The sequence below is a fragment of the Rhodamnia argentea genome, chromosome 6, assembly GCF_020921035.1.
Source record: "Rhodamnia argentea isolate NSW1041297 chromosome 6, ASM2092103v1, whole genome shotgun sequence".
Taxonomy (NCBI): domain Eukaryota; kingdom Viridiplantae; phylum Streptophyta; class Magnoliopsida; order Myrtales; family Myrtaceae; genus Rhodamnia; species Rhodamnia argentea.
In genome coordinates this window covers 12,053,064-12,125,152 of record NC_063155.1, presented here as the reverse complement: position 1 = coordinate 12,125,152, position 72,089 = coordinate 12,053,064, and the positions used below count along the sequence as shown (strand labels likewise).

General features: G+C 45.6%; 1 protein-coding gene across 1 annotated transcript; it reads left to right on the top strand.

The window, feature by feature from the left end:
* Positions 1–25,687: 25,687 nt before the first annotated feature.
* On the top strand, positions 25,688–26,308 carry LOC125315486. The gene has a single exon (XM_048280645.1). It carries the CDS (start codon positions 25,688–25,690, stop codon positions 26,306–26,308), a length of 621 nt encoding a protein of 206 aa, XP_048136602.1.
* The last annotated feature ends 45,781 nt before the right edge of the window (positions 26,309–72,089 follow it).

The following is a 72,089-nucleotide window of genomic DNA, read 5'->3' as shown; positions in this document are numbered from 1 at the left end:
AATTTCAATTCCCGGAGCGACTCCTTTCTACCTCCTTCGGATGTCGACTCCCGTTTCCTGTAAAGAACAAAAGGAAACAATCAGTCCAAGATATTCAAAATCCGTGATCCAAAGTAACGGATAACTTCCCTTTTGATCAATTGCTCTGCAAAGTTCTTCATGATTCCCAATTCACCTGCAAAAAATATGAATATATGCAAATGCATGTATACAAATGTCATGCGAATGCAAAATTTTCATGTGACTCAGATCTGCTCATCAACCGCTCTGAAGCTCAATTTTATTTCAAGGATAATATCTCTTCACGGCGTCTGCATTTACTGGACTTGTCAAATCTTCTCCGTCCATGTTTACAAGTATAAGAGCTCCCCCGGATAAGACTTTCTGAATCACGTAGAGGCCTTCATAATTTGGCATAAATTTGCCTCCTGGGTGTTGTGCATTTGGAAGCATTTTCTTCACAACTAGCATCTCCGCTTCAAAATTTCTGGGCTTAACCTTCTTGTTAAAAGCTCTGGCCACCTTCTTCTGGTAGCTTTGACCATGACAGATAGCCCTTAATCGCCTTTCATCAATCAAATTCAATTGTTCGTGTCTCTGCCGGTCCCACTCATCCTCTGTGAGTTCTATTTGAGACAGGATCCTTAAAGAGGGGATTTCCACCTCTACCGGTAGGACTGCTTCCATACCGTATACCAAAGAATAGGGAGTTGCCCCGGTTGAAGTACGAATGGAAGTTCGGTAGGCCATGAGAGCATACGGCAATCTTTCATGCCAATCTCTATATTTCTCAGCAGTTTTGGCCAATATCTTCTTGATGTTCTTGTTTGCCGCTTCCACAGCTCCGTTCATTTGTGGGCGGTAAGGTGAAGAATTAAGGTGTCGTACCTTAAATTGTTCCAATAGTTGATCGACAACCTTGTTATTCAGATTAGAGCCATTGTCTGTAATGATGGCTCTTGGCACTCCATATCTTGAGATGATATCTCGCTTGATAAACTTAGCCACACTATTCGCGGTGACATTGGCATATGAGCTAGCTTCAATCCATTTAGTGAAGTAGTCAATAGCCACCAAAATAAAGCGATGTCCGTTTGAGGCCTTTGGGTTGATAGGGCCAATCATATCAATTCCCCACATGCAGAATGGCCATGGCTCTGACATTTGATGTAGCTCGGTTGGCGGCGCATTTATCCTGTCGCCGTATACCCGGCATTGATGACAGGAACTACCATGCTGGTTGCAATCCGACTCGATAGTCAACCAGTAATACCCGAGTCTCATGATCTTCTTGGCGAGGAGGTGGCCATTCATATGCGGTCCACATTCCCCTTCATGAATCTCTTTCATAATGAGATTTGCTTCTTTGGAATTCACGCACCTCAGCAGGACCGAGTCAAAGGATTTCTTGTATAGGATCTGTCCGCTGAGGAAAAATTTAGATGCCATCTTGCTTATGTACTTTTTATCTTCTGGCTGACTGTTCAAGGGAACTTGCCCTTCGATAAGTAATTCTTGATGTCATGATACCACGGTTCTTCGTCGGGTTCTTCTTCAATGACCATGCAGTATGCAGGTTGCTCTAAAATATCAATCCTTAATGGCTCTATCTCAAGACCATTTTGCACTTGTAACATGGCTGATAATGTGGCCAAAGCATCAGCAAAATGGTTCCGAGTTCTCGGCAGATATTCAAAAGTGATCTCCTCAAAATGTTGGATCATCTCCTCGAGGTACTTATGATAAGGAATAAGCTTGGGATCCTTTGTCTTCCACTCCCCTTGAGTTTGTAAAATGATTAGCATGGAATCTCCATATACCAGTAGCTTCTTTACCTTTAGTGAGATGGCCAATTGTAATCCTAGTATGCAGGCTTCATATTCGGAAATGTTGTTGGTGCGGGGGAATACCAACTTGGCTGAAACTGGATAATGTTGATCTTCGGGGGATATCAGAACTGCCCGAGTGCCCGATCCAGTGAGGTTCGCTGCACCATCAAAGTACATTGTCCATTTGTCTTCTGATATATTCAGGATTTGACCTTATTTGTTTCGCTCTAAAACATCCTTAGGAGGATTCTCGGCTAGCATGTCAGCAATTGCTCTTCCCTTGACAGACTTACGGGGAGAGGTTTTGATATCAAACTCTGAAAGCAGTATTTGCCATTTAGCCATCTTTCCCAACAATGTTGGCTTCTCCAAAAGGTACTTGATAGGGTCATTTTCAGTGACCAGTTCTATATGATAATGCAGTGTATACTGCCTCAATCTGTGGAGGACCCAAACCAATGCTACGCAAGTCCTTTCCACTGCTGGGTATTTGACTTCAGATGTTGTGAACTTTTTGCTCAAATAATATATGGCTCGCTCTTTGCGATCCTTGGGGTTAGTTTGGGCAAGTAAAGCCCCCAAGGATTCATCATTAACCGTCAGATATAGAGTTAAAGGAACGTTAGAGATAGGAGGTACCAACACTGGAGGTTGTACCAGGTATTCCTTGATCTTCTCAAATGCTTGTTGGCATTCCGCATCCCATTTCACCTTTGCACCTTTCTTTAGCAACTTGAAGAAGGGTTTCGCCGTTTCTGACAGTTGGGATATGAATCTGGATATATAATTCAACCTTCCCAGTAGACCCCTTACTTCCTTAACAGTGGAAGGAGTTCCTATTTCCCATATGGCTTTAATCTTGGAAGGGTCAATTTCAATACCACGACTGCTCACCACAAATCCTAGCAGCTTTCCAGATCTTGCGCCAAATACGCATTTCGCAGGATTCAACTTGAGCTTATACTTTCTTAATCGATCAAATAACTTCTTCAGCACTTTAACATGGTCTTCTCCAGGTCTGGACTTGGCAATCATATCATCCACATAGACCTCAATCTCCTTATGTATCATGTCATGAAAAAGGGTCACCATAGCCCCTCGATATGTTGCACCTGCATTTTTCAATCCGAAGGGCATTACCTTGTAGCAGAAAGTTCCCCATTGTGTAGTGAATGAGGTCTTGATCTTATCTTCTTCCTTCAACATAATCTGATTATATCCTGAGAATCCATCCATAAAGGAGAACAATTCAAAACCCGCAGATCTGTCGACGAGCACATCAATGTGCGGTAGGGGAAAATCATCCTTGGGACTAGCTTTGTTCAAGTCCCGATAATCCACGCATATTCTAATTCTCCCATCCTTCTTCTTAATCGGTACGATGTTGGCGACCCAATCAGCATATGGGACAGCCTCGATAAATCCAACTTTAAGGAGCTTCATGACCTCTTCCTTGATCTTATCCGCTAGTTCAGGATTCATCCTTCTAGGTGATTGATTTACTGGTGTGCAAGAAGGATTGGTGGGCAGAGCATGCTCCACAATTTCACGATCTAGCCCCGACATGTCAGCATATGACTAGGCGAAAATATCTTGATATTCCTTGAGTAACGCCGTCATCCTTAAAACATCTGCTGCGGACAAGTGTCCTCCTATTTTCACTTCCTTGACGCAGTCAAAATCTCCCAGATTAATAGTGATGGGTTCTTCAGAAATAGGGGGTTTAGATTCTTCAAAATAATCCCATTCTTTCTTGATATCGCTCACATCAACCTCGTCTATATCAACTTCGCATGCATAGTCATCGAGCTGATCCGAGTCACATATTAACCTGTTATGTATGGGTGGGATGACATGCCTGAAATGCACCATGAAAGGTTAGTATTCAAAGACGATAAAATTGAAGGATGCATGATTTCTATCATGAAAACATTTTTCAAATTTCAATTTTCTTAGACAAGGAAAGGAGAACTAGTCCACGATCTTCCGGACATCCTGGTTCTCAAAAGTTATTTAAAACTCAAGATCATATGGCGGATCAGGCCTCAAGTTTCATGGTAGAATCAATTGTCATCATCGGACCAATCCGTTGCTCCACATGTCTGTAATCAAATTTGAAATGTTTTTCATTAATAGATGCAACTAAGAACAATACAAGACTGCACTTCCTGGATCACAGCATGTGACCCAAAGGGTGCTAAAACATCAAAAAGCTTTAAAGCAAATGCAGTAATCAAAATGAATTAAAAGATAAAGTTCAGAAAGAGCCTTTTACTCGGGGGTGGGGAAATCATCGTCCAGCCACTCAATTATCACGTTCACCCGATTATCCAGGAACGGGTTGAATAAGTCCGGCTCTGCATCCTCGGAGATGTCCTCATCTTCCAGCCATTTGCCTCCTTTAGAGAATACCTCGAATAAAGGGTTTAGGAGCATTTTTCCTCTAGCTTTCCATACATCGGTACCTATGAAACGGCCACCTTGGCGTCCACGGCGTCCACGGTCTCCATAACGATTGTTTCGACCTTGGCCTCGACCTATGTTATTTTTCGCTATTCCATTATAACCTAGACCAACCTTGTGATCATTTGAGCCCAAATTCAAAGGGTTACGGATTCCCCGACCATATTTCCCTAATTCGGCACCTGGAATAAATCCATTCGAGAGTAGCACTTTTCCCGCCATAGTTGCAGGTTTCGAAAGCTCTGGTATAGCCACCTTTGCATCCGGTGATACATGCACGACAGATACAACGTCGAAGGTGTGATAACTCAGCTCCTCCTCTTTTGAGAGTTCGACGTATGGAACCATCCCTTTTAAAGCGGCCCGATGTCCTGTCTCGCCATGGACGGTGATCAACTGACCCTTGACCACAAATTTTAACTTTTGATGCAGAGAGGAAGGTACCGCTCCAGACACATGAATCCAAGGTCTTCCCAGGAGCAAGGTGAAGGCGCTTGGAATATCCAATACTTGGAACGGTATAGAAAATGTTACCGGTCCAATGACAATGTCCAATTCGATCTCTCCTACAACATTCTTGGAGACTCCATCAAATGATCGGATGGTGGCCTTGGATGTCTTCACAAAATCTTCATTGATCCCCAAGCTTCTCAAAGTGCTTAGTGGACACAGGTTGAAAGCGGAACCATTATCAATCAAGACGTGAGGCACCTCTTTTCCGTGACACCTCACAGCTATGTAAAGGGCTTTGTTGTGGACCCGCCCTTCTTTCGGGAAGTCTTCGTCCGAGAAGGATATCTGGTCCTTCAGAAGGATAGCACCCACAAAGTCTCCCAATTGCACTTCGTTAATTGTCTCCGGAACATGCACCTCATCCAGCATTTTCAAAAGGGCATCCTTGTGCTTTTCAGAATTTTTGAAGAGATCCAGTAAGGAAATCCGTGCGGGCATCTTCCGCAGTTGGTCAACGACATCATATTCACTGGTCCTCACGACCGATTGCAACTTCTCAACCTCTTCCGCAGTCGGGATTCTCTTTTCAGAATCCGCTTCTCTCGGGGGATAACATCTTCCGGATCTCATTATGGCGTCGATCTCGCCCGTTCCATAATCCCAATGAACTGCCCTTGAGTTGTACTCTTCCACAGGCGGTAATTTAATCCTCACCGGTATGATCTTTTCTGGTAGTGATTCAAGTGTTGATGGTTTTTCCGAACTAGAAGCTTCCAACTCCCAGCTATCTACTTTGTTTAAATCAATCACGAAACGAATTGGGGTATCTACCATCCCGATCATTTCATCCTCATGAACATCCTCGGGGTTATGTTCTGGACCTGGCCTTATCGGCGTGGCATTTTCTTCATCCGGATCCCTCTGCCTTTCTCTTCTGATTCTCGGGATAATCCCTTCAATCCTCATGCCGACTTCCACCAGATGTTGGAACGATGAGTACGTGTATGCATACATGCGATCAAAGTATTCCGCCGGAAGTGACTTCAGTATGAACTCCAGCATTTCCTTCTCCGACAGCGGCGGTTGCACCATCACAGCGTGTTTCTTCCACCTCCTAGCGAAGAGTTCAAAACTCTCGTCTTCCCCTTTCCGGATATTCAACAGATTAGCCTTAGTGAAATAACCTCCGATTCCAGCTTCAAAGTGTCGTATGAAGTGTTCTGATAAATCCTCCCAGCTCGGGACCCGGTCTAGGTCAATTGATTGGAACCATGCCAGCGCAGGGCCCGTTAAACTATGTCCGAAATTCCGGATCAATGTTTCATCATCTTCGTGGTGGCCAATCATTTGGCGTAGATAGTATGAGATATGCGCCAGAGGACACCCAGCGCCATTATACTTCGTACGGAAGGTCGCTCTCGGGTTCGCGCCTTGAGGCGGGACATTTCTCGCTTGGGTGAGTGGCGTAATCAGCTCCTTCAACTCATCCATTTTCCTCAACACGTCATTTCCTTGCTCTTGCAGTAGAGCGATCTTTCGATTCTGTGTCTCCATGGTCCGCCGTATCTCCAGAATCTGCATATTCTCTTCTATTCTCATGGCGTTGTTCCTGGCCATCAATTGTGATAATTCTGCTACCATAGTCGTCAAATGACGCATGTGCGTCTCCAGATTAGAAAGTCGCATATCGACCTCTCGATTCTCCTGTTCATTCCGAGGAGCCGCTTGGTCCTTAACTTCATCGCTCGTTCCCACAAATTCATCGCTTACCGGGTCATCCATTCCACCCCACCCATCGGGGACTATATCTCCAGAATCGACAAAAAAGCTTGGGGGTGCTGAATACAACACCTTAAAGTTGTAACCCCCACTATCTTCCCCCAGGTTATCAACTATTCCGCCCCTCTCTAGGGCTTTCTGCAAAAATCTTCTATCGCCTCGGCGTGCTTTGTCCAGGCGAATCTCATATTCGTCTATCTCTTCAATTTCTTGACCATCTTTGATGCTCATCAAATATCCTGAGGGTATTTTTAAAACAGCTCCCCTCGTAGGTTTCATCGTGAACTCCTCGGACAGCATGTTCACCGCCACGTAGGTCCCTTTGAAAGCGACATTTTCCATTCTTCCTATGACGCCCAAGCTAATTAATTTTTCCAAGCAAGCCTCTTTTTGCTCCCGGGAAATACTCTCTCCTTCCGGATATTGCGAGGCCAATGTCAAGATATCCCGCATTTTACTCATGTCCACTATGAATTCCAGAACCTCATCCTCTTCACCTCCAAAAATCGCGTTCACCTCGCGATGCTCGGGTAGCGGGTTCTGCTGCACATTCGGTTCGGCTTTATCAAACTCCAGAAATTTTCCGTCGATCAATGCTTGCACCTTGAACTTCGGAGCGAGACAGTTGTCCGCGTTATGCCCCCTTTCTCCCATATGATATACGCACGTCCGGGTCTCATCATACCCAGGAAATTTTGGCGGGTGAGCTCTAGGTGGCTCTTTAGCAACTAAGCGATTCTCCAACAGCATGGGTAACAATTTGGATAAGGGTCGGGGTAGTGGGGTGAAAACAACTGGGTTCTTCTTTCTGAATTCCGGTGGTTTGGAAGCGGTCCAGGAGGACGTTCCTTGGGTAGGAATTGAAAGCGAGAAATTTCTGGGCTTTGGCGGGTTAGGGACAAAGGCTACTTCTCCCGTTTGCTCCCTATTATCCCTTCTCAAAGGGTATTGGCGTTTGAAAGGCGCCTCGGGTATCTTCTTTTCTCTTAATGCCCACTCGTGGCGCTCCGCCACCTTGATCGGGTGTGCAAATGTCTGACACCCGGAGGTGTTCAGCTTGTCAAAAATTCAAATGGAAGGGCCTTGAGAAAAAGGTCTATTAGTTCTTCTTCCGGGACGGGTGGCTTTACCTGCACAGCCAACGCTCTCCATCTTTGGGCGTAGGCGCGAACGGCCTCGCTCTTTCCTTTTACGGTCCTTAAAAGGTCCTCTCTAGTTAGGGCGGTCAAAGTGTTAAACTTGTATTGCCGAAGGAACTCGTCTACCGGTTTATCCCAATCGGCGAGCCTCTCTGGCTCCAATTCAATGAACCACGCCGGGGCCGCCCCAGATAGGGTTTCCTGGAAGGTGTTAACCAAGAGTGGAATGTTGTCCGAGAATTGCGACATTCGGCGCGAGATAATACTTCAAGTGCGCCTTGGGACACCCAGTCCCATTATATCTTCTTACAAAGTTTGGTTCCTTGTAATCAGCAGGAACCTCTATCTTTTCGAACGGTGCAACCTTGTCGAACCTCGAGAGCTCATAACCCCGACTCGCCAAACACTCTTCGATCTTAGCGAGCCTCTTAATTTCCTCTTCCATTTTGAGGACTTGCTTCTCCTTTTTCTCCAGGTCAATCACAACGGGAGGATCCTTAGGCGGTCTTTCCGGATTCGTAGTTGGATTAGCGGCGGGCGCCGGATTAGCGTTTGCTCCATCGGATGGCCCCGCAGGAGCTTGAGAATTAGGGTCAACGGGGTATCTCCCCGGCTTGCAATCATCATTGCCTTCATCTCTCGCCACCATTGTAGCGATCACATTCATTTGATTCTCCAGGATTACCCACACGAGGTGCGAGCTCTTCTTGTTCCATCCTTAACTTGCGCGTTTTGCTACGAGTCCTCGTATTTATCGCTCAACTGTTTTCGGGATATCAAATCAGTATGGGAAATATTAAAGGATTGGAGACATTGATCCGTGGTAATTGACTTTTCTATATGTATGCATAAAATGCTCATAAAAGAAATAGTATGTATTTATTACAAACCAAATTGTTCAAAAGTATCTAAAAGATAACAAATATGTAAAATCTAAATGGGGGAATGGATCTATCCAAGTCGGGGACGCTTCCACTCTTCTTGTTCTTCTGATCCATCGGAATCCCACAAGTATGGGTCTTCTCCTTCTTCTGACATCCACTGCTCCGGATCCTCAAGAATGTACGGCTCCACTCCCTATGATAATATGAATATGCAAAATGATGATCCTAAAGCCAATTACCACGGTTTTAATATGAATATGCATGCAATGTGATGCAGATGTGCTAACCAAATTCCATGTCATCTTTTGGTAACATGAGAGTCAACTACTCCCACTTGACCCAAATAAGCCAAATAGGGTAATTATGGACCTAACCTCACCCAAAGATGGCATGTAATTTGATTAGGATCGTTTAAGCGTAATCGGGGTAGAAAGTCGTTCACAAATTGACAACTCATGAAATTTACAAGTCTAATACAATAAAGTCGAAAAAGATAGAACATGATAGTATCTAGAGATGTTCGGACAATAAATGTCGATGAAAGTACATAATAGACTCAAAATATAATGAAACCTAGAAAATGCCCCAAAGTCGTACTAATCTAGACAGTGGGAATGGTATCCTCATCCGATGAAATCTCTACTATCTCGGGAAGCTTGATATCTTCTTCATCATCGGAGGATATGGTGATGATTTCCTTCTTCTTAATCGGGGAGTGTTTTGGGGCCGTCTTGGTCGCACGTGGCTTTCTTGCCAACTTCATGTACAACTCCCAGATTCTTTCTTTCTCGCGCTCGAGCTCCAAATATCGTCCACATCGGGTATAATCGCAACTCTCGCTACAGATGCGGTTTCGTCCGTTGAGCTCTCGTCCGTGAACAAATCCGAAAACTCGGAATGAAGCGGGTACTCGGTCTTCGCGTCGAATGGTCCTCCGCTCCCATGTGAATACATCGGGTACATCAACACGACTTTGGGGCGCCATCTATCCGAAAAAGGAAAATTTGACTTTCAACCCCGATCGCTTAAACGATCTTACAAATTGTGATGATATGTAATGAAAATGTATGATATGCAAAATTTAAATTTACAAGTTCAAAATAAAAAAAAGGGTAGAAAGCCTTACCAACCGATGTTACTCTCTTTTTTGGTTTTTGGTTTTAGGTATACCAACCATCCATTTCACATGCGCATGAGACAGGTGAGGTTTAACTCTAAAGAAATCAAAAAAGGCTCGGGTATGAACCTAAAAAGGCTCCCGCTATACAAATCGAGGGGCCGCCCACAAGCGCAATCAAGCAACAAGTGGGTAGGACCATCAATCTTACATAGCGAGCGGGATCAAATATGGTCAACCCAAGTGCAATCAAACACAAGAGCTTCGCATACCGATCCCTATCTATGGCGACCTAAGAGGTGATTTCGCGGCTCGGGTTTAGGCGCTTGTGTATGCAGTGTCGTGATCCTCGAAATATGCAAGACATGCACCACAATTTATATTCAAAACACTGCTTCAAAATTTGCATAAATAAACAAACAATCCAAAACTCCATATCCGCATCAAAAATGGTTAGCACAGACGCCACCCCTTATAACTCCCATCTGCATCAACATTTAACACTTTTTTGTTATTGGACGTACCTCATCTTCAAGAGCATCTGCAGAAAACGAGGTTAGAAAACAATCAACATTTTTATCGGCTTAAATCCTCTTGAAGTATTCCCCGGTGGAGTCGCCGGTCTGTCGCGACCCTCTCCGTCGATCCGGATCGTTTAGGTTCCGGCGGGGGCGAGTAGGGTTAACGAGCCGATCCCCCCTTTTATATATATTATATTGGGATCGCAGGTCTCTCCCAAGACCCATTACTCGAATCGCGATGTCGGGTAAAATTTTTCAAATATCGAAATTGACCTTGTGTGGTCGGGTGGCATGTGCGATGTGTACATGCAATTTTGGAGTCGCCACCGATCGATTTATTGGAAGGTACGATCGGAAAACCTTACCGAGCGGTCGGGAGAAACCGTTCGGTTCCGCGAAAACCAGAGATTTTGGGTTCGGGGACTTGGTTACGCCAAATTTCATATTTGACGCCCTTTCGGTTACCGATGTTGATTGTTTTTCTAACCTAAAAATTCATACGGATGTAATATCGGGTGAGGTAGGCCTTAACAATTCTAAGTTTTCATGCAGATGGGAATTTTCTATCCTAATCAATCACAATCAGAAAAATTAATGCGCAATCAAAATCATTACAATCGATCAAATCAATCAATCAAGGTTCGATATGTCTAAAATGGCCCTATCGGCCCATACAAAAATCAAATTTGGGTGTCAAGGTGATTTGGGTAAAAATTTGGGGCGAATGGCCCGGAAGCGTAGAATGGTCATTTTTTGGGGTTCGGGACCGAAAATCACAAAATTTCGATTTGGCCAATTGAATGTGGCCATTTCTCATTTTTTGTGATTTTCTTGAATTTTTCTAATTTTTTCTATTTTTTTTTGGAATTTTTATTTATTTTTCAAAAATATTGGGAATTTTCCGGATCGAAATTAATCGACCCTCGAAGTCTCAAAAATTTTCGATCCAGACTTTATGAGTCCCGAATCGATCTAGAAATTTTTAGAAAATTTTTTATGAAAATCGGGGAATTTTTATGAATTTTCTAAGTATTTTTACAATTTTTTTGGATTTTTGAAAATTTCTTTTTATTTTTTATTATTATTTATTAAAGAACCGGACCGGGTCAACCGGTCAACGGCCGGTCAACCCGGTCAGACCCGACTCGGACATGCCCGCGACACCAAAACGACACCGTTCCTATTTTCTAATAATTTTTTTTCGATTTTCTAATACTAAATCCTAATATTCGAATATACACAAAAATGATGGACTAGTGAGATCAATTCTAGATTTAATCTCAGCCGTTTGCACATCTAGGAACAAAACGACGTCGCCTTTACATATATCCCTAAAACGACGCCGCATCGCTTAAATGCATCAACGGCCACGATTAAATCCTATGACTCGATCCGAACCGTTCACTCGCTTATTAACAAAACGACGTCGCACCCTTTAAACACATGAACGGTCACGATGTAACCTGAGACTCGATCTAGTCCGTCCATTCTCTCTTAAGACCAAACGACGACGTTCCCATGCTACTAATCTAAACGACGTCACACGGTCGGACCAAATGAACGGTTACGATTGGTTGCTAGATCTAATCTAGACCGTCCATCCTTCTCGACTACAAAACGGCGACGCATTTCCCTCGGACATAAAACGACGCCGCTCGACCACTACCCTAAACGACACGGTTTTGTAATTTCTATATTTTCTATCTAATATACACGAATATTCAAAAATATAAAATAAAGATCCAACGGCCCAGAATCAAACTCAACTAATAATCCGGGGCGTCGGATGAGATATGACTCGGCTCGTCCGCGCCAACGGCCGAGCCGAGTCGGCACGAGCCGGGCCAACCACGGGACGCCACGTAGGACGTTTGACCGTTTGGCCGAGCCACGTCGGCTCATCGTCTACCTTCGGACGACACGGAATGAACGGCTGCAAAACCTCCGGCGAGATCTCGCCGGAAAGACACCAAACCACCGCGGATCGACTCGCCTAACCATCTAGATCATCTTATCCAAAAATCAAGTGATTTCACCGAGCGAATCACGAACTACGAGCTATGAACAGAGCAACATCGCAAAGTTCAAATATACGGACCCGAGCCAAATCGGAGCGATTCATTCATAGGTAAGCATCATAAGAGGCTCGGGAGACTTACCTCGAGCTCCGATCGAGCTCGCAATGGCCGGTGAGGTCTCGGCGGTGTTCGGCCGAGCCGAGTTGCGATGGAGGTTTGACTCGGGCGATTCAAGGAATTTCAATGCAAAAACGAGTTGCGATCATGGTCGGGGATGCATAAGGATGAAAAGGCACAAATCAATTGCAAAAATCGTGCTCGCAGAAGTGATATGCCATGATCGTGCAGTGAGAGGATTAAGAACTCGACTCACCCGGTTTGGAGATCCCAGGCTAATCCAAGTGACTCGGTCGCTTTCTAGAGCCGCTGTGAAGCTTCTGAAGTGGATCGCCAAGCTTGATTAGCTTTGGATTGGCTTGACGAGCAATCCACATCGCGCCGCCGAGATTTCTTCAATGGCGAAGACCGAGAGCTTTCTCTCTCTCTCTAGCTCTCTCTCTCTCTATTCTGTTTGTGAGCGAGCACCAAATGAACCTCCTCTCTGTTCTAGAATCATCCCAGCCTTTTATAGTGGATTTTCAAAAATTAGGCGCGCACGGTGAAGGCTCACCGACTCACTTCGCACGTGCCCATGCGTGCGAAATGAGTCGGACGGCGTCTGGAACGGAATGGGATTCCGTCCAGTCCTGTTTGGTACTCCGACGACGCGCATTATGCTCGAATTTGGCTAATTGTTCAAAATGTTGACTTTTTGGCCTCCGAACCTTTGACCGGCCGCTCCGCCGTGCTCCGGCGGCCACCGACCTCGCCGCGGTGCAATCGACGCGTAATCCCCGCCGCATAACAAAAACCCTCTATCAATTGAATCAATTGGGGTTGAATTGGCTCTCAATTTGGTGATCAAAATTCATTTCCAAATCTGCAAAATGGCGCGCCCGAGCTGGGGAAGATGACACTGTTTGGACCGGTTCGACCGGCGGTCGAGCCGACCGGTCCGAACCGGCCTCGGACGTGCAATTTTCAAAATTAGTCCAAATTTAATGGGAATTTTTGCAATTAAACCTCAAAATTGGGCTTAGGACCCTGGATATTATCTAAAAATACAATTTTACCCAAAAGTTCTTATCAATTTGCACAAAAACCCCAAATTTTTCTAAAATCCCAAATTGGAGAAATGTTCAATTGAGCGTCAATTTGATAAAATTGGACTACGAGACCTATGCCAATAGATTCAGAATGTGTTAAAACATTAGGGGTAGCCCAATTGTGTATAGAAAGTTCCTCAATTGGAAGTAATTTCAAAAATTGCAAAGTTGAGGGACTTAATTGCAACATTTTTAAGGATTTCTGTGCAATTCGTGCAATTCGCGCAATTAAGGGTGCAATCGATCAAATTGAAGTTCAAAGGGACTGCAATTGAATGTCTAGACCTAAAATGTGCAAAAATTGCAAATAAAAAGACTCAATTGGTATTTTTTATGGAAATTCAACCTTGGGTATTATGAGGAAACACCCAAAATTGAACTCAATTTTCAATTTTTCTTGAGGTCAATATTAAAAGGGGATTAAAAGAAAAATATTGGACATTTTTGTGTATTTTTGTGACCTCGAAAAATATTTTTTATGAATTTTCAAGTATTTTCCTATTTTCCGAAAATATTAAAAAAAGTGAAAAAAATATGAAAAATTATTTTTTGTTCCAAATTGGTTCCTTAAGCTTGGCCAAGGCTTCCAATGTTGATTTTTTAATTTTTTAATTTTTTAATTTTTTTGTGAATTTTTAGTGAATTTTGGAAAATAAAACTAAAGAAAACTGACTAAAAATTCGGGTGTCAACAATGTGAACTTGTGATTGGATACATTTCCTTCACAAATATTTTTGAAAATTTGTCCGGAATTCTTAAATTTCTCCCAAGAACTTAAAATTGTCATTCTAATGATATTTGATTGAACTTTCTGCAGGTTCCCTGGTGACCCTAAATTCTCAGAAAAGTTGCATTTTAAAATTCGATTAACTTGGATTCTCTGCGGGTCTTTTGGCATCCCCGTGTCCTCGGATTCTCAACTTTGAAAATTTGAAATAGGGTTTGAACTCAGTAGGTACACTAGGCAACCTAGGTCCTCGGATGGCACCCTCTCGGACGGTGAGTAACTGGAGAGACAAAAACCGATCTGCTTATTTGAAAATTTGAAATAGGGTTTGAGCTCTGTAGGTACACTAGTCAACCTAGGTCCTCAGATGGCACCCTCTCGGACGGTGAGTAGCTGGAGAGACGAAAACCGATCTGCTTATTTGAAAATTTGATCCGCAGATTGATCCCAGCCGTCCATTCCATTTTGATATATTCGGATATTAGGAAAATGTTTTAGAAAAATCAAAAATAAATAGAATAGTATACATACGGCACCGTATAGGGTCCGAGCGGGTCTACGGGGGGTCGGACCGGGTTGACCGACCGTTGACCGGTTTGACCCGGTCCGGTTCATTAATAAAAAAATAATAAAAAATAAAAAAGAAATTTCCAAAAAAATCCAAAAAATTGCAAAAATACCTAAAAAATTCATAAAAATTCCCAAATTTTCACAAAAAAATTTCTAAAAATTCCTAGATCGATTCGGGACTCATAAAGTCTGGATCGAAAATTTTGAGACTTCGAGGGTCGATTAATTTCGATCCGGAAAATTTCCAATATTTTTGAAAAATAAATAAAAATTCCAAAAAAATAGAAAAAAATTAGAAAAATTCCATAAAATCACAAAAAATGGGAAATGGCCACATTCAACTGGCCCGACCCCAATTTTGTGATTTTCGGGTCCCGACTCCCAAAAATGACCATTCTACCCTTTTGGGCCTTCCGCCCCCAAATTTTCACCAAATCACCCCGAAATCCAAAATTGATTTTTGTGTGGGCCGATAGGGCCATTTTAGACATATCAAACCGTGATTGATTGATTTGATTGCTTGTAATGATTTTGATTGCGCATTAATTTTTCCGATTGTGATTGATTAGGATAGAAAATTCCCATCTGCATGAAAACTTAGAATTGTTAGGGCCTACCTCACCCGATATTACATCTGTATGAATTCTTAGGTTAGAAAAACAATCAACATCGGTAACCGAAAGGGCGTCAAATATAAAATTTGGCGTGACCAAGTCCCCGGACCCAAAATCTCCGGTTTTCGCGGAACCGAACGGTTTCTCCCGACCGCTCGGTAAGGTTTTCCGATCGTACCTTCCAATAAATCGATCGGTGGCGACTCCAAATTGCATGTACAACTCGCACATGCCACTTGACCACACAAGGTCAATTTCGATATTTGATAAATTTTACCCGACATCGCGATTCGAGTAATGGGTCTTGGGAGAGACCCGCGATCCTTAAAAAATATCCCGCCGACAACCGGGGGTCCTATAAAATTTATAAAAGAGGAGGATCGGCTCGTTAACCTCTTCGCCGGACGGACGGAGGGTCGCGACAGCGAGTGTATTGGCGTTGGTTTGGTGTCATTCCGGCGAGATCTCGCCGTTAGATCTCGCCGGAACGTTTCTGGCCGTCCATTCCCGTGTCGTCGCGAGGAAGAAGATGACCGACGTGGCTCGGTCAAAAAGTCAAGGTCCGACGTGGCACACCGTGATTGGTCCACGATGTCGCCGACTCGGCTTGGACGAGCGCGCGAATAGGCCGAGTCGGCCTTGATCCGACGGCTAGGAAAAATAAATGAATTTGATTTAAGGCCATCGGATCTGATTTTTGTATTTCTTAGATATTAGCATATTTGATAGAAAATATAGAAAACCAAAAACGGTGCAGTTTTGTTTAGGTTAGACGTCGTCGTTTTAGCATTAGTATAGATGGACGGTCCGGATTAGGCTTAAGATCTATCGCAGCCGTTCGTTCATCATAAGTGATTCGGTGTCGTTTTTGGCAAAGACGGGTAGACGGCTCGGATTAGATCTAGAATGAATCGCAGCCGTCGGTTTGTTTAATAGATGCGGCGTCGTTTTGTCTTTAGATAGGTTTGACGGCCCGCATTAAGTTTAGGATTGATCGTGGCCGTCCGTGCATTTAATTCATGCAGCGCCGTTTTGGTCTAGATGAGTCGACGGTTCAGATTAGATTTCGGTTCTAATCGTGACTGTCCTTTTTTAATACAGGAAGTGACGTCGTTTTAGGGATTAGGCCTGTGCGGCGTCGTTTTTGCTTAGAGGCGTGTTGATGGGCGAGATCAAATCCGAGATTGATCTCGGCCGTTCATTCATTTTTTTGTATATTCAGAATATTAGAAATTAGATTTAGAAAATTCAAAAAAATATAGAAATATATATAAAATAGATGCGGTGCCGTTTTGTGTTGGGTGAAATCGCGGGTCGGTCTGGACCGGGTTGACCGGCCGTTGACCGGTTTGACCCGGTCCGATTTATTAATAAAAAATAAAAAAAATAAAAAGAAATTTCCAAAAAATCCAAAAATTTTAAAAAATACTTAGAAAATTCATAAAAATTCTCGGATTTTCACAAAAAATGTCGAAAAATTTGTAGATCGATTCGGGACTCATAAAGTCTGGATCGAAAATTTTGGGACTTCGAGGGTCGATGAATGTCGATCCGGAAAATTCCTAATATTTTTTAGAAAATAAATAAAAATTCCAAAAAAAAATAGAAAAAATTAGAAAAATTCCATAAAATCACAAAAAATGGGAAATGGCCACATTCAACTGGCCCGACCCCGATTTTGTGATTTTCGGGTCCCGAACTCCCAAAAATGATCATTCTACCCTTTTGGGCCTTCCGCCCCAAATTTTACCGAACCACCCCGAAACCCAAATTCGATATTTTTGTGAATCGATAGAATCCTCTTAGGCTCGTTTGCTTGATTTGTTTGATTGATTTGACATTGATTGTTTTGAATGCGCATTTTAATTTTTGATTTTGATTGTTAGAAATAGAAAATTCCTATCTGCATGTATACCTAGAACTGTTAGAACCTACCTCACCCGATATCGCATCTGCATGAACTCGTAGGTTAGAAAATCACTCAACATCGGTAACCGAAAGGGCGTCGATTAAAATTTTGGCGTAACCAAGTCCCCGAACCAAATAATCTCTGGTTTTCGCGGAACCGAACAGTTTCTCCCGACCGCTCGGTAAGGTTTTCTGATCGTACCTTCCAATAAATCGATCGGTGGCGACTCCAAATTGCATGTACACCTCGCACATGCCACCCGACCACATAAGGTCAATTTCGATATTTTATAAATTTTACCCGACATCGCGATTCGAGTAATGGGTCTTGGGAGAGACCCGCGATCCTAAAAAGACACCCCGCCGACAACCGGGGTCTCATATTAAAAATTGAAGAGGGATCGGCTCGTTAACCTTCGCTCGTTAAGAAATTTCCGGAGGGTCGCGACGGACTAGCGACTCCACCGGGGATGGATTTAAGGAGTATCGCCGATCAACGGTCGAGCCATATGTATCCGAGTGCGTATCTCCTCGGATTGAAGAGGTGGAGTCATATGAGCCAGAGTACATAGTACCGTATGTACCGGGGGTAGAGCCGTACATTCCCGAGGATCCGGAGCAGTGGATGTCAGAAGAAGGAGAAGACCCATACTTGTGGGATTTCGATGGATCAGAAGAGCAAGAAGAGTGGAAGCGTCCCCGACTTGGATAGATCCATTCCCCCATTTAGATTTTACATATTTGTTATCTTTTAGATGCTTTTGAACAATCTGGTTTGTAATAAATACATATTATTTCTTTTATGAACATTTCATGCATACATATAGAAAAGTCAATTACCACGGATCAATGTCTCCAATCCTTTAATATTTTCCATACTAATTTGATGTTCCGAAAACATGTGAGTGACAAATACGAGGACTCGTAGCAAGACGCGCAAATTAAGGATGGAACAAGAGGAGCTCGCACCTCGTGCGGGTAATCTGGAAAACCAAATGAATGTGATCGCCACAATGGTGGCGGAGATGAAGGCAATGATGATTGCAAGCCAGGGGAGATACCTCGTTGATCCTAATTCTCAAGCCCCCGTGCGGTCATCCGATGGAACAAACGCTAGTCCGGCGCCTGCCGCTAATCCCACTTTGAATCCGGAGAGACCGCCTAAGGATCCTCCTGTTGTGATAGATTTGGAAAAGAAGGAGAAACAGGTCCTCAAAATGGAAGAGGAGATAAGAAGGCTTGCTAAGATCGAAGAGTGTCCGGCAAGTCGGGACTATGAACTCTCAAGGTTCGATAAAGTAGCACCATTTGAGAAGATAGAGGTTCCCGCTGATTATAAGGAACCAGATTTTGTGAGGAGATATAATGGGACCGGGTGTCCCAAGGCGCACTTGAAGTATTATTTGCGCCGAATGTCACAATTCTCCGATAACATCCCACCGCTGGTCAACACCTTCCAGGAAAGCCTATCTAGGGCAGCCCTGGCCTGGTTCATTGAATTGGAGCCGAGAGGGCTCGCCGATTGGGACAAACCGGCAAGCGAGTTCCTTCGGCAATACAAGTTTAACACCCCGACGGCCCTCACTAGAGAGGACCTTCTGAGGACCGTGAAAGGAAAGAACGATGCCGTTCGCGCCTACGCCCAAAGATGGAGAGCACTGGTTGTGCAGGTAAAGCCGCCCGTCCCGGAAGAAGAACTAATAGACCTGTTTCTCAAGGCCCTTCCCTTTGAGTTTTTCGACAAGCTGAACACCTCTGGGTGTCGGATATTTGCGCACCTGATTAAGGTGGCGGAGCGCCACGAGAGGGCACTAAGAGAAAAGAAGATGCCCGAGGTGCCTTTCAAACGCCAATACCCTTTGAGGAGGTATAATAGGGAGCAAAATGGAGAAGTAGCCTTTGTCCCTAACCCGCCAAAGCCCAGAAATTTCTCGCCTTCAATCCCTACCCAAGGAACGTCCTCTTGGACCGCTTCCAAACCACCGGAATTCAGAAAAAAGAACCAAATTGTTTTTACCCCACTACCCCGACCCTTATCCAAACTACTACTAATGCTTCTGGAGAACCGCTTAGTTGCAAAAGAGCCACCTAGAGCTCACCCGCCAAAATTTCCTGGGTATGATGAGACCCGGACGTGCATATACCATATGGGAGAAAGAGGGCATAATGTGGACAACTGTCTCGCTCTCAAGTTCAAGGTGCAAGCATTAATTGATGGAAAAGTTCTAGAGTTTGATAAGGCTGAACCTAATGTGCAGCAGAACCCGTTACCCGAACATCGCGAGGTGAACGCGATTTTTGGAGGCGAAGAGGAAGAAGTTCTGGAGTTCATAGTGGACATAAGTAAAATGCGGGATGTCTTGACATTGGCCTCACAATACCCGGAAGGAGAGAGTATTTCCCGGGAGCAAAAGGAAGCTTGCTTAGAAAAGCTGATTAGCTTGGGCGTCATAGGAAAAATGGAAAATGTCGCTTTCAAGGGGACCTACGTGGCGGTGGACATGCTGTCTGAGGAATTTGCGATGAAACCTACAAGGGGAGCTGTTTTGAAAATACCCTCAGGATATTTGATGAGCATCAAAGATGGCCAAGAAATTGAAGAGATAGACGAATATGAAGTTCTTCTGGATAAAGCGCGCAAAGGTGATAGAAGATTTATGCAGAAGGCCCTAGAGAGGGGCGAGATAGTGGATAACTTCGGAGAAGATAGTGGTGGTTACAACTTTAAAGTGTTGTATTCGGCACCCCCAAGCTTTTTCGTCGATTATGGAGATGTAGTCCCCGATGGGTGGGGTGGAATGGATGACCCCGAAAGTGAAGAATTTGTGGGAACGGTCGATGAAGTTAAAGACCAAGCGGCTCCTCAGAATGAACAGGTGGATCAGGAGTCCAACGTGCGACTTTCTAATATGGAGACCCATATGCGACATTTAACAACCATGGTAGCGGAATTATCGCAACTGATGGCTAATAATGACGCCACGAGAATAGAAGAGAACATGCAGATTCTGGAAATGCGGCGGGCCATTGAGACACAAAACCGAAAGATCGCCCTATTGCAAGAGCAAGGAGACAATGTGTCAAGGAAAATAGATGAGCTAAAAGATATGATTACGCCGCTTACTCAAGCAAGAAATGTTCCGCCTCAGGGCGCGAACCCGAGAGTGGTCTTCCGCATGAAGTTTAATGGCGCTGGGTGTCCTCCGGCGCATATCTCATTTTATCTTCGCCAAATGGTTGGCCATCATGAAGATGATGAAACACCGATCCGGAATTTCGGACGTAGTCCGGCGGGCCCCGCACTGGTGTGGTTCCAATCAATCGATCCGGACTGGGTCCCGAGCTGGGAGGATTTATCGGAGCACTTTATACGACACTTTGAAGCTGGAATCAGAGGTTATTTCACTAAGGCTAATCTGTTGAACATCCGGAAAGGTGAAGATGAGAGTTTTGAACTCTTCGCCAGGAGATGGAAGAAACATGCTATGATGGTGCAACCGCCACCGTCGGAAAGGGAAATGCTGGAGTTCGTACTGAAGTCACTTCCGGCTGAATATTTTGATCGCATGTATGCGTACGCATATTCCTCGTTCCAACATCTAGTGGAGATTGGTATGAGGATTGCAGGAATTATCCCGAGAGTCAGAAAGGAAAGGCGGAGGGATCCGGGCGAAGAAAATGCCACGTTGGTGAGGCCAGGTCCAGAACGTAACCCCGAGGATGTTCATGAGGATGAAATGATCGGGATGGTAGATACCCCAATTCGTTTTGTGATTGATTTGAACAAAATTGATAGCTAGGAGTTGGAAGCTTCTAGTTCGGAAAAACTGTGACATTCTGAATTCCGACCCCATTTCGAAGTTTATGAATAAAATGAGCATTGATACGTTTCAGTAATCTCACTCGGAATTGATCACTCTAGAGACGATTGACCGAAGGGGAATGGCTAAATAGGATAGTACGCGGACTAAAGAACTCGGCCGCGGACTAGTATCCTGACCATAAGGATCGCGAGGGTACGTTCTAGACCATGTAGGTCGATCTAGGATTAGTATCGGAACAATCTGCTAGCGTCGTGCAAATGGACCGCGGGTGGTTCCGCTATGCCATAGCATGATTTGCGGATAACCCCGAACTTATTCCTGACGATCGCGTCCTGCTAGGACTGATAGTTTCCCTCGCGATTACATGACAACCAGGATCGCCGTGGTCCGAATAATTCTTAAATGTGAGAAAAAATCGCAGGTCAATACACGTAGCTCCCGAGAGCCGCCCGTCGATCCGAGATGCACCGAAATCGTGATCGGCTAATTTTTTAGCGCAAAGTGAACTTCGAAATCGGCGGCCGGGTATTTGAGAATTCCATTGCAAATAAATTGGACGTCGCCTCACCAGAGTTAATAAGGATTTTATATCGCAGTATGAGTCAGAAAAAGTGTAGATCAAATCGCGAAGCGAGAAGTGCACCCCGATCCAGGATTTTGTTCAGCATCTTGAGAAACCGCGAAGAAAAATTTTGGCCACTTCAGCCAAGTTATATCAAAGAAATGAAGAGGGAAAAGTGTTCTTGAAGTTCAATTCCCAAAGCCCATTTAAAACCCCAAAAACCCCATTTTCCCCAAAAATCCCACTACCTACCTCTACTATTCATGTCCTTCACCCACCCCACTCATTAGTCACTCTTGATTGAAATTGGTTCACCTCAAATCACTCACTCTCTCTTCTCTTATGGGCTGAAGCTACCTTCCCTCTCATTCCCTCACTCTCATTTTCACTCACTCCCCAAACTCACTCTCATCTCTCCCTCTCACTCCCTCTCGGCAAACCCCATCTCCGGCGACCCCAAGGCGCTGCAACCACCACCTCCGCCACCTCACCTTCCCCTAGAGGCCGTGAGCCGCCGCCGCCACCCACGAACCGCCCTTCTCCCCCTCTTTGGACACCGGTGCAGCAAGGTTCGGGAAAGGTTGCTCGCCGGTTTTGCTCCTCATTTGAAGGTAAGGAGCTAAAATCTTGCCACAATCATCTAGGGTAGTTTAAGTGAGGTTCATTGGTGGATTTTGGGAGGATTTCATGGACTAAAAGTGTTGCTCTCTTGTTTGAACCAAAGGGGACAGCTTGGGTTCAAATCTGGTCACGCGAAGTCGCCGCTCATCCGCCGGAGTTTCTTCGCCAAAAAGGACTTGTAAGTGGCTCTAATCCTTCCTTAGGACTATGGGTTACTAAGGAGCTTGGTAGTTTATGGATTATGAGGATTTATGGGCTGTTTGGGACTGATAATGGGGAGGCGGATTCTGGAAATTCTGACCTGCTATTGATCCAAAAATTGGGTTGATAAATGAGCATGTTCTTGATTGATTTGGGTGTTAAATGATGGTCTAAGATGAGGGTTATGGGTTGAGCATGATAGATTCGGCCTTAGGCGTGAATTGGATGTGAGTTGTTGCACGTTGTGATCTTGTTTGTTGTTGCCGAAATTGTTGTGAAAATTAGGGAAAATTACTGAGTTGGGACCATGATATGTTTGGCCATGTGAGTGAAATGTGAGGTTACATGTTGGAGTATGTACCGGATCGGTGGGAACTTGATTGGAGCAAAATGAGATGTTATGTGGCTTAGATGGGGTCGAATGGAATTGGTGCATTGTGGGTGTGTCATAGTGTTCTAAATTGATATGCGAACCTTTAAAAGTGTCAAGGTGAGAATCGGCTAAATTTGTGATGCGCGAACCATGTGTTAGGTAGCGCGATTGAACGTTGTGCTATTGGGCCTTATTGGTTATACTCGATCATAAAATTTATTAATGAAAGCCTCTGGTTGTGAATTATGAGTATTGGTACCCCGATGCGTTAAACGCGGGGTTTATAGTTGATTTTATTATACTATGACATAAATGGTCGTATTCAATCAAGTCGTCTGAGGCCATAGTGATGCCGTATTCGTCTGATTGTCTGAGACCGAGGAGATATAAAGGTCGTATTCAATCAAGTCGTCTGAGGCCATAGTGATGCCGTATTCGTCCGATTGTCCGAGACCGAGACTTAATGGGGCGTATTCCTAAGTGTCTGAGACCCCGGTGTGCACACATATATATATACATACCGAGAATATATTTTAAGCCTGATGCGTTATTACGCGGGCCAGATTATGAAATTGCGTATTTTAAGCCCGATGCGTGGTTACGCGGGCTAGATGTTTGAGAGGATGTGTTATGAGCCTGAAGCGTTGACACGCGGGCCTGAAAATGGACTACTTGATGTTGATACCACGTGTGACTGAATTGTGGTAATGCCCGAAGTCTAAAGTGCCATAGTATAGAAGTTTGACTGCGGGATTAAGAGAGTATGTGTCGTCAGTTTTGAATTGATTTCATATTGATTTGGGTTGTTTGTGTGTGCTGGGTTACTTATCTTGGTTTGATTAGCTCGGAGGTACTATACCCTAGGGTCGGCTTAGATCCACCTTACTGGGATTTTCATCTCACCCCTTCGTGGGACCCACTTTTCAGACTACCGACCCTGAAGATGCCGCCGCCGCTTTTTGGGATACCGAGACGGATCGATCGCATAGTGACGAAATATGTATTAGGTGATGGTAGGGTGTACTATAGGAACCTTAGCACCGTGTGGATAGACGTAGGAGGTGGAGCTTGGGAAGAGTCTACCTTTTTGGCCTGGACTAAGGGAGCAGAAGAAGGAATGGGTGGACCCCTTCAAATTTATGGCGTGCCCTACGACGAGGACGAGCAAGGAGACCCCATGGAGTTGGACCCTACTGAGTGCTTGCCCTGGAATGGAGAAGTCGAGAACCCGGACACCGAATCGATGGAGGAGGAGGACGCTGAAGAACCAATGGAGTCGGACTCGGAGCCGATAGAGAAGGCTCAAGCAGTAGAGGTTGTAGATGGCGATGCAAAGTCGGAGGAGCCCACTGAGTCCGAGCAGGCATTGATGGACGAGTTCAACGAGCCACTGGATTCCGAGTCAAAGCCCGAGGCGGAGGATCCGTCGGATGGCGATGGACCCGACCTTTAGGTTTAGGTGACTGTGGGTCTTTTGGGCACCTATAGACTAGGTGTAGTTTCTAGTTGGGTCGTCCCCTTTTGATGTAACTGACCCCTCTCCCGAACTCTTTGATGTATTGCTATGTTATTCTATGTATGGATGTTATGCTTTTATATTATTGAATCTCCGGTTTCTTAAGTCATTCTGTTGAGTTTTATTGTTTGGGTGTTGTATCGCTTCCGCATGTGCATATCGCATTACGTTAAGTTTATCGCCGTGTTGATCCTGGGAGAAATAAGCGTAAGATGAGGGATGTTGGCGTGCCGGAAGGACACGGGGCGTGACATCACCGTTGAAGTGGTATCAGAGCAAGGTCAGCTCAATTCAGGACGATTGAGGTTTGGAGTAATAAGGAGGAATGACTTAGAGACGCCTGGGTAGTGAGACCTTAGGAGATTCGCTAGAGTTAGGCACAAATTGCATGACATATGAATTGGCGCTTGCGACCGGCATATTGGATTGGCATCACTATTGTGATTATAAATCTATGGGAGCTTCGTGCGTGGCGTTGATTGCTATGGCTTAGTGTACTGTTTGTGAATCATGTGGGTGATTGTTGTGATTTTACTGAGTTGCGGATGCGTCGGGACTCGAGGTAAGAGCCTGACCCCTTGAATGTGAACCCCTTGGTTGTCTGATTGCTTGTTGTGTGAAGCGTGTATCTTGTCGTGGCTGTCACCGTGGGTGTGACATAGACCTGGTAGGCTAGTTGTTAACTTAGGTCTCTGACTTCCGCGTGGGGTTATGGGTTGTTCAGGTGTTGTGAGGATTAACGAAGATGAGCGACAGAACTAGAGGGACGAGGGGAGCTTCTAGCTCGAGAGCGCCTGTGGTGGAGGACCCAAGAATTGATGGAGTTCTTAGGGCCCTAGAGGAAATTGGTAATTTGATGGGCAAACAAGCTCGGGAAAGAGCTGCTGCCGTGGCTCAGCCGCGAGAGGCTGCTGTAGCCGCTGCCAATGTGGCAAATGGGAATAACCATGGAGGAGGAAACGGGAACGGGAATCGCCCGATGAGTCAGCTGGTGGAACAATTTCTGAAACCGAAACCAGCTCGGTTTGATGGTGCTGGAGATCCGGAGATGGCACCTCGTTGGATTGAGAAACCGGAGAAGGCCTTTGAGGTTCTTGGGTGCACCGATGAGGAGAAGGTGACCCCGGTGGCTTACCAACTAGAGGGTACTGCAGATGATTGGTGGAAGGCTACCGGAGGAAGGGTATTTCCCGAGGGCGTTGCCCTCACTTGGACCGCCTTTACTGAGGCATTTAACAGGAAGTATTTCTCGGAGACCGCTCAGGAGCGGAAGTTGGTAGAGTTCCAATAACTTCGCCAGAACAAGTTAACGATCGACCAATATGAGGCGGAGTTCGCTAGATTGTCAAGGTACGCGCCGAGGATGGTGGAGAACCCAATAAATAAGGCGCGAAGATTTAGAGATGGATCGAGACCCGACCTTCGCGATCGGATGATTGCGCTGAACTTGAGGACTTATGAAGAAATGTATGAGCGAGGTCAGATGATTGAAAGAGACATGAAGGAGAGGGCTGCCGCATCCGGTTCGCGGTTTGCTCCCGTCGGGGATAATCGTCAAGCTGGCAACAGGCCAATGGCGGGTAATAGACGCTTTATCCCTCCAGTTCGGAAAAACATTGGGAAGCCCAACCATCAGGCCAATTGGAATTGTCGCATGTGCGGCAGAAGGCACGGGAATGGACCCCGCCCAAGCGGAACGGGCGCGTGCTTCAAGTGTGGCCAGCTGGGTCACCATGCAAGAAACTGCCCGAGTCAAGTTCCGGGACCGCAATCGCAAGGACAACGACCCCAATATGGACCGCCAGCGGAGCTGCCCGCGAGAACAACCTTGAATAGACCGCCAGCTCAAGGACGAGTGTATGCTGTAGCTCGCAAGGAAGCGGAAAATGCACCTGGTGTGGTCACAGGTACGGTTACATTATGCAATCATGCTGCCTATGCATTGTTTGACCCTGGAGCATCGCACTCATTTGTATCTGCCTAGTTTACTGAATTGACTGAAATGGCATTGAAACCGTTGGATGTTGAGTTGCATGTAACTACCCCGTTAAAGGATAGAGTATTGATTTCGTTAGGCTGCAAGGACTGTAAGATAGTCGTCGGGGGTGGTGAGGAGAGGACAGACCTGGCTGTGCTAACCATGTTTGATTTTGACGTTATAATTGGAATGGATTGGTTGGGTAGACAAGGGGCTGTTATGGATTGTAGTAGCAGGGTGATTAGGTTCAACCCGACCGGTCGCCCTAGATTCGAATTTGTAGGGAGTCGAGGAGGCACCTCGATTCCTTTGATCTCGTCACTAGAGGTGACTAAGTTGTTGAACGGAGGATGTCAAGCCTATCTAGCTACTGTAGTGGACCCAACGGTCGAAGGACCAAGGCTGGAAGATATAGTAGTGGTGCGCGAATTTCCCGATGTCTTTCCTCGGGAATTGCCGGGACTACAACCAGAAAGAGAAATAGAGTTCGTGATCGAGTTAGCCCCGGGAACGGAACCGATCTCGAAAGCACCGTATCGGATGTCCTTGTCGGAATTGAAGGAACTAAAGGTTCAAATGCAAGAGCTATTGGATAAGGGCTTTATTCGTCCAAGTGCGTCACCGTGGGGAGCGCCAGTACTATTCGTAAAGAAGAAGGATAGGTCTTTGCGCTTATGCATTGACTATAGGCAACTGAACCAAATCACGGTTAAGAATAAATACCCGTTGCCTAGAATAGATGATCTGTTCGATCAACTGCAAGGAGCTGCAGTGTTCTCTAAGATAGACTTGAGAACTGGGTACCATCAGTTGAGGATAAAGAAGGAGGACATACCAAAGACGGCGTTTCGGACACGGTATGGTCACTACGAATTCACGGTTATGCTGTTTGGATTGACGAACGCTCCAGCCGCTTTCATGGATCTAATGCATATGGTGTTTAAGGGATATTTGGATCAGTTCGTCATTGTCTTTATAGACGACATCCTAGTTTATTCGAAGAACTCTGAGGAACATGAACAACATCTAAGTGTGGTTCTACGGACATTAAGAGAACACTCGCTTTATGCTAAGTTCAGTAAATGCGAGTTCCGGCTTAACGAAGTGGCATTCCTCGGACACGTCATTTCTGGAAATGGGATTTCAGTGGACCCTACAAAGATCGAGGCGGTTATGAATTGGCCGAGGCCGACGTTAGTTACCGAAGTTCGGAGTTTCTTAGGACTGGCCGGCTATTATAGGAGATTTGTGGAAAAGTTCTCGTCGATAGCAACTCCTTTGACGAAGCTGACCAGAAAGGATACGCGGTTTGAATGGACGGACAAGTGTAAAAGAAGTTTTCAAGAACTCAAGCATAGACTTACGACCGCACCGGTATTGACGATTCCTTCTGGCCCAGGAGGCTATGAGATATATAGCGACACATCGTTGAAAGGGCTAGGATGTGTTCCGATGCAACATGGAAGGGTCGTTGCTTATGCGTCGAGACAGTTAAGGCCTCATGAAATGAACTACCCGACACATGATCTGGAGCTAGCAGCGATTGTATTCGCATTAAAAATTTGGAGGCATTACTTGTGCGGAGAAAGGTTCCAAATTTACACGGACCACCAAAGTTTGAAGTATCTGTTCTCCCAACGTGAATTGAATATGAGGCAACGTCGGTGGATGGAACTACTTAAGGACTACGACTGCGACATTCTATACCACCCCGGGAAGGCGAATAAGGTTGCCGATGCGCTTAGTAGGAAGTCAAGCATGGCGCACTTGCTGGTCAAGGAGTGGACTCTGTTGGAAGGAATAAGAGATTCCAGATTTAAGCTTGAAGTGTGTCAATTGTCCAGTTTGATGGCCACATTGAGAGTAGAACCGGAGATGCGAGAAAGAGTCAAGGTCTTGGAATCTACGGACGATGAAGTTCGGAAAATCCTGGAGATGGATAAGGAGAGAAGGAAGCCTGATTTCCAAGTGTCGGAGGATGGGACCCCGATGTTTCGCGGGCGGCTGTGTGTGCCCAAGGATGAGGAGTTAAGGGAAAGGATCCCGTCAGAAGCTCACAGAAGTAATTATAGTATCCATCCGGGTAGCACGAAGATGTACCAAAATTTACGACAGCATTACTGGTGGAACGGAATGAAAGTGGATGTCGCGAAGCACGTGGCAAAATGTCTAACGTGCCAGCAAGTGAAGGCACAGATCAGTAAACCGGGAGGCCTACTCCAGCCGTTAGAGATTCCCGAATGGAAGTGGGAACACATTACGATGGATTTCGTTATGGCTTTACCAAGGAGTCAGAGAGGTCATGACTCGATTTGGGTGATCGTAGATCGGTTGACCAAGTCTGCACATTTCTTAACGGTGCGAAAGGATTTCGCCATGGATAGATACGCCGAATTGTATATGCGGCAGATAGTCAGACTTCATGGAGTTCCAGTCACAATTACATCGGACAGAGACCCCAAGTTTACCGCTTCATTCGGGAAGAGCCTGCAAGAGGCAATGGGGACAAAGTTACAGTACAGTACCGCCTATCATCCCCAGACGGACGGACAATCCGAGAGGACTATTCAGACATTAGAAGACATGCTAAGGGCATGTGTCATAGATTTCAAAGGAGGTTGGGAGGAACAGTTGCACCTTGTGGAATTCGCTTATAATAATAGCTATCAGCAGAGTATTGGGATGGCACCATTCAAAGCGCTATATGGCAGAGCGTGCAGAACGCCAATATGTTGGGACGAAGTCGGTGAGAGGAGTATAACGGGTCCGGAGTTGGTAGAGCAGTCGGTTGAGGCAAAGAAGGTGATTAGAGAAAGACTTAAGACTGCCCAAAGTCGCCAGAAAAGCTACGCGGATAGACGGCGTAAGCCTTTGGAATTCCAAGTAGGAGACCATGTATTTCTCAAGGTATCGCCGATGCGAGCACTATCTCGGTTTGGAAAGAAAGGGAAGCTGAGCCCGAGATACGTGGGACCTTTTGAGATACTAGAACGAATCGGAACCCTGGCCTATCGGCTTGCCTTACCGCCAAACCTATCACAAGTCCACAACGTCTTTCACGTGTCAATGTTGCGGAAGTACGAACCAGATCCGACCCACGTCTTGGATTATGAAGCTATAGAAGTAGACGATCGAGTGACGTACGTGGAAAGGCCAGTGAGGATTGAGGACGGGAAGGAGCAAGTCTTGAGGAACAAGACGATCCCGTTGGTGAAGGTAATCTGGGAGCACCACGGAACCGAAGGAGCCACCTGGGAAAGCGAGGAAGCAATGAGGCGTCAACACCCCCACCTGTTCGAGTAGTTAAGTCTTGTAAATTTCGAGGACGAAATTTCTGTAAGGGGGGAAGAGTTGTGACATTCTGAATTCCGACCCCATTTCGAAGTTTATGAATAAAATGAGCATTGATGCGTTTCAGTAATCTCACTCGGAATTGATCACTCTAGAGACGACTAACCGAAGGGGAATGGCTAAATAGGATAGTACACGGACTAAAGAACTCGGCCGCGGACTAGTATCCCGACCATAAGGATCGCGAGGGTACGTTCTAGACCATGTAGGTCGATCTAGGATTAGTATCAGAACAATCTGCTAGCGTCGTGCAAATGGACCGCGGGTGGTTCCGCTATGCCATAGCATGATTTGCGGATAACCCCGAACCGATTCCTAACGATCGCGTCCCGCTAGGACTGATAGTTTCCCTCGCGATTACATGACAACCAGGATCGCCGTGGTCCGAATAATTCTTAAACGTGAGAAAAATCACGGGTCGATACACGTAGCTCCCGAGAGCCGCCCGTCAATCTGAGATGCACTGAAATCGCGATCGGCTAATTTCTTAGCGCGAAGTGAACTTCGAAATCGGCGGCCGGGTATTTGAGAATTCCATTGCAAATAAATTGGACGTCGCCTGACCAGAGTTAATAAGGATTTTATATCGCAGTATGAGTCAGAAAAAGTGGAGATCAAATCGCGAAGCAAGAAGTGCACCCCGGTCCCGGATTTTGTTCAGCATCTTGAGAAACCGCGAAGAAAAATTTTGGCCACTTCATCATCCCATCACTTCAGCCAAATTATATCAAAGAAATGAAGAGGGAAAAGTGTTCTTGAAGTTCAATTCCCAAAGCCCATTTAAAACGCCATTTTCCCCAAAAATCCCACTACCTACCTCTACTATTCATGTCCTTCACCCACCCCACTCACTAGTCACTCTTGATTGAAATTGGGTCACCTCAAATCACTCACTCTCTCTTCTCTTATGGGCTGAAGCTACCTTCCCTCTCATTCCCTCACTCTCATTTTCACTCACTCCCCAAACTCACTCTCATCTTTCCCTCTCACTCCCTCTCGGCAAACCCCATCTCCGGTGACCCCAAGGCGCTGCAACCACCACCTCCGCCACCTCACCTTCCCCTAGAGGCCATGAGCCGCCGCCGCCACCAACGAACCGCCCTTCTCCCCCTCTTTGGACACCGGTGCAGCAAGGTTCGGGAAAGGTTGCTCGCCGGTTTTGCTCCTCATTTGAAGGTAAGGAGCTAAAATCTTGCCACAATCATCTAGGGTAGTTTAAGTGAGGTTCATTGGTGGATTTTGGGAGGATTTCATGGACTAAAAGTGTTGCTCTCTTGTTTGAACCAAAGGGGACAGCTTGGGTTCAAATCTGGTCACGCGAAGTCGCCGCTCATCCGCCGGAGTTTCTTCGCCAAAAAGGACTTGTAAGTGGCTCTAATCCTTCCTTAGGACTATGGGTTACTAAGGAGCTTGGTAGTTTATGGATTAGGAGGATTTATGGGCTGTTTGGGCGTGATAATGGGGAGGCCGGTTCTGGAAATTCTGACCTGCTATTGATCCGCAAATTGGGTTGATAAATGAGCATGTTCTTGGTTGATTTGGGTGTTAAATGATGGTCTAAGATGAGGGTTATGGGTTGAGCATGATAGATTCGGCCTTAGGCGTGAATTGGATGTGAGTTGTTGCACGTTGTGATCTTGTTTGTTGTTGCCGAAATTGTTGTGAAAATTAGGGAAAATTGCTGAGTTGGGACCATGATATGTTTGGCCATGTGAGTGAAATGTGAGGTTACATGTTGGAGTATGTACCGGATCGGTGGGAACTTGATTGGAGCAAAATGAGATGTTATGTGGCTTAGATGGGGCCGAATGGAATTGGTGCATTGTGGGTGTGTCATAGTGTTCTAAATTGATATGTGAACCTTTAAAAGTGTCAAGGTGAGAATCGGCTAAATTTGTGATGCGCGAACCATGTGTCAGGTAGCGCGATTGAACGTTGTGTTATTGGGCCTTATTGGTTATACTCGATCATAAAATTTATTAATGAAAGCCTCTGGTTGTGAATTATGAGTATTGGTACCCTGATGCGTTAAACGCGGGGTTTATAGTCGATTATATTATACTATGACATAAATGGTCGTATTCAATCAAGTCGTCCGAGGCCATAGTGATGCCGTATTCGTCCGATTGTCCGAGACCGAGACTTAATGGGGCGTATTCCTAAGTGTCAGAGACCCCCGGTGTGCACACATATATATATACATACTGAGAATATATTTTAAGCCTGATGCGTGATTACGCGGGCCAAATTATGAAAGTGCGTATTTTAAGCCCGATGCGTGGTTACGCGGGCTAGATGTTTGAGAGGATGTGTTATGAGCCTGAAGCGTTGATACGCGGGCCCGAAAATGGACTACTTGATGTTGATACCACGTGTGACTAAATTGCGGTAATGCCCGAAGTCTAAAGTGCCATAGTATAGAAGTTTGATTGCGGGATTAAGAGAGTATGTGTCGTCGGTTTTGAATTGATTTCATATTGATTTGGGTTGTTTGTGTGTGCTGGGTTACTTATCTTGGTTTGATTAGCTCGGAGGTACTATACCCTAGGGTCGGCTTAGATCCACCTTCTCGGGATTTTCATCTCACCCCTTCGTGGGACCCACTTTTCAGACCACCGACCCCGAAGATGCCGCCGCCGCTTTTTGGGATACCGAGACGGATCGATCGCATAGTGATGAAATATGTATTAGGTGATGGTAGGGTGTACTATAGGAACCTTAGCACCGTGTGGATAGACGTAGGAGGTGGAGCTTGGGAAGAGTCTACCTTTTTGGCCTGGACTAAGGGAGCGGAAGAAGGAATGGGTGGACCCCTTCAAATTTATGGCGTGCCCTACGACGAGGACGAGCAAGGAGACCCCATGGAGTTGGACCCTACTGAGTGCTTGCCCTGGAATGGAGAAGTCGAGAACCCGGACACCGAATCGATGAAGGAGGAGGACGCCGAAGAACTAATGGAGTCGGACCCGGAGCCGATAGAGGAGGCTCAAGCAGTAGAGGTTGTAGATGGCGATGCAGAGTCGGAGGAGCCCACCGAGTCCGAGCAGGCATTGATGGACGAGTTCAACGAGCCATTGGATTCCGAGTCAGAGGCCGAGGCGGAGGATCCGTCAGATGGCAGTGGACCCGACCTTTAGGTTTAGGTGATTGTGGGTCTTTTGGGCACCTATAGACTAGGTGTAGTTTCTAGTTGGGTCGTCCCCTTTTGATGTAACCGACCCCTCTCCCGAACTCTTTGATGTATTGCTATGTTATTCTATGTATGGATGTTATGCTTTTATATTATTGAATCTCCGGTTTCTTAAGTCATTCTGTTGAGTTTTATTGTTTGGGTGTTGTATCGCTTCCGCATGTGCATATCGCATTACGTTAAGTTTATCGCCGTGTTGATCCCGGGAGAAATAAGCATAAGATGAGGGATGTTGGCGCGCCGGAAGGACACGGGGCGTGACACAAGAGATCCTTTGATTCAGTCCTACCGAGGTGCGTGAATTCCAAAGAAGTAAATCTCATTATGAAGGAGAGTGTGGACCGCATATGAATGGTCACCTCCTCGCCAAGAAGATCATGAGACTCGGGTATTATTGGATGACTATCGAGTCGGATTGCAACCAGCATGTTAGATCCTGTCATCAATGTCAGGTATACGGCGACAGGATAAATGCGCCACCAACCGAGCTACATCAAATGTCAGAACCCCGGCCATTCTGCATGTGGGGAATTGATATGATTGGCCCTATCAACCCAAAGGCCTCCAACGGACATCGTTTCATTCTGGTGGCTATTGATTATTTCACCAAATGGATTAAAGCCAACTCATATGCCAATGTCACTGCGAACAGTGTGGCTAAATTCATCAAGAGGGATATCATCTCAAGATACGGAGTGCCAAGAGCCATCATTACGGATAATGGCTCCAATCCGAACAACAAGGTGGTCGATCACTTATTGGAACAATTTAAGATACGACACCTTAATTCTTCACCTTATCGCCCACAAATGAATGGAGCTGTGGAAGCGGCAAACAAGAACATCAAGAATATATTGGCCAAAACTGCTGAGAAATATTGGGACTGGCATGAGAGATTGCCATTTGCTCTCATGGCCTACCGAACTTCAATTCGTACTTCAACTGGGACAACTCCTTACTCTTTGGTATATGGTATGGAAGCGGTCCTACCAGTAGAGGTGGAAATCCCCTCTTTAAGGATTCTGTCTCAAGTTGAGCTCGTAGAAGATGAGTGGAATCGACAGAGACATGAATAATTAAATTTGATTTATGAAAAACAATTGAAGGCTATCTGTTATGGTCAAAGCTACCGGAAAGAAAGTGGCCGAGCTTTTAACAAGAAGGTCAAACCTAGAAATTTTGAAGCGGGGATGCTGATTGTGAAGAAAATGCTCCCAAATGCACAACACCCATGTCACGTCCCGTGCTCGACGGGTTGACCAACATCCCGCAAGGTCACCAGAGAACTCGCAACTCACCAGGATCCACAACGAACGTAAAGTATGCGAGATGCAATGCAAGCGGAAAGATAAAAACAACCCAGACAAAATAAACAACAGAATGACATAGAGCACAACGTTAACGTACATGGAACACAACTAGGTAAAGTCAAGGTTCATACGGACCACCGGAAATACAACGACTATGACTCGGGACACGACGTGGGAACACAAAAAGAAACCACCTAAACAAAAGTCGCTCGTCGGCACACGAGAATACAAAAGAGGGGATGAGGGTCTCTAAACTCCTAAGGGTCAGACGTCCTCATCGGTGGTCTCATCGGCAGGGGGAGCATCTTCTAGATAGAAACTCGCTCCAAGGGTGTCATCCGTCACCGGCTCCAGCTCCTCCTTGGGCTCCGGGTCCTCCTCGATCTCCAGCTCGTCCTCCGCCTCAGACTCTCCATCGGGCTCGTCCATCTGCTGGTCCCGCTCGGGATCGACGACGTGGACTACGTTCGGGACAGGCTCATGAAGCATCGGGAGTCCGTCCGCCGGCCCATCGGGCTCCAATATCCCTCCATCCAAAGCGGGCGTCCCGGGTATGGGGGACCTCGGCTCGGGAACCGGTCCGACTACGGGTCCAAGGACGGGGAGTCTCGAGGGTGAGGCTATCGGAAGTCTAGGTCCGGCAAAGCATCCAAGTACATACTCGGGGATCACTTCCTCCCTTAGTGGCCCGGATACAAAGTCCCCATCCTTATAGGTCCAAGAGAGAAAGGAAAATGGGGTCGGGAGTCCTCTCGCGTCGTCTATCCATAAGGTGCTAATCCTCCGATAATAGGTCCGATCGGGTCCCACTGCGTACTCGGTGATCACGGGCTCGAACCGTGTCGGTAGTCCAAAAAGTAGCGGCATCGAGGCGGTCGGGAGCGATGGTCTGAAAATGTGGGTCCCACGAGGGGTGAGATAACATCCCAGTAAGGTAGGTCTAAGCCAACCCTAGGTTATAGTACCTCCAAGCAGCCTAATCTATGACATGCTATCAGACATCCACCGACGCACCAATTATGCAGGAATTATGAACATAAGTTAACACACTGAAACTTTCAATTCAATCATCGAACCTTCTACGATACATTTCAACCACACATAGCATCAACCTCGGGCAATTCAAACATTCAGGCCCGCGTCTCTACGCCTCGGGCTCATAGCATAAGATCTTAACGAATAGGCCCGCGTAAAACGCATCGAGGCTATGCGATATACGTATACACATATACATGAATGAGCTCAATCCATGGACCCGCGTGATAACGCCTCAGGTCGGTCCCGCGTTTAACGCATCGGGACAGGCACAAACCCCGCGTTTAACGCATCGTGGTACAAAGTTGTTGACACCCGATTTTTAATCATTTTTCTTTTATTTTTATTTTCCAAAATTCACCAAAAATTCACAAAAAATCAAAAAAAAAATTAAAAAATCAACATTGGAAGCCTTGGCCAAGCTTAAGGAACCAATTTGGAACAAAAAATAATTTTTCATATTTTTCACATTTTTTTTAATATTTTCGGAAAATAGGAAAATACTTGAAAAATCATAAAAAAATACTTTTCGAGGTCACAAAAATACACAAAAATGTTCAATATTTTTCATTTAATTCCTTTTTCATATTGACCTCAAGAAAAATCAAAAGTTGAGTTCAATTTTAGGTGTTCCTTCACAATGCCTAAGGTTGAATTTGCACAAAAAATACCAATTAAGTCTTTTTATTTGCAATTTTTGCACATTTAAGGTTTAGACATTCAATTGCAGCCCCTTTTAACTTCAATTTGATTAATTGCACCCTCAATTACGCGAATTGCACGAATTGCACAGAAATTCTTAAAAATGTTGCAATTAAGTCCTTCAACTTTGCAATTTTTGAAATTACTTCCAATTGGGGAACTTTCTATACACAATTGGGCTACCCCTAAGGTTTTTGAACATTATGAATCGATTGGCATGGTTCTCGTGGTCCAATTTTATCAAATTGACGTCCAATTGAAGTTTTCCCCAATTTGGGCAAATAGAAAAATTTGGGGTTTTTGTGCAAATTGATGGGAAATTTTGGGCAAAAACACATTTCTAGATAATATCCAGGGTTCTGAATCCAATTTTGAAGTTTAATTGCAAAAATTCCCATCCAATTTTGTTTAATTTTGAAAATTGAATGAAATTCACTGTCTGAACCGGTTCAGACCGGTCGATCACCGGTCGGACCGGGTGAACCGGTCCAAAGACAGTGTCGTCGTCCCCAACAGATTTGTGCATTTTGCAGGTTTGAACAATGGATTTCAACGGCCAAATTGGGGATCAATTCTTGCATAATCGATCCAATTTAGGTGGGGCTTTTGACCCTCGAGCTAATGCCCGTCGATTGCCACCGGCGGCACGGCCAATGGCCGCCGGAGGTGGTCGAAATCGCCGGTCAAAGCTCCGGAGTTCGAAAAAGTCAACATTTGCAATCCCGTGTCAAATTAGCGCGCATTTGGTGATCGACGGAGGCTTGACGGACGTTGGACGGAATCCTAACGATTCCGTCACCGTCCGGCGAGCCTAAACCCGCGTGATTGGCACGTGAGAGCCTCGGCCGACTCAAGCCCGTGCGCGCGCGATTTTTGAAAATGAGTATAAAAGGTTTGAGAGGATTCTAGAACAGAGAGGGGCTCATTCGTGCTCGCCAAGATACAACAGACTAGAGAGAGAGAGAGAAGGGCTCTGCGGCGACGCCATAGCCGAAACTTCGATCAAGACCGTGAGATCTTCGCCCGTTCGATTCAGGCCAAATCGGGACCTCGCATCACCACCAGAAGTTCACTGGAGTCCAGGAGAGGCGATCGGCGCAACTCAATCGTCTTCAAGCTTCCAAAACTGGTGAGTCCGACTTCGAGCTTTGTTCTTGTGCAACTATGGCATCACCCGCTCTCGAGTATAATCTGTGAAATTGATGTGTGCCTTTTGGTCTCGGAACTCCTCTAACCTCAATCGCATCCTTTTTATGCATTGATTCTGCACGATAAACCCGAGTCGAACTACTTCCTTAGCTCGGTGCGGTCGAGCGCCGGCTAGGTCGTTCTGGCCACCGCGAGCTCGATCCGAGCTCGAGGTAAGATCCCTAACCTTCTCATAATGCTCGTCTATGGATTAATTGCCTTGATTTGCTCTAAAACCGTATGTTCGAACTCCGGATTGAGGTTCCGTGCATAGTTCATAATTCGCAATCCGCTCGGTGAAATCGATTGATTTTAGGATATGTTAATCTGGAGGCTTTCACGAGTCGTTTAGTGTTGGTTTAAGGTCGATCGGCCGAGGTTTCACCGTCGGATCTCGCCGGGAAGCCTCGGCCGTCCATTTCATTGTCGTCTTAGGGAAGAAGATGAAGTTGACGTGGCGATCAACTCGGTCAATGCATGACGTGTCGAACGCCGATTGGTCCAGCGTGTCGCCGAGTCGCCTGGCCGTTAGATCGGTTTAGTCGACTCGGCAGATCGGACGGCCAGGATAAATCGAGTCTTTTAATTGTAGGCCGTCGGATCAAATTTTTGAATTTTCGTTTATTAGATAGTAAATAAAGAATAAAAACGTCGTCGTTTAGGTAAGCGGGTGCGCGACGTCGTCTAGGTCATAGGCTAGATCCATCGTCGTTTAAGTGACGGAATGGGCGAACGGGTCGGATCGATTTTGAAAATTAATCGTGACCGTTCATTTTAGTAGCAATGCGACGTCGTTTAGAGTAGGAAGTCCAAAGTGTCGTCGTTTTATGTGGTGAGGAGAGCGAACGGCTCGGATCGAACCTCGGGATTTAATCGTGACCATTGATACCTTTAAGTAATACTACGTCGTTTTATAGCCAAGCAAGTCGACGGCCCGGATTAGTTCTAGCCCGAATCATGGCCGTTCGTTATGTGTTAATATGCGACGTCGTTTTAGAGGGATAGAGTCAACGGTCGAGATGGATTTGCAAGTTGATCTTAGCCGTCCATGAAACGTATGACGCGGCGTCGTTTTTGTTAGCTCGAGTCGACGGCTGAGATTGATACTAAGATTGATCTCAGCCGTCCGTTCCTTTATATATATTTCCGAGTATTAGGATTTAATTTTGGAAAATACAAAAATAAATAGGATAAGTACATATACGGCGTCGTATAGGGTCCGAGCGGGTGCGTGGGCGGTCGGACCGATCGTTGACCGGTTTGACCCGGTCCGATTTATTAAAAAATAAATAAGTAAAAATAAAAAGAATTTTCCAAAAATCCAAAAAAATTTCAAAAATACTTAGAAAATTCATAAAAATTCCCAGATTTTCACAAAAAATTTCTAAAAATTTGTAGATCAATTCGGGACTCATAAAGCCTGGATCGAAAATTTTGAAACTTCGAGGGTCGATTAATTTCGATCCGGAAAATTTCCAATATTTTTGAAAAATAAATAAAAATTCCAAAAAAATAGAAAAAATTAGAAAAATTCCATAAAATCACAAAAAATGGGAAATGGCCACATTCAACTGGCCCGACCCCAATTTTGTGATTTTCGGGTCCCGAACTCCCAAAAATGACCATTCTACCCTTCCGGGCCTTACGTCCCAAATTTTCACCAAATCACCCCGAAATCCAAAATTGATTTTTGTGTGGGCCGATAGGGCCATTTTAGACATATCAAACCGTGATTGATTGATTTGATTGCTTGTAATGATTTTGATTGCGCATTAATTTTTCTGATTGTGATTGATTAGGATAGAAAATTCCCATCCGCATGAAAACTTAGAATTGTTAGGGCCTACCTCACCCGATATTACATCTGTATGAATTCTTAGGTTAGAAAAACAATCAACATCGGTAACCGAAAGGGCGTCAAATATGAAATTTGGCGTAACCAAGTCCCCGGACCCAAAATCTCTGGTTTTCGCGGAACCGAACGGTTTCTCCCGAACCGCTCGGTAAGGTTTTCCGATCGTACCTTCCAATAAATCGATCGGTGGCGACTCCAAATTGCATGTACATCTCGCACATGCCACTTGACCACACAAGGTCAATTTCGATATTTGATAAATTTTACCCGACATCGCGATTCGAGTAATGGGTCTTGGGAGAGACCCGCGATCCTTAAAAAATACCCCGCCGACAACCGGGGGTCCTATAAAATTTATAAAAGAGGAGGATCGGCTCGTTAACCTCTTCGCCGGACGGACGGAGGGTTGCAACAAAAGTGCATACAGATATGTCATAGTATAATACGATCACTCATAAACCCCGCGTATAACGCATCGGGGTATCATTGCACACAATTCACTAGGAAATTCCATTCACAGCTTCATTAACATGAAAATCCGATTGCATTATCAATCATAGGTCCACGCATCACAATTTAGACCAAACTCAATCATGACATATCCAAGGATCACACATACCATTAGAATGGTCATGGCATACCAGAATGCATAGAAACTCCACTTGGTTCAAGCAAATCACATGAGAGTCCATTTAGTCCGAATTGAGTCTAATTTTTCCCGTCGCATTTTTTACGCTCAATACCACATGCCACATGTTCATTGGACTACATAGGATCCCAACTCAGCAATTGCGCCATTGTCCCTCATTAAATTCGGCCATTACTCACATCTCCACAAAACAAGTCATTTCGAGCCCAAACACATTCAAACAAGAACCCCACATGCACAACCCATAACCACCACTTTAGACCCCTCTTTTACCCCCAAACTAACATAGAAACAAGCTCATTTCACTCACCAAAATTTCGGGTCTTAACCGAGCACTCCAAATCAGAACCGGTTTCTCCCCCAAATCTCACACAATCAGCCTTTATTAGGCCCAAACTAACCATCTAACATGCTCTTTAGTACTTGCAAGCCTAAGGAAAGATTAAAACCACTTACGAGTCCTTTTTGGCGAAGAAAAATAGGCGATCAAGCCTCCACCGTGCGCGACCAGAATCTGTCCAAAGATGTCCCCTTCGATTTAAGCAAGAAAACACCAACTTTAGTCCGTGAAACTCTCACAAAATTCACATATAATCATCCTCCTTCGTTCCTCCATAATCTATGGTCAAATCCAAGACATTTACCTCCTTGAAAGCCGAAGGAACCGAACAAGGCAGCCCCCTTTTTTTTCCAACCGGCTGCTGCTCCGGCGTCCAAGGGAGAGAGATGGCGGTGGTCCGCCGACGTGGAACTCCGGTGGTTCACGGCCGTAAAGGAAAGAGGAAGGGGCGGCGATGGTGTTCCTCCTTGCACGCTGAAGAAGAGAGAGCCGAGAGAGAGGGGATGAGCTTGTGAGAGTGAATGAGAGAACAAAAATGAGAGAGAGAGAAATGGAGGTGTTCGGTCAAGTATATGGGGAGAGAGTGGAAGAAGAGCTCAAAAATGGCTAAGGAAAAGAGAGGGAAATGGGGAAAGAGAGGGAGTGGTTTCTCCAATTTCCAAGGAAGAAGAGATGGTGGGTTAGGTTTATGACATGAATAGTAGTGTGAATAGTGATGGAAGGTTGTCAATCAAGAGGACTATTCTAGTCAATCAAGGGTTGTCATTCAAGAGGACTATTCTAGTCAATCAAGGGTATTGTCCCCTAGTCCATCAAGTTGTGTCCATGGGTTCAAGGGTTTGCCCTATCTTGAAATCTAAGAGCACATGGGGTTTTGGTGGCTTCGAGAATTTCGACTAACATGGGGGATTAATATTCCCTAAACGCGATTAACCTTACTCCAAGTAATTAGGACCTAAATCGATCGAGATTAAGGGTTAACCAAAATTTAAAGGGGTATTCCAAGGTCCAAATCTTCGATGAGACGATGTCCAAAAATTTATTCACTGGACCTCACCAAATTCGATCCCCGAATCCAATTCCAATTTCATTTCCGAACACCGCCGATCTTGATTCCAATTTATCTCGGGCTAACGGGCGGCTTATTAGGCACATACGCGTAGCAACCTCGTGATCCTCATCACTATTTAGAACACTCGAGATTTGGCGACCTCGATTGTCCCAGGAATGCGAAGGTTCGTCGCTAGTTCCGATTATCCCGATCGTCATAGTTCGATTTAAGGAGATTTTTGGCAAATTGTACGTTGGCGAGCGGAACCACCCGCGACCCAATCGTACAACACTAGCCATATGTTCCTTAATCGTTCTTAGACCAGTCCTTAACGGTCCCAAAACTTTTCCTCAACAATTCCTAGGGTCTAAGTGCCATTTCTCACGCGAGTTTTCTAGGTCTACGTCGTACCTCCTGGTCAGCCTTTCCCCTTCGGTTAGACAACCCATGAGTGATCGGTTCAGGGCGAGATATAACTGGAATACATCGTCGGATATTCATTCATTCATTAGTTCTGAATCGTGTCGAAATTTGGGATGTCACAACTCTTCCCCCGTTACAAAAAATTTCGTCCTCGAAATTTACAATCCAAGTCATCTATTCAAACAAATGGGGGTACTGACGTCTCATCGCTTCCTCCGCTTCCCACGTGGCTCCCTCGGTACCATGATGTTCCCATATTACCTTGACCAGCGGGATCGTCTTGTTCCTTAGTACTTGCTCCTTTCTGTCCTCGATCCCGACGGGCCTTTCCACATACGTCACTCTTTCGTCTACTTTGATGACTTCATGGTACAATACATGTGTCGGGTCCGGCTCGTACTTCCTTAGCATCGAGACGTGGAAGACATTGTGCACTCGTGACAAACTTGGCGGCAAGGCGAGACGATAGGCCAAGGTACCGATTCGCTCTAAAACCTCAAAGGGTCCCACGTACCTAGGACTCAGCTTTCCTTTCTTGCCGAATCTTGATAGTCCTCGCATCGGCGACACCTTGAGGAATACATGATCTCCGACCTGAAATTCCAAAGGCCTTCGTCGCTTGTCCGCATAACTCTTTTGGCGACTACGTGCCGTCTTGAGTCTTTCTCTAATCACCTTAACTGCTTCCACGGATCTCTCCACCAACTCCGGCCCGGTTATGCTTCTTTCACCAACTTCGTCCCAGCACAGAGGGGTTCGGCAAGCCCTACCATATAATGCCTCGAAGGGTGCCATCTGAATACTCCGTTGGTAATCGTTGTTATAGGCAAACTCCACTAAGTGTAACTGATCCTCCCATCCACTTTTGAAGTCAATTACACATGCCCTTAGCATGTCTTCCAAGGTCTGAATGGTCCTTTCTGATTGTCCGTCGGTCCGGGGATGGTACGCCGCACTGTACTGCAGTTTTGTTCCCGGGGCCTCTTGTAAACTTTTCCAAAACATGGCCGTGAACTTCGGGTCTCGATCGGACGTAATCGTCACTGGGACTCCATGTAAGCGCACTATCTGCCTCATGTATAACCCCGCATACCTCTCCATATCAAAGTCCTTTCGTACCGGTAGGAAATGTGCGGACTTGGTCAGTCTATCCACAATCACCCATATGGAATCGTGTCCCCGTTGACTCCTTGGTAGCCCCATTACAAAATCCATGGTGATGTGCTCCCACTTCCATTCGGGAATCTCTAAAGGTTGTAGCATTCCGCTCGGCTTACGATCCTGTGCCTTAACTTGTTGGCACGTCAAGCACTTCGCCACATGCTTGGCGACATCTACCTTCATTCCATTCCACCAGTAGTGTTGGCGGAGATTTTGATACATCTTCGTACATCCCGGGTGGATACTATAGTTACTTCGATGCGCTTCCGATAAAATCCTTTCTCGGAGCTCTTCGTCATTGGGCACGCACAGCCTCCCACGAAACTTCAGTATTCCTTCCCCCGACACTTGAAACTCCGGTTTCCTCTTATCCGCCTCCATTTCCAATATCTTTTGGAGGTCGGGGTCTGTCGACTGCAATGCCTTAATCCTATCCTGGATCTCGGGTTCAATCCTTAGTGTCGCTATCAAGCTGGACAACCGACGGACGTCCAATTTGAACTCCGAATCTCTTATCCTTTCCAGCAGAGTCCACTCTTTTACTAGCATATGCGCCATACTCGACTTCTGACTTAGCGCATCTGCTACTCGATTTGCTTTCCCGGGGTGGTACAAATGTCGCAGTCATAGTCCTTGAGTAACTCTATCCACCGACGTTGCCTCATATTCAACTCCTTCCGGGAAAATAAATACTTTAGACTCTGGTGGTCCGTATAGATCTGAAATTTCTCTCCACACAAATAATGCCTCCAGATCTTCGGGGCAAAGACTATGGCGGCAAGCTCCAAATCGTGCGTCGGGTAATTCATCTCATGGGGTCTCAATTGGCGCGAGGCATACGCCACTACCTTTCCATGTTACATTGGCACACAGCCCATTCCTTTCAAAGACGCGTCACTATAAACCTCATAGCCTCCTGGTCCGGAGGGGATAGTCGATCCTGGTGCAGTAGTCGGCCCGTGCTTAAGCTCCCGGAAACTCCTTTCACACTTGTCAGTCCAATCAAACTTCATTTCCTTCTTCGTCAATCTAGCTAGGGACCCAAGAGAACTCCTCCACAAACCTTCATACCCCGAAACCGTTGTCGGTCTAGGCCAATTCATCACCGCTTCAATCTTAGAAGGGTCCACTGAGATTCCATCTCTAGAAACTACATGCCCAAGGAACGCCACTCTATTCAGCCAAAACTCACACTTACTAAACTTGGCGTAGAGTGAGTGTTCTCTTAATGTCTGCAAGATAATCCTCAAGTGCGCCTCATGTTCACCATTACTCCTTGAGTAGATCGGGATGTCATCTATGAACACTATGACGAACTTATCCAAATACTCCTTGAATACTCGATGCATCAAGTCCATGAACGCAGCAGGGGCATTGGTCAATCCAAAAGGCATCACTATAAACTCATAATGCCCATACCTTGTCCTAAAGGCAGTCTTAGGGATATCTTCCTTCTTAATCCTTAATTGGTGATACCCTGTCCTTAGGTCAATCTTCGAGAACACCGAATCACCTTGCAGTTGGTCGAACAAGTCATCTATTCTTGGCAATGGGTACTTGTTCTTAATGGTCACCTGATTCAACTGTCTATAGTCGATGCACAACCGCAACGACCCGTCCTTCTTCCTTACAAACAACACTGGTGCTCCCCAAGGTGAAGCACTGGGACGAATAAACCCTTTGTCCAATAGTTCTTGCATTTGCACCTTTAACTCCTTCAACTCGGATAGGGACATTCTATAGGGCGTGTCGCGACCCTCTCCGTCGGTCCGGATCGTTTAGGTTCCGGCGGGGGCGAGTAGGGTTAACGAGCCGATCCCCCATTTTATATATATTATATTGGGATCGCAGGTCTCTCCCAAGACCCATTACTCGAATCGCGATGTCGAGTAAAATTTTTCAAATATCGAAATTGACCTTGTGTGGTCGGGCGGCATGTGCGATGTGTACATGCAATTTTGGAGTCGCCACCGATCGATTTATTGGAAGGTACGATCGGAAAACCTTACCGAGCGGTCGGGAGAAACCGTTCGGTTCCGCGAAAACCAGAGATTTTGGGTCCGGGGACTTGGTTACGCCAAATTTCACATTCGACGCCCTTTCGGTTACCGATGTCGATTGTTTTTCTAACCTAAGATTTCATGCAGATGCAATATCGGGTGAGGTAGGTCCTAACAATTCTAAGTTTTCATGCAGATGGGAATTTTCTATCCTAATTAATCACAATCGGAAAAACTAATGCGCAATCAAAATAATCGCAATCAATCAAATCAATCAATCAAGGTTCAATATGTCTAAAATGGCCCTATCGGCCCATACAAAAATCAAATTTGGGTGTCGGGGTGATTTGGTAAAAATTTGGGGCGGAAGGCCCGGAAGGGTAGAATGGTCATTTTTGGGAGTTCGGGACCCGAAAATCGCAAAATTTGGATTTGGCCAGTTGAATGTGGCCATTTCTCATTTTTTTGTGATTTTCTTGAATTTTTCTAATTTTTTCTATTTTTTGGAATTTTTATTTATTTTTCAAAAATATTGGAAATTTTCCGGATCGAAATTAATTGACCCTCGAAGTCTCAAAAATTTTCGATCCAGACTTTATGAGTCCCGAATCGATCTAGAAATTTTTAGAAATTTTTTATGAAAATCGGGGAATTTTTATGAATTTTCTAAGTATTTTTACAATTTTTTTGGATTTTTGAAAATTTATTTTTATTTTTTTATTATTTTTTATTAACAAACCGGACCGGGTCAACCCGGTCAAAGACCGGTCAACCCGGTCCGACCGCCCATAGACCCAATCTACGCCTAAAACGATGCCGTATGCTATTATCTATTTTTCTATTTATTTTTGATTTTCTAAAACATATTCTAATATTCTAAATATACAAAAAAAGAAACGAACGGCCGAGATCAATCCCAGAATCAATCTCAGCCGTCGATCTTCGCCCAAGTGAAACGACGCCGTGTCGCCTCGCTTATCTTAAACGACACCGCATCTTGCATTAAAAGGGACGGCCGCGATCAAACTTGGGATCTAATATGGACCGTCGATCTTTCTAGCTATAAAACGACATCGCATCCACTTATAACAATGAACGGCTACGATTGGTCCTAAGCCTAATCCGGACCGTCCATCCTTCTCGACCACAAAACGACGACGCATCCATTCTAAGCACAAAACGACGTCGCCCCAATTAAGATCTTGGACGGTCGGGATCTAATCTAGACTCGATCTCGACCGTCTATTCTACCAAATACAAAAACGACGTCGCCCGAGTACCACCTAAACGGCACCGTTTTGTATTTTTTATTTCTATCTAATATACTAAATATTAGAAAAAATAGAAAATCAGATCCGACGGCCCTAAATCAAATCTACCTAATTATCGTGGCCGTCGGATGCGAGCCGACTCGGCTCGTCCGCGCCAACGGCCGAGCCGAGTCGGCGACGAGTTGGACCAACCAGCGCTTGACACGTCGGACCGCTGACCAAATTGACCGCCACGTAGACTCGTCTTCTTCGCGGCGACGACACCTAAACGGACGGCCGAGACTCTTCCGGCGAGATCTAACGGCCAGATCTCGCCGGATCAACGCGAAATCTCCACCGATCAACTCCTCTCACTCCTCAGATCAACATAGTTGAAAATCAGACAATTCTATCCACAAAATCACAGCTAATCAAACACACACAGTCTCGTAGTTGCAGAGTTCAATCATGAAGCACAGAGCATAATAGGCTAATTCCTTTACACAGGAGCTATAAAAAGAGTATAGGAGACTTACCTTGAGCTCAGATCAAGCTCGTGAAGGCTAGAAATGCCTGGCCGGAGTCCGACCGGAGCGGTGTAGATTCGAGGCTCGACTCGGGTGATTCAAGGAAGTTCAATGCAGAAACGAGTTGCGATCATGGTCAGAGGTGTATGAGAATCAAAAGGCACAAAACAATTTCAAAAATCGAACACGAGAACACGAGATGCCATGATCGTACAGCAATGAAGTTCGAAGTTGGACTTACCGTTTCCGGAAGTTGCGAGGCCAAATGAGCCTGTGTCAATCGATTCCTTCAAGCTCGGGCGAGCTTCCGGTGGTGGTGCGGTGGTCCGATTTGCTTTGGATTGCTCTCACGAAGACCTCACGGTTGAACTCCGGTCGACGCGACGACGATGCTCACGAGAGTCTCTCTCTCCTTTTCTCTCGCTTTCTCTCTCTATTCTGTTGGTTGCGCGAGCAAATGAGCCTCCTCTCCTGTTCTAGAATCCTCTTCAGCCTTATATATTGGTTTTTGAAATCGCGCGCGCATTTCAGCTTGAGTCGGTGATGCTTCGCACGTGGTAATCTCACGCGTTTTGGTCGCCGGACGGTGACGGAATCGGTTGTGATTCCGTCAACGTCCGTTAGACCCTTAATCGAACTCAGACAAGCATGAATTTGTCACGGTTTGAGAAACGTTGACTTTTCGGGCGCCGGCGCCTTTGACCATCGATTCCGGCCGTCTCCGGCGAGCATTGGCTTCGCCGCCGGTGAGGATTGACGCTTCTCAACTTTGAAGAATAAAAGCCCTCAACCAATTAGCTCAATTAGGCACGAATTGGTCCTCAATTTGACCATTGAAACTCGGCGCTCAAACCTGCAAATGGCTTGTGTTCGTGGGGGAGACGACATTGTTTGGACCGGTCCGACCGGTGGTCAGACCGGTCCGAACCGGTTCAGACAGTGTCCTTTGCAAAATTTTCAAAATTAGTTGAAATTGAGTGGGGATTTTTGCAATTAAACTTCAAAATTGGATTTAGGGGCTTGGATATTATCTAAAAATGTGATTTTGCCCAAAAGTTCTCCTCAATTTCTATGAAAACCCCAAATTTTTCAATTTGCCCAAATTAGGGAAATGTTCAATTGGATGTCAATTTGATAAAATTGGACCATGAGACCTATGCCAATCAATTTGAAATGTATGAGAACATAGGGTAACAGTTCAATTTTACTATAATAGTCCCTCAATTAAAAGTAATTTCGAAAATTGGCCAATTGAGGGACTAAATTGCAAATAATTTGGGGATTTTGCCTAATTTGTGCAATTCATGCAATTGAGGGCGCAATTGATCAAATTGAAGTTCAAAGGGACTGCAATTGAATGTCTAGACTCCAAATGTGCAAAAATTGCAAATAAAAAGACTCAATTGGTATTTTTTATGCAAATTCAACTCTAGGCATTGTGAAGAAACACCTAAAATTGAACTCAATTTTTGATTTTTCTTGAGGTCAATATGGAAAGGGAATTAAAAGAGAAATATTGAATATTTTTCTGTATTTTTGCGACCTCGAAAAGTATTTTTTATGAATTTTTCAAGTATTTTCCTATTTTCGAAAATATTAAAAAAAAATGCGAAAAACATGAAAAATTATTTTTTGTTCCAAATTGGTTCCTTAAGCTTGGCCAAGGCTTCCAATGTTGATTTTATAATTTTTTGATTTTTTGTGAATTTTTAATGAATTTTGGAAAATAAAACTAAAGGAAAACCGACTAAAAAATTCGGGTGTCAACAGGGCGCCTTCGATATCGGTTCCGTCCCGGGGGCTAATTCAATAGAGAATTCCGTTTCTCTCTCAGGTGGCAATCCAGGTAAATCTTGAGGAAACACATCGGGGTATTCACGCACTACCGGTATGTTTTCCAACTTAGGTCCTTCTGTAGTCGGATCCAACACAACCGCTAAATAAGCCTCACATCCATCATTCATCGGCTTAGTCACCTCAAGTGACGAGATTAGAGGGATCGACGTTCCTCCCCGACTCCCGACAAAATCAAATCTAGGGCGACCAAAAGGAAAGAATTGAATCGCCACGCTCCCGCAATCAACCACGACTTTTAACTTACCCAACCAATCCATCCCGACTATAACATCAAAGTCATACATGGGCAACACAGCAAGATCAATCAATTCCTCACTACCGCCAATCACTATTTTACAGTCCCGACACCCTAAGGAAACCAACACTTCACTCTTTAAGGGTGTAGCCACATGCAATATTGCTTCCAACGGTTTTAACTCTAACCCGACTAAATCAGCAAATTGAGCAGACACGAATGAATGCGAAGCCCCGGGGTCAAACAAGGCATATGCAGCATGATCGCATAATGTAACCGTACACGTGACCACGCCGGGCGTGCTCTCCACCTCCTTGCGTGCCACAAAGATACACTCGTCCTTGAGCCGGCGGCCTACCCAAGTCGTTACGGGCAGCTCCCGCCGGTGATCCAAACCGAGGCCGTTGTCCTTGCGATCGTTGTTCCGGAGCTTGACTCGGGCGGTTCCTTATTTGGTGACCCAGCTGGCCACAATTGAAGCACGCGCCCGTCCTACTTGGGCAAGGCCCACTCCCATGCCTCCTACCACATAAACGCAGGTTCCGGCTAGTCGACGGTTAGGCTTCCCAATATTCTTCCGGGGTGGAGGGACGAAGCGCCCGTTGTCCGCCATTGGCCTCTTGCCAAACGCGCGACGGTCTCTAACGAGAGCGAACCGCGAACCAGATGCGGCAACCCTTTCCTTCATGTCTCTTTCACTCATTTGACCTCTCTCATACATCTCTTCATAAGTCCTCGGGTTCGGTGCAATCATCTGATCGCGAAGGTCAGGTCTCAGTCCATCCCTAAATCTTCGCGCCTTGTCTATTGGGTTCTCCACCATCCTCGGCGCGTACCTTGACAATCTAGCGAACTCCGCCTCATATTGGTCGATCGTTAACCGGTTCTGGCGAAGTTGTTGGAACTCTACCAACTTCCGCTCCCGAGCGGTCTCCGAGAAATACTTCCCGTTAAATGCCTCGATAAAGGCAATCCAAGTGAGAGCAGCGCCCTCGGGAAATATCCTTCCTCCGGTGGCCTTCCACCAATCATCTGCGGTACCCTCTAACCGGTAAGCCGCCAGGGTCACCTTCTCCTCATCGGTGCACCCAAGAACCTCAAAGGCCTTCTCCGGTTTCTCAATCCAACGAGGTGCCTTCTCTGGATCTCCAGCACCATCAAACCGAGCTGGTTTCGGTTTCAGAAATTGTTCCACCAGCCGACTCATCGAGCGATTCCCGTTCCCGTTTCCTCCTCCATGGTTATTCCCATTTGCCACATTGGCAGCGGCCACAGCAGCCTCTGCGGCTTGAGCCACGGCAGCAGCTCTTTCCCGAGCTTGTCTACCCATCAAATTACCAATTTCCTCCAGGGCTCTAAGAACTCCATCTACTCTCGGGTCCTCTACTGCAGGCGCTCTCGAGCTAGAAGCTCCCCTTGTTCCCCTAGTTACGTCGCTCATCTCAGCAAGGTTTCACTACACCTGACAACTACAATTACTCAAGGATCGGGGCCTAAGCCAAGCACTCAAGCATATCTACTCTCAACTAGCACCTTAGGATCCCTCCACAATCATCGAGCAACCAACTCACAGGTACTCAATCAAGCATCCAAGACCAAAGGAAAATAAGCTATGCAATCACCAAATCATAGCACTCCAGCAACAATAGCGTCACAGCAAGGGTTTTTAATCGTACCTCTAATCCAGCCGCAACTGCAGCTTAGTGAAATCAACACAAACAATCCAATACATCAAGCGGATATCACAGCCAATTCACACAATTGCCCGATATGAAGACCCAACTCTTGCCAATACACATGCACCACATCAAATGTCATGCTTTCGTGCCTAAGACTCGCGATCGCCTAAAGTCTCAACTAGTGGTCGCTCTAAAGTCATTCCTCCTTATCACTCCATCGCTCAAACGACGTGGATCGAGCTGACCTTGCTCTGATACCACTCGAACGGGGATGTCACGTCTCGTGCTCGACGGGTTGACCAACATCCCGCAAGGTCACCAGAGAACTCGCAACTCACCAGGATCCACAACGAACGTAAAGTATGCAAGATGCAATGCAAGCGGAAAGATAAAAACAACCCGGACAAATAAACAACAGAATGACATAGAGCACAACGTTAACGTACATGGAACACAACTAGGTAAAGTCAAGGTTCATACGGACCACCAGAAATACAACGACTACGACTCGGGACACGACGTGGGAACACAAAAAGAAACCACCTAAACAAAAGTCGCTCGTCGGCACACGAGAATACAAAAGAGGGGATGAGGGTCTCTAAACTCCTAAGGGTCAGACGTCCTCATCGGTGGTCTCATCGGCAGGGGGAGCATCTTACGGATAGAAACTCGCTCCAAGGGTGTCATCCGTCACTAGCTCCAGCTCCTCCTCGGGCTCCGGGTCCTCCTCGATCTCCAGCTCGTCCTCCGCCTCAGACTCTCCATCGGGCTCGTCCATTTGCTGGTCCTGCTCGGGATCGACGACGTGGACTACGTTCGGGACAGGCTCAAGAAGCATCGGGGGTCCATCCGCCGGCCCATCGAGCTCCAATATCCCTCCATCCAAAGCGGGCAGTCCAGGTATGGGGGACCTCGGCTCGGGAACCGGTCCGACTACGGGTCCAAGGACAGGGAGTCTCGAGGGTGAGGCTATCGGAAGTCTAGGTCCGGCAGCATCCAGTACATACTCGGGGATCACTTCCTCCCTTAGTGGCTCAGATACAAAGTGTGACATCCCAAATTTCGACACGATTCAGAACTAATGAATGAATGAATATCCGACGATGTATTCCAATTATATCTCGCCCTGAACCGATCACTCATGGGTTGTCTAACCGAAGGGGAAAGGCTGACCAGGAGGTACGACGTAGACCTAGAAAACTCGCGTGAGAAATGGCACTTAGACCCTAGGAATTGTCGAGGAAAAGTTTTGGGACCGTTAAGGACTGGTCTAAGAACGATTAAGGAACATATGGCTAGTGTTGTACGATTGGATCGCGGGTGGTTCCGCTCGCCAACGTACAATTTGCCAAAAATCTCCTTAAATCGAACTATGACGATCGGGATAATCGGAACTAGCGACGAACCCTCGCATTCCTGGGACAATCGAGGTCGCCAAATCTCGAGTGTTCTAAATAGTGATGAGGATCACGAGGTTGCTACGCGTACGTGCCTAATAAGCCGCCCGTTAGCCCGAGATAAATTGGAATCAATATCGGCGGTGTTCGGAAGTGAAATTGGAATTGGATTCGGGGATCGAATTTGGTGAGGTCCAGTGAATAAATTTTTGGACATCGTCTCATCGAAGATTTGGACCTTGGAATACCCCTTTAAAATTTGGTTAACCCTTAATCTCGATCGATTTAGGGCCTAATTACTTGGAGTAAGGTTAATCGCGTTTAGAGAATATTAATCCCCCAGGTTAGTCGAAATTCTAGAAGCCACCAAAACCCCATGTGCTCTTAGATTTCAAGATAGGGCAAACCCTTGAACCCATGGACACAACTTGATGGACTAGGGGACAATACCCTTGATTAACTAGAATAGTCCTCTTGAATGACAACCCTTGATTGACTAGAATAGTCCTCTTGAATGACAACCTTTGATTGACTAGAATAGTCCTCTTGATTGACAACCTTCCATCACTATTCATACTACTATTCATGTCATAAACCTAACCCACCATCTCTTCTTCCTTGGAAATTGGAGAAACCACTCCCTCTCTTTCCCCATTTCCCTCTCTTTCCCTTAGCCATTTTTGAGCTCTTCTTCCACTCTCTCCCCATATACTTGACCGAACACCTCCATTTCTCTCTCTCTCATTTTTGTTCTCTCATTCACTCTCACAAGCTCATCCCCTCTCTCTCGGCTCTCTCTTCTTCGGCGTGCAAGGAGGAACACCATCGCCGCCCCTTCCTCTTTCCTTTACGGCCGTGAACCACCGGAGCTCCACGTCGGCGGACCACTGCCATCTCTCTCCCTTGGACGCCGGAACAGCAGCCGGTTGGAAAAAGGGGCTGCCTTGTTCGGTTCCTTCGACTTTCAAGGAGGTAAATGTCTTGGATTTGACCATAGGTTATGGAGGAACGAAGGAGGATGATTATACGTGAATTTTGTGAGAGTTTCACGGACTAAAGTTGGTGTTTTCTTGCCTAAATCGAAGGGGACATCCTTGGACAGATTCTGGTCGCGCACGGTGGAGGCTTGATCGCCTACTTTTTCTTCGCCAAAAAGGACTCGTAAGTGGTTCTAATCTTTCCTTAGGCTTGCAAGTACTAAAGAGCATGTTAGATGGTGAGTTTAGACCTAATAGAGGCTGATTGTGTGAGATTGGAGGAGAAACCGGTTCTGATTTGGAGTGCTCGGTTAAGACCCGAAATTTTGGTGAGTGAAATGAGCTTGTTTCTATGTTAGTTTGGGGGTAGAAGAGGGGTCTAAAGTGGTGGTTATGGGTTTGTGCATGTGGGATTCTTGTTTGGATGTGTTTGGGCTCGAAATGACTTGTTTTGTGGAGATGTGGGTAATGGCCGAATTTAATGAGGGACAAGGGCGAAATTGCTGAGTTGGGATCCTATGTAGTCCAATGAACATGTGACATGTGGTATTGAGCGTCAAAAATGCGACGGGAAAAATTAGACTCAATTCGGACTAAATGGACTCTCATGTGATTTGCTTGAACCAAGTGGAGTTTCTATGCATTCTGGTATGCCATGACCATTCTAATGGTATGTGTGATCCTTGGATATGTCATGATTGAGTTTGGTCTAAATTGTGATGCGTGGACCTATGATTGATAATGCGATCGGATTTTCATGTTAATGAAGCTGTGAATGGAATTTCCTAGTGAATCGTGTGCAATGATACCCTGATGCGTTATACGCGGGGTTTATGAGTGATCGTATTATACTATGACATATCTGTATGCACTTTGTACCCCGATGCGTTAAACGCGGGGTTTGTGCCCGTCCCGATGCGTTAAACGCGGGATCGACCTGAGGCGTTATCACGCAGGTCCATGGATTGAGCTCATTCATGTATATATGTATACGTATATCGCATAGCCTGGTGCGTTTTTACGCGGGCCTATTCGTTGAGATCTTATGCTATGAGCCCGAGGCGTAGAGACGCGGGCCTGAATGTTTGAATTGCTTGAGGTTGATGCCATGTGTGGTTGAAATGTATCGTAGAAGGTTCGATGATTGAATTGAAAGTTTCAGTGTGTTACTTATGTTCATAATTCCTGCATATTTGGTCTGTCGGTGGATGTCCGATAGCATGTCATAGATTAGACTGCTTGGAGGTACTGTAACCTAGGGTTGGCTTAGACCTACCTTGCTGGGATGTTATCTCACCCCTCGTGGGACCCACATTTTCAGACCCTCGCTCCCGACCGCCTCGATGCTGCTACTTTTTGGACTACCGACTCGGTTCGAGCCTGTGATCACCGAGTACGAGTGGGACCCGATCAGACCTATTATCGGAGGATTAGCACCTTATGGATAGACGACGCGAGAGGACTCCCGACCCCCTTTTCCTTTCTCTCTTGGACCTATAAGGATGGGGACTTTGTATCTGGGTCACTAAGGGAGGAAGTGATCCCCGAGTATGTCTTGGATGCTGCCGGACCTAGACTTCCGATAGCCTCACCCTCGAGACTCCCTGTCCTTGGACCCGTAGTCGGACCGGTTCCCGAGCCGAGGTCCCCCATACCTGGACTGCCCGCTTTGGATGGAGGGATATTGGAGCCCGATGGGCCGGCGGACGGACCCCCGATGCTTCCCGAGCCTGTCCCGAACGTAGTCCACGTAGTCGATCCCGAGCAGGACCAGCAGATGGACGAGCCCGAGGGAGAGTCTGAGGCAGAGGACGAGCTGGAGATCGAGGAGGACCCGGAGCCCGAGGAGGAGCTGGAGCCCGGTGACGGATGACACCCTTGGAGCGAGTTTCTATCCAGAAGATGCTCCCCCTGCCGATGAGACCACCGATGAGGACGTCTGACCCTTAGGAGTTTAGAGACCCTCATCCCCTATTTTGTATTCTCGTGTGCCGACGAGCGACTTTTGTTTAGGTGGTTTCTTTTTGTGTTCCACACGTCGTGTCCCGAGTCGTAGTTGTTGTATTTCCGGTGGTCCGTATGAACCTTGACTTTACCTAGTTGTGTTCCATGTACGTTAACGTTGTGCTCTATGTCATTCTGTTGTTTATTTTGTCCGGGTTGTTTTTATCTTTCCGCTTGCATTGCATCTCGCATACTTTACGTTCGTTGTGGATCCCGGTGAGTTGCGAGTTCTCTGGTGACCTTGTGGGATGTTGGTCAACCCGTCGAGCACGGGACGTGACATCCCCGTTCGAGTGGTATCGGAGCAAGGTCAGCTCGATCCACGTCGTTTGAGCGATGGAGTGATAAGGAGGAATGACTTTAGAGCGACCACTAGTTGAGACTTTAGGCGATCGCGAGTCTTAGGCACGAAAGCATGACATTTGATGTGGTGCATGTGTATTGGCAAGAGTTGGGTCTTCATATTAGGCAATTGTGTGAATTGGCTGTGAAATTCGCTTGATGTATTGGATTGTTTGTGTTGATTTCACTAAGCTGCAGATGCGGCTGGACTAGAGGTACGATTAAAAACCCTTGCTGTGACGCTATGGTTGCTGGAGTGCTATGATTTGGTGATTGCATAGCTTATTTTCCTTTGGTCTTGGATGCTTGATTGAGTATCTGTGAGTTGGTTGCCTAATGACTGTGGGGGATCCTAAGGTGCTAGTTGAGAGTAGATATGCTTGAGTGCTTGGCTTAGGCCCCGATCCCAGAGTAATTGTAGTTGTCGGGTGTAGTGAAACCTTGCTAAGATGAGCGACGGAACTAGGGGAACAAGGGGAGCTTCTAGCTCGAGAGCGCCTGCGATAGAGGACCCGAGAGTAGATGGAGTTCTTAGAGCCCTAGAGGAAATTGGTAATTTGATGGGTAGACAAGCTCGGGAAAGAGCTGCTGCCGTGGCTCGAGCTGCAGAGGCTGCTGTGGCCGCTGCCAATGTGGCAAATGGGAATAACCATGGAGGAGGAAACGGGAACGGGAATCGCCCGATGAGTCAGCTGGTGGAACAATTTCTGAAACCGAAACCAGCTCGGTTTGATGGTGCTGGAGATCCAGAGATGGCACCTCGTTGGATTGAGAAACCGGAGAAGGCCTTTGAGGTTCTTGGGTGCACCGATGAGGAGAAGGTGACCCTGGCGGCTTACCGGTTAGAGGGTACCGCAGATGATTGGTGGAAGGCCACCGGAGGAAGGATATTTCCCGAGGGCGCTGCTCTCACTTGGATTGCCTTTACCGAGGCATTTAACGGGAAGTATTTCTCGGAGACCGCTCAAGAGCGGAAGTTGGTAGAGTTCTAACAACTTCGCGGGAACCCGTTAACGATCGACCAATATGAGGCGGAGTTCGCTAGATTGTCAAGGTACGCGCCGAGGATGGTGGAGAACCCAATAGATAAGGCGCGAAGATTTCGGGATGGATTGAGACCTGACCTTCGCAATCAGATGATTGCACCGAACCCGAGGACTTATGAAGAGATATATGAGAGAGGTCAAATGATTGAAAGAGACATGAAGGAAAGGGCTGCCGCATCTGGTTCGCGGTTCGCTCCTGTTAGAGACCGTCGCCGGTTTGGCAAGAGGCCGATGGCGGACAACAGGCGCTTCGTCCCTCCACCCCGGAAGAATATTGGGAAGCCTAACCGTCAGACTAGCTGGAACTGTCGTTTATGTGGTAGGAGGCATGGGAGTGGGCCTTGCCCAAGTAGGACGGGCGCGTGCTTCAAGTGTGGCCAGCTGGGTCACCAAATAAGGAACTGCCCGAGTCAAGCTCCGGAACAGCGATCGCAAGGACAACGGCCTCGGTATGGATCACCGGCGGGAGCTGCCCCGCAGAACGACTTGGGTAGGCCGACGCCTCAAGGACGAGTGTATGCTGTGGCACGCAAGAAGGTGGAGAGCACGCCCGGCGTGGTCACAGGTACGGTTACATTATGCGATCATGCTGCATATGCCTTGTTTGACCCAGGGGCTTCGCATTCATTCGTGTCTGCTCAATTACCGATTTAGCTGGGTTAGAGTTAAAACCGTTGGAAGCAATATTGCATGTGGCTACACCCTTAAAGAGTGAAGTGTTGGTTTCCTTAGGGTGTCGGGACTGTAAATTAGTGATTGGCGGTAGTGAGGAATTGATTGATCTTGCTGTGTTGCCTATGTATGACTTTGATGTTATATTCGGGATGGATTGGTTGGGTAAGTTAAAAGCTGTGGTTGATTGCGGGAGCAGGGCGATTCAATTCTTTCCTTTTGGTCGCCCTAGATTTGATTTTGTCGGGAGTCGGGGAGGAACGTCGATCCCTCTAATCTCGTCACTTGAGGTGACTAAGGCGATGAATGATGGATGTGAGGCTTATTTAGCAGTTGTGTTGGATCCGACGGCAGAAGGACCTAAGTTGGAAAACATACCGGTAGTGCGTGAATACCCCGATGTGTTTCCTCAAGATTTACCTGGATTGCCATCCGAGAGAGAAACGGAATTCTCTATTGAATTAGCCCCTAGGACGGAACCAATATCGGAGGCGCCCTATAGAATGTCCCTATCCGAGTTGAAGGAGTTAAAGGTGCAAATTCAAGAACTATTGGACAAAGGGTTTATTCGTCCCAGTGCTTCACCTTGGGGAGCACCAGTGTTGTTTGTAAGGAAGAAGGACGGGTCGTTGCGGTTGTGCATCGACTATAGACAGTTGAATCAGGTGACCATTAAGAACAAGTACCCATTGCCAAGAATAGATGACTTGTTCGACCAACTGCAAGGTGCTTCGGTGTTCTCGAAGATTGACCTAAGGACAAGGTATCACCAATTAAGGATTAAGAAGGAAGATATCCCTAAGACTGCCTTTAGGACAAGGTATGGGCATTATGAGTTTACAGTGATGCCTTTTGGATTGACCAATGCCCCTGCTGCGTTCATGGACTTGATGCATCGAGTGTTCAAGGAGTATTTGGATAAGTTCGTCATAGTGTTCATAGATGACATCCCGATCTACTCAAGGAGTAATGGTGAACATGAGGCGCACTTGAGGATTATCTTGCAGACATTAAGAGAACACTCACTCTACGCCAAGTTTAGTAAGTGTGAGTTTTGGCTGAATAGAGTGGCGTTCCTTGGGCATGTAGTTTCTAGAGATGGAATCTCGGTGGACCCTTCTAAGATTGAAGCGGTGATGAATTGGCCTAGACCGACAACGGTGAGTGAAGTGAAGAGTTTCTTGGGTCCGCGAGGCTACTATAGAAGGTTTGTGGAGAAGTTCTCCTCGATAGCCATGCCCTTAACTAGATTGACGAAGAAGGAAATGAAGTTTGATTGGGTCGACAAGTGTGAAAGGAGTTTCCGGGAGCTTAAGCATAGGCTGACTACTGCACCGATGCTGACTATTGTCGCGACCCTCCGTCCGTCCGGCGAAGAGGTTAACGAGCCGATCCTCCTCTTTTATAAATTTTATAGGACCCCCGGTTGTCGGCGGGGTATTTTTTTAAGGATCGCGGGTCTCTCCCAAGACCCATTACTCGAATCGCGATGTCGGGTAAAATTTATCAAATATCGAAATTGACCTTGTGTGGTCAGGTGGCATGTGCGAGATGTACATGCAATTTGGAGTCGCCACCGATCGATTTATTGGAAGGTACGATCGGAAAACCTTACCGAGCGGTCGGGAGAAACCGTTCGGTTCCGCGAAAACCAGGGATTTTGGGTCCGGGGACTTGGTTACGCCAAATTTTATATTTGACGCCCTTTTGGTTACCGATGTTGATTGTTTTTCTAACCTAAGAATTCATACAGATGTAATATCGGGTGAGGTAGGCCCTAACAATTCTAAGTTTTCATGCAGATGGGAATTTTCTATCCTAATCAATCACAATCAAAAAAATTAATGCGCAATCAAAATCATTACAAGCAATCAAATCAATCAATCAAGGTTTGATATGTCTAAAATGGCCCTATCGGCCCACACAAAAATCAATTTTGGATGTCGGGGTGATTTGGTAAAAATTTGGGGCGGAAGGCCCGGAAGGGTAGAATGGTCATTTTTGGGAGTTCAGGACCCGAAAATCACAAAATTGGGGTCGGGCCAGTTGAATGTGGCTATTTCCCATTTTTTGTAATTTTTCAGAATTTTTCTAATTTTTTCTATTTTTTTTTAATTTTTATTTATTTTTCAAAAATATTGGAAATTTTCCGGATCGAAATTAATCGATCCTCGAAGTCTCAAAATTTTCGATCCAGACTTTATGAGTCTCGAATCGATCTAGGAATTTCTAGAAATTTTTTTTTTGTGAAAATTTGGGAATTTTTATGAATTTTTTTAGGTATTTTTGCAATTTTTTTGGATTTTTTGGAAATTTCTTTTTTATTTTTTATTATTTTTTTTATTAATGAACCGGACCGGGTCAACCCGGTCCGACCGCTCACGAACCCGCTCGCAACACTAAAACGACGCCGTATACGTATTTTCTACAAATTTCTATATATTTTTTGATTTTCTATACTAATTCTTGATATTCTAAAATATGTAAAAAAGAAATGGACGGCTGAGATCAATTTGTGAATTAATCTCAGCCGTCCAAACACCAGCAAACAAAGCGACGTCGCCTCGGTCACTCTCAAAACGACGTCGCCAAAGCCATTAAACAGACGGACGGCCAAGATTAGATCCCCAGACTTCATCTTGGCCGTCGATTCCTACTAACCCAAACGACGCCGCATTTGACAAAGAACGGACGGCCACGATCTAATTTTAAGGCTCGATCCGAGCCATTCAAACCTTCTGCACATAAAACGACGACGCATCTACTTCGGCTTCTAAACGACGTTGCCCCCTTTATGACTTAAACGGCACCGTTTCGATCATTTTCTATTTTCTACCTAATATACAAATTGCCTAAAATCTAATCGAACGGTCAAAAATTAAACTAAGCTAATTATCTCTACCGTTGATCAAAGATGAGTCGGACTACCCGCGCCAACGGCCATGCCAACTCAGACTCGAACTGGACCTATCGGGCAAAGACACATCGGGCTGTTGACTATTTGACCACGCCACGTCATCGTCTTCAACCTCACACCGGACGACGCAACGAACGGCCGAGAACGTTCCGGCGAGATCTAACGGTGAGATCTCGCCGGAATGACACCAAACCAACTCCATTCTACTCACCTCTCCTTCTATATTAACATATCCGAAAATCACAGTATTTCATCCACGGGATCGCAGACAATCAAGCTCGCACAGAATCAATATCGCGAAGTTCAATCACGCATACAGGGGCAATATAGACGAATTAAATCATAGGAAACACTCAAATAGAGTTCGGAAGCCTTACCGGCAGGTCAGATTGACCTGGTTTGATCTAGGTTTACCTAGACAAGCTTCGACAGGAAACGGCAATGGAGGTTGGATTTCGCGAACTCGATTGGAAGTATTTATGCAAAATCGAAATAAAATGGACATGGAGAAGTGGTTAGTGAGGTTCCCGAACAAAAACGCACACAACAATTTCAATGATCGTGCTCGGATAAGTGTGATGCCATGGATGCACAGTGATGATATTGGAAGTTCGACTCACCGATCTAGGAGGTTTCAGGTCAATAGAACGAGTGTGATAGCTTCCTGGAGTTGCTACGAAGCTTCAAGGATGGATTACAAGCTTCGATTTGCTCTGAATCAAGTAGACGAGCGATGAGCAATCCGAGCTCGAGCTTTCTTCAATGGCGGTCGCCGAGAGCTCTCTCTCTCTCTCTCTAACTCTCTCTCTCTCTATTCCGTTTAATCTCGCGAACCAAATGAGCCTCTCCCTGCGTCCGGAACCTTCCTCAACCTTATATACCCGTTTTCAAATTCGCGCGCGTATACGAATGAGTTGGCCGAGACTCCCATGTGCCAATCACGTGGGTTTAGGCTCGCCGGACGGTGACGGAATCGTTAGGATTCCGTCCAACGTCCGTCAAGCCTCCGTCGATCACCAAATGCGCGCTAATTTGACACGGGATTGCAAATGTTGACTTTTTCGAACTCCGGAGCTTTGACCGGCGATTTCGACCACCTCCGGCGGCCATTGGCCGTGCCGCCGGTGGCAATCGACGGGCATTAGCTCGAGGGTCAAAAGTCCCACCTAAATTGGATCGATTGTGCACGAATTGATCCCCAATTTGGCCGTTGAAATCCATTGTTCAAACCTGCAAAATGCACAAATCTGTTGGGGACGACGACACAGTTACGGACCGGTTCACCCGGTCCGACCGGTCTGAACAGGTTCAGACAGTGAATTTTATTCAATTTTCAAAATTAAACAAAATTGGCTGGGAATTTTTGCAATTAAACTTCAAAATTGGATTCAGAACCCTGGATATTATCTAGAAATGTGTTTTTACCCAAAACTTCCCATCAATTTGCACAAAAACCCCAAATTTTTCTATTTGCCCAAATTGGGGAAAACTTCAATTGGACGTCAATTTGATAAAATTGGACCACGAGACCCATGCCAATCGATTCATAATGTTCAAAAACCTTAGGGGTAGCCCAATTGTGTATAGAAAGTTCCCCAATTGGAAGTAATTTCAAAAATTGCAAAGTTGAAGGACTTAATTGCAACATTTTTAAGAATTTCTGTGCAATTCGTGCAATTCGCGCAATTGAGGATGCAATTATTCAAATTGAAGTTCAAAGGGGCTGCAATTGAATGTCTAAACCTTAAATGTGCAAAAATTGCAAATAAAAAGACTCAATTGGTATTTTTTGTGCAAATTCAACCTTAGGCATTGTGAAGGAACACCTAAAATTGAACTCAACTTTTAATTTCTCTTGAGGTCAATATGAAAAGGGAATTAAAAGAGAAATATTGGACATTTTTCTGTATTTTTGTGACCTCGAAAAATATTTTTTATGAATTTTCAAGTATTTTCCTATTTTCCTAAAATTAAAAAAAAATGCGAAAAATATGAAAAATTATTTTTTGTTCCAAATTGGTTCCTTAAGCTTGGCCAAGGCTTCCAATGTTGATTTTTTTAATTTTTTAATTTTTTGTGAATTTTTAGTGAATTTTGGAAAATAAAACTAAAGGAAAACTGATCGAAAAATTCGGGTGTCAACAACTATCCCCTCTGGACCAGGAGGCTATGAGGTTTATAGTGATGCGTCTTTGAAAGGAATGGGCTGTGTACTAATGCAACATGGAAAGTTAGTGGCGTATGCCTCGCGCCAATTAAGACCCCATGAGATGAATTACCCGACGCACGATTTGGAACTTGCTGCCATAGTCTTTGCCACGAAGATCTGGAGGCATTATTTGTGTGGAGAGAAATTTCAGATCTATACGGATCACCGGAGTCTAAAGTATTTATTTTCCCAGAAGGAGTTGAACATGAGGTAACGTCGGTGGATAGAGTTACTCAAGGACTATGACTGCGACATTACGTATCACCCCGGGAAAGCAAATCGAGTAGCAGATGTGCTAAGTCGGAAGTCGAGTATGGCGCATATGCTAGTAAAAGAGTGGACTCTGCTGGAAAGGATAAGAGATTCGGAGTTCAAATTGGAGGTCCGTCGGTTGTCCGGCTTGATAGCGACACTATGGATTGAACCCGAGATCCAGGATAGGATTAAGGCATTGCGATCGACGGACCCCGACCTCCAAAAGATATTGGAAATGGAGGCGGATAAGAGGAAACCGGAGTTTCAAGTGTCGGGGGAATGAATACTGAAGTTTCGTGGGAGGCTGTGCGAGCCCAATGACGAAGAGCTCCGAGAAAGGATTTTATCGGAAGCGCCTCGAAGTAACTATAGTATCCACCCGGGATGTACGAAGATGTATCAAAATCTCCGCCAACACTACTGGTGGAATGGAATGAAGGTAGATATCGCCAAGCATGTAGCGAAGTGCTTGACGTGCCAACAAGTTAAGGCACGATCCTGTAAGCCGGGCGGAATGCTACAACCTTTAGAGATTCCCGAATGGAAGTGGGAGCACATCACCATGGATTTCGTAATGGGGCTACCAAGGAGTCAACGGGGACACGATTCCATATGGGTGATTGTGGATAGACCGACCAAGTCCGCACATTTCCTACCGGTACGAAAGGACTTTGATATGGAGAGGTATGCGGGGTTATACATGAGGCAGATAGTGCGCTTACATGGAATCCTGTTGACACCTGAATTTTTAGTCGGTTTACTTTAGTTTTATTTTCCAAAATTCATTAAAAATTCACAAAAAAATAAAAATTGAAAAATCAACATTGGAAGCCTTGGCCAAGCATAAGGAACCAATTTGGAACAAAAAATAATTTTTCATATTTTTCACATTTTTTTAATATTTTCGGAAAATAGGAAAATATTAGAAAATGCATAAAAAATACCTTTCGAGGTCACAAAAATACACAAAAATATCCAATATTTTTCTTTTAATGCCCTTTTAATATTGACCTCAAGAAAAATCAAAAATTGAGTTCAATTTTAGGTGTTCCTTCACAACGCCTAAGGTTGAATTTTCATAAAAAAATACCAATTGAGTCTTTTTATTTGCAATTTTTGCACATTTTAGGTCTAGACATTCAATTGCAGTCCCTTTGAACTTCAATTTGATCAATTACACCCTCAATTGCGCGAATTGCACGAATTAGGCCAAATCCCCAAAGAATCTTGCAATTTAGTCCGTCAATTTGCCAATTTTTGAAATTATTTTTAATTGAAGGACTATCTTGATAAAATTGGACTGTCCCCCTAGGTTTTCATGCATTTCAAATCGATTGGAATGGGTCTCGTGGTCCAATTTGATCGAATTGGTCTTCAATTGAACTTTTCCCCAAATTGGGAATTTTGAAAAATTTGGGGGTTTTGTATAAATTGATGGGAAATTTTGGGCAAAACCACATTTCTAGATAATATTCAGGCCCCTGAGTTCAATTTTGAGGTTTAATTGCAGAAATTCCCAGTCAATTTGGATTAATTTTGAAATTTTGCAAAAAATTACTGTCTGAACCGGTTCGGACCGGTCGACCGCCGGTCGGACCGGTCGAACCGGTCCGGCAATGATATTGCCGTCTTCCTCGGAATATCTGTGCACATGAACAGTACTTGGGCGAATTTTAATGAGCAAATTGATGGGGCAATCGGCGACAATTAGATCAATTGACTTGGGCGTTTTATTGTTCGGGTAATTACCCGTCGATTGAGCTCGACCTCGGAGCCAATGGTCGCCGGAGGAGCTCCGGCGAGCCGGTCAAAGTTCCGGCCATACGAAAAAGTCAACATTCTGCAAACTCGGTTCAATTCGTGCATAATTGGCATCGCCGGAGCACCAAACGGAGTCCAACGGAATCGCATTCCGTTCTTAACGCCATTTAGACCATTTGGCACGCTCGAGCAAGTGCGGAGGAAGCTCGGCCAGCTCACGCCCGTGCGCGCCCAAATTCAAAACGCGAGTATAAATAGCGAGGAGGATTCTAGAACAAAGGGAGGCTCATTTGGCTCGTTCAACAAACAGAATAGAGAGAGAGAGAGAGGGAGAAATCTAGAGAGAGACACTCCCAAACGAGGTTCTCGCCGGAGCTTCGACCGAAGCTATGCGGCTTCACCGCCGCCGATTCCGGCCAAATCGAGCCACCGGACCACCGCCGGAAGCTTCCTTGGACTTCTAGGAGTCGATCGAGCCAGCTCATTCAACCCGAGATCTCCAAAAACGGTGAGTCGACTTCTCAAGCTTGGTACGGCACGGTCATGGCATCTCATTGTCCCGAGCATGATCTCTTCAATTAATGTGGGCGTTTTCATCCTTATACATCACTAACCACGTTCGCATATCCTCTTTGCATCGATCTTACCTGGAATCCATGAGTCGAGCCTCCCATATCCTTCGGTCCGGCCGTACACCGGCCGGGCCTTTCTAGCCCTTTCGAACTCGATCCGAGTTCGAGGTAAGCCTTCTCGACCTCCCGTGATGTGATTTTGTGAAGTAATTTGTCTATCTTGCTCTATATTGCTTGATCGAAGTCTGCAATGTCGCGACTGTGTGTAGTCTGTTTCTTGAGATTTAGTTGATGATTTCATTTGATTCTGATATATGTGAAACTGGAAGTTTAGATGAGTCGATAGGAGTTAGTTTCGTGAGGTTTGGTCGAAGATTCACCGTTGGATCGTCGCCGGAAGCTTCCGGCCGTCCATTCCGTGCCGTCGCAGGTGGGAAGAAGATGCTGACGTGTCGGGTCAAACGGTCGGCGTGCTTAGGTGTTAAGCTCCGGTTGGTCCGGCTTGGATCCGAGTCGGCTCGGCCGTTGGCGCGAGCGAGCCGATTCGGATTTGATCCGACGGCTGCAATTATTAGTTGAGTTTGATTTGTAGCCGTCGGATCTGTTTTTTTTAATTTCGGATATTAGGTATATTAGGTAAATAATCCAATAAACACTAAACGGTGCCGTTTTAGTTAGGACCTAGGCGACGTCGTTTAGGGCATATAGAGATTGAACGCCTCAGATTCGACCCGGGTTAGATCGTGACCGTCCATGCACATATTTGGTACGGTGTCGTTTTGGCTTAGATGGAATGAACGGCTTAGATTAGATCTAGGTTAGATCTTGACCGTCCGTTTAGTTATGCGATGCGACGCCGTTTTCTTAATAAGTAAGTGAATGGCTCAGATCGAGCCTCGGCTTTTAATCTTGGCCGTTCGTTTGATAACTAGATGCGGCGTCGTTTCATGAAGGGAGTCCGGCACGGCGTTGTTTCACTTAAGGGGTAGTCGACGGTTGAGATTGATTTAGGAATTGATCTCAGCCGTCCATTCTTTTTATATATAATTTCGAATTTTAAGAAAATAGTTTAGAAAATCAAAAATAAATAGGAATAGGTACGTATACGGTGCCGTATTGAGGTAGAATAGTCTACGGGCAGTCGGACCGGGTTGACCGGTCGTTGACCGGGTTGACCCGGTCCGGTCTATTAATAAAAAAATAATAAAAAATAAAAAAAGAAATTTCCAAAAATCCAAAAAAATTGTAAAAATACTTAGAAAATTCATAAAAATTCCCAGATTTTCATAAAAAATTTCTAAAAATTCCTAGATCGATTCGGGACTCATAAAGTCTGGATCGAAAATTTTTGAGACTACGAGGGTCGATTAATTTCGATCCGGAAAATTTCCAATATTTTTTGAAAAATAAATAAAAATTCCAAAAAATAGAAAAAATTAGAAAAAATTCCATAAAATCACAAAAAATGGGAAATGGCCACATTCAACTGGCCCGACCCCAATCTTGTGATTTTCGGGTCCCGAACTCCCAAAAATGACCATTCTACCATTACGGGCCTTCCGCCCCCCAAATTCTTACCAAATCACCCCGACACCCAAAATTGATTTTTGTATGGGCCGATAGGGTCATTTTAGACATATCAAACCTTAATTGATTGATCTGATTGCTTGTAATGATTCTGATTGCGCGTTATTTTTTTGCTGATTGTGATTGATTAGGATAGAAAATTCCCATCCGCATGAAAACTTAGAATTGTAATGGCCTACCTCACCCGATATTACATCTGTATGAATTCTTAGGTTAGAAAAACAATCAACATCGGTAATCGAAAGGGTGTCAAATATGAAATTTGGCGTAACCAAGTCCCCGGACCCAAAATCTCTGGTTTTCGCGGAACCGAACGGTTTCTCCCGACCGCTCGGTAAGGTTTTCCGATCGTACCTTCCAATAAATCGATCGGTGGCGACTCCAAATTGCATGTACACCTCGCACACGCCACCTGACCACACAAGGTCAATTTCGATATTTGATAAATTTCGCCCGACATCGCGATTCGAGTAATGGGTCTTGGGAGAGACCCGCGATCCTTAAAAAAAATACCCCACCGACAACCGGGGTTATAAAAATTAAGGATCGGCTCGTTAGCCCTATTCCACCCGGAAAAAATTTCCGGAGGGTCGCGACAGATCGGCGACTCCACCGGGGAATGATTCAAGAGGACTTAAGCCGATAAAAATGTTGATTGTTTTCTAACCTCGTCTTCCGCAGATGCTCTTGAAGGTGAGGTACGTCTAATAACAAAAAGTGTTAAATGTTGATGCAGATGGGAGTTATAAGGGGTGGCGTCTGTGCTAACCATTTTTGATGCAGATATGGAGTTTTGGATTGTTTGTTTATTTATGCAAATTTTGAAGCGGTGTTTTGAATATAAATTGTGGTGCATGTCTTGCATATTTCGAGGATCACGACACTGCACACACAAGCGCCTAAACCCGAGCCGCGAAATCACCTTTTAGGTCGCCATAGATAGGGATCGGTATGCGAAGCTCTTGTGTTTGATTGCACTTGGGTTGACCATATTTGATCCCGCTCGCTATGCAAGATTGATGGTCCTACCCACTTGTTGTTTGATTGCGCTTGTGGGCGGCCCATCGATTTGTATAGCGGGAGCCTCTTTAGGTCCATACCCGAGCCTTTTTGATTTCTTTAGAATTGAACCTCACTTGTCTCATGCGCATGTGAAATGGATGGTTGGTATACCTAAAACTAAAAACAAAAAAAGAGAGTAACATCGGTTGGTAAGGCTTTCTACCCTTTTTATTTTGAACTTGTAAATTTAAATTTTGCATATCATGCATTTTCATTACATATCATCCCAAATTGTAAGATCGTTTAAGTGATCGGGGTTGAGGGTCAATTTCCTTTTTAGATAGATGGCGCCCCGAGGTCGTGTTGATATACCCGACGTATTCACATGGGAGCGGAGGACCATTCAACGCGAGGACCGAGTACCCGCTACATTCCGAGTTTTCGGATTTGTTCACGGACGAGAGCTCAACGGACGGAACCGCATCCGTAGCGAGAGTTGCGATTATACCCGATGTGGACGATATTTGGAGCTCGAGCGCGAAAAGGAGAGAATTTGGGAGCTGTATATGAAATTGGCGAGAAAGCCACGTGCGACCAAGACGGCCCCAAAAAACTCCCCGATTAAGAAGAAGGAAATCATCACCATATCCTCCGATGATGAAGAAGATATCAAGCTTCCTGAGATAGTGGAGATTTCATCCGATGAGGATACCATCCCGATTGTCTAGATTAGTACGACTTTGGGGCATTTTCTTGATTTTATTGTATTTTGAGTCTATTATGTACTTTCATTGACATGTATTGTCCGAACATCTCTAGACACTATCATGTTCTATCTCTTTCGACTTTATTGTATTAGACTTGTAAATTTCATGAGTTGTCAATTTGTGAGCGACTTTTTACCCCGATTATGCTTAAACGATCCTAATCAAATTACATGCCATCTTTGGGTGAGATTTGGTCCATAATTACCCTATTTGGCTTATTTGGGTCAAGTGGGAGTAGTTGACCCTCATGTTACCAAAAGATGACATGGAATTTGGTTAGCACATTTGCATCACATTACATGCATATGCATATTAAACTGTGGTAATTGACTTTAGGATAATCATTTTTGCATTTTTAGATCATGGGGAATGGAGACATCAAAGTCATCCCAATACCGCGCAAGGAACTCGCTATATGGTGGGATCGCCTCGACATCGTCAACAAAGCCTATGTGGAAGGACGTTTGGGACGACTTGTAGATTTGATTAAAGTGGAATACCAACCGGCTCTCATTCAAGCATTAGCCAAGGCATGGGATGCACGCGCAATGACATTCAAATTCCGAGGATTAGAACTGACCCCTACGCTTGAGGAGTATACCGCTATTATTGGGGCCAAATTTGAAGAACGAATAGCTCAACCCCCTTTGGACATGGACTCCACTCGTTCGTTATCGAGTTTCCTGCACCTTAAAACTTCTGAGATTGAAAAAGTTTACAAATCCAATTCCAACAAATTCACCTTCTCGTTCCTTTTCGATAATTATTCCTCTCTACCCACCGAAACCGGTCATAAATCGGGAAAGGTGTTCATCTTGGCTTTCTTTGCATTCGTTCTATTCCCGACTTCTAGAACTACTTTTGACCCCTCCATAACCCATATAGCCAGACAAGCGTGTTGTCGCTGGGATTATTCGTACATGATCTTAGCTGAGACTTTTCTCTCCCTGAATCGTTCCAAATCTTCAAAAAAGGCTGTTTTCCAAGCGTCTAGCGGATTACTTCACTTGTGGTTCACCTCTCATATAAAAACTTTCCAACTCCGAGTGGGGTGCTATGAGATCAATGAGCACGTTCACCCTCTTAGATCCTTCCTTAAGTGTCAATCCCTTGTACCCAAATACTCATTCAAAAAGTGGGTTGAGCTATTGGACAATTTGAAACCCGAGCATATTAGATGGCGTTTGACTTGGCCCAAGATCGTAGAGGCTCGCATTTCGGGTATTGAAGATAACCCTATTCCCTTATTGGGATGTACCGGCGCTGTAACATATTACCCTATTCGAGTGGTGAGGCAATTTGGAGTTCTACAAGAGATACCACCGGATGTTTGTCCCGGGATCTTCTCATTCGATATGACACGAGGAAAGCTCACTAAGGAAACAAAGGAGTTGTATCGGGCCCGGATCAAGCTTATTCTTCACGCTTTGAAGAATTCCCCACTGCAACAAGTTGAATGGCCGGACTATTTGGACGACGAGATGAACGTTCACGGGGCCTCCAAGGAGTATATCCAGAAGTTTAAGGAGTATCGCCAATCAACGATCGAGCCATATGTACCCGAGTGCGTATCTCCTCGGATTGAAGAAGTGGAGTCATATGACCAGAGTACATAGTACCGTACATACCGGGAGTAGAGCCGTACATTCCTGAGGATCCGGAGCAGTGGATGTCAGAAGAAGGAGAAGACCCATACTTGTGGGATTCCGATGGATCAGAAGAGCAAGAAGAGTGGAAGCGTCCCCGACTTGGATAGATCCATTCCCCCATCTAGATTTTACATATTTGTTATCTTTTAGATACTTTTGAACAATTTGGTTTGTAATGAATACGTATTATTTCTTTTATGAGCATTTCATGCATACATATAGAAAAGTCAATTACCACGGATCAATGTCTCCAATCCTTAATATTTCCCATACTAATTTGATGTTCCGAAAACAGGTGAGTGATAAATACGAGGACTCGTAGCAAAACGCGCAAGTTAAGGATGGAACAAGAAGAGCTCGCACATCGTGTGGGTAATCTGGAAAACCAAATGAATGTGATCGCCACAATGGTGGCGGAGATGAAGGCAATGATGATTACAAGCCAGGGGAGATACCCCGTTGACCCTAATTCTCAAGCTCCTGCGGGGCCATCCGATGGAGCGAACGCTAATCCGGCGCCCGCCGCTAATCCAACTCTGAATCCGGAGAGACCGCCTAAAGATCCTCCCATTGTGATCGACCTGGAGAAAAAGGAGAAGCAAGTCCTCAAAATGGAAGAAGAAATTAGGAGGCTCGCTAAGATCGAAGAGTATTTGGCGAGTCGGGGTTATGAACTCTCGAGGTTCGACAAGGTTGCACCGTTCGAAAAGATAGAGGTTCCTGCTGATTACAAGGAACCAGACTTTGTGAGGAGATATAATGGGACCGGGTGTCCTAAGGCGCACTTGAAGTATTACTTGCGCCGAATGTTTCAATTCTCCGACAACATTCCGTTCTTGGTCAACACCTTCCAGGAGAGCCTATCCGGGGCAGCCCTGGCGTGGTTCATTGAATTGGAGCCAGAGAGGCTCGCCGATTGGGATAAACTGGCAGACGAGTTCCTTCGGCAATACAAGTTTAACACTTTGACCGCCCTAACTAGGGAGGACCTTTTAAGGACCGTAAAGGGAAAGAGCGAGGCCGTTCGCGCCTACGCCCAAAGATGGAGAGCGTTGGCTGTGCAGGTAAAGCCACCCGTCCCGGAAGAAGAACTAATAGACCTTTTTCTCAAGGCCCTTCCATTTGAATTTTTCGACAAACTGAACACCTCCGGGTGTCGGACATTTGCACACCCGATCAAGGTGGAAGAGCGCCACGAATGGGCATTAAGAGAAAAGAAGATACCCGAGGTGCCTTTCAAACGCCAATACCCTTTGAGAAGGGATATTAGGGAGCAAACTGGAGAAGTAGCTTTTGTCCCTAACCCGCCAAAACCCAGAAATTTCTCGCCTTCAATTCCTACCCAAGGAACGTCCTCCTGGATCGCTTCCAAACCACCGGAATTCAGAAAAAAGAACCCAGTTGTTTTCACCCCACTACCCCGACCCTTATCCAAATTGTTACCCATGCTGTTGGAGAATCGCTTAGTTGCAAAAGAGCCACCTAGAGCTCACCCGCCAAGATTTCCTGGGTATGATGAGACCCGGACGTGCGTATACCATATGGGAGAAAGGGGGCATAACGCGGACAACTGTCTCGCTCTGAAGTTCAAGGTGCAAGCATTGATCGACGGAAAAGTTCCGGAGTTTGATAAAGCCGAACCGAATGTGCAGCAGAACCCGCTACACGAGCATCGCGAGGTGAACGCGATTTTTGGAGGTGAAGAGGATGAGGTTCTGGAATTCACAGCGGATATGGGTAAAATGCGGGATATCTTGACATTGGCCTCGCAATACCCGGAAGGAGAGAGTATTTCCCGGGAGCAAAAAGAGGCTTGCTTGGAAAAGTTGATTGGCTTGGGCGTCATAGGAAGAATGGAAAATGTCGCTTTCAAGGGGACCTACGTGGCGGTGGACATGCTGTCCGAGGAGTTCGCGATGAAACCTACAAGAGGAGCTGTTTTGAAAATACCCTCGGGATATTTGATGAGCATCAAAGATGGTCAAGGAATTGAAGAGATAGACGAATATGAGATTCGTCTAGACAAAGCGCACCGAGGCGATAAAAGATTTATGCAGAAAGCCCTAGAGAGGGGCGAAATAGTTGATAACCTGGGGGAAGATAGTGGGGGTTACAACTTTAAAGTGTTATATTCGGTACCCCCAAGCTTTTTTGTCGATTTTGGAGATGTAGTCCCCGATGGGTGGGGTGGAATGGATGACCCCGCAGGTGATGAATTTATGGGAACGGTCGATGAAGTTAAAGACCGAGCGGCTCCTCAGGATGAACAGAAGAACCAAGAGGTTGATATGCGACTTTCTAATCTGGAGACGCATATACGTCATTTGACGACTATGGTAGCAGGATTATCGCAATTGATGGCCAGGAACAATGCCACAAGGATAGAAGAGAATATGCAGATTCTGGAGATACGGCGGACCATGGAGACACAGAATCGAAAGATCACTCTACTGCAAGAGCAAGGAGATAACGTGTCGAGAAAAATGGATGAGTTGAAGGAGCTGATTACGCCACTCACCCAAGCGAGAAATGTCCCGCCTCAAGGCGTGAACCCAAGAGTGGTCTTCCGTACGAAGTATAATGGCGCTGGGTGTCCTCTGGCGCATATATCATACTATCTTCGCCAAATGGTTAGCCACCATGAAGATGACGAAACGCTGATCCGGAATTTCGGACATCGTTTAACGGGCCCCGCATTAGCATGGTTCCAGTTAATTGACCTAGACCGGGTCCCGAGCTGGGAGGATTTATCAGAACATTTCTTACGTCACTTTGAAGCTGGAATTAGGGGTTATTTCACTAAGGCCAATTTGCTGAATATCGGGAA

Bases quoted from the DNA above. Each gene is read 5' to 3' on its own strand.
- LOC125315486 (XM_048280645.1), top strand. From the start codon at position 25,688: ATGGTGGAGAACCCAATAAATAAGGCGCGAAGATTTAGAGATGGATCG.